The 72089-nt window shown below is 38.6% G+C and overlaps 2 protein-coding genes and 2 long non-coding RNA genes across 13 annotated transcripts in view; 1 reads left to right on the top strand and 3 right to left on the bottom strand.

Moving 5' to 3' along the window:
• LOC139785113 (uncharacterized) overlaps window positions 1-12 on the bottom strand; it is a 1003-nt gene extending 991 nt beyond the window's left edge. Inside the window, exon 1 of the long non-coding RNA XR_011721817.1 lies at window positions 1-12. This exon is cut by the window's left edge and continues 494 nt beyond it. This is a non-coding gene — a long non-coding RNA (uncharacterized lncRNA).
• Window positions 13-40072: 40060 nt separating this feature from the next.
• Window positions 40073-64052, bottom strand: Clip-190 (Cytoplasmic linker protein 190). Of its 8 annotated transcripts, none has more exons than XM_071724260.1 (17): window positions 63893-64052; window positions 63020-63153; window positions 55064-55132; window positions 53896-54048; window positions 53445-53636; window positions 51797-51998; window positions 50984-51212; window positions 50023-50067; window positions 48565-48705; window positions 47988-48152; window positions 47138-47158; window positions 45106-45289; window positions 44323-44994; window positions 43945-44063; window positions 43554-43866; window positions 43302-43453; window positions 40073-43245 (listed from the first exon to the last, which is right to left on the bottom strand). In XM_071724260.1, exons 2-17 carry the CDS (start codon window positions 63126-63128, stop codon window positions 41074-41076), a joined length of 4938 nt encoding a protein of 1645 aa, XP_071580361.1. In that variant the 5' UTR covers window positions 63129-63153; window positions 63893-64052; the 3' UTR covers window positions 40073-41073. The 8 variants fall into 8 exon arrangements, with proteins under 8 accessions (XP_071580361.1, XP_071580363.1, XP_071580364.1 ...); XM_071724262.1 differs by having other exon boundaries at window positions 47988-48140; XM_071724263.1 differs by lacking the exon at window positions 47138-47158.
• Window positions 64053-64672: 620 nt separating this feature from the next.
• On the top strand, window positions 64673-69972 carry LOC139785110 (protein mini spindles-like). Of its 3 annotated transcripts, none has more exons than XM_071724258.1 (5): window positions 64673-64986; window positions 65181-65213; window positions 66195-66264; window positions 66533-68279; window positions 68367-69972. In XM_071724258.1, exons 3-5 carry the CDS (start codon window positions 66208-66210, stop codon window positions 68486-68488), a joined length of 1926 nt encoding a protein of 641 aa, XP_071580359.1. In that variant the 5' UTR covers window positions 64673-64986; window positions 65181-65213; window positions 66195-66207; the 3' UTR covers window positions 68489-69972. The 3 variants fall into 3 exon arrangements, with proteins under 3 accessions (XP_071580359.1, XP_071580358.1, XP_071580360.1); XM_071724257.1 differs by having other exon boundaries at window positions 65072-65213; XM_071724259.1 differs by lacking the exon at window positions 65181-65213 and having other exon boundaries at window positions 64706-64727; window positions 64861-64986.
• A 215-nt stretch (window positions 69973-70187) lies between these two features.
• On the bottom strand, window positions 70188-71125 carry LOC139785112 (uncharacterized). Its single transcript, XR_011721816.1, has 2 exons — window positions 70996-71125; window positions 70188-70595 (listed from the first exon to the last, which is right to left on the bottom strand). It is a non-coding gene; the product is annotated as an uncharacterized lncRNA (long non-coding RNA).
• Window positions 71126-72089: the final 964 nt, after the last annotated feature.

Below are 72089 nucleotides of genomic sequence, written 5' to 3'. Positions count from 1 at the left end.
AATTAACAATTCCACGTCAGAACTTATAACGTAAGTTTAACAAGTAACTTTAATAAATTAATTGGAAAGTAATCAAAGATCTATAGAAATACCTATTCTTTTTATATATTGTATTGCATATAAATTAAACCTTTTTAATTTTAATCAGTATTTATATTAATTTGTATCATAAGTATATTTAATTTTAACCTGGAACACATGACCGCCATTTATAAAAGAAATCATTTTTTTCTTTTGAAGTAAAGTTCTATGCTCTTTAATGTTCTTTTTAATGTTATTAGCTTACAATTTATGTTTTTCCAACAAAACCACTGATTTTATCTACAATATAATAACGGCAAAACAATACTGATGTGCAAATATAAGTTTTCTTCATATGTAATAATTACATAAATCATATAAGGTTCAAACAAAGAAACAGGGTAATATAGGAGTAAATAGAAGTTGATATCTGATCTCTAAACATTGATTACTTTGTGGCAAAAAATATTTAAAATATCAATAAAATAGTTCCAGTATATATGTATCATAGCATATGTATACAGGGTGAGTCAGAAATAGAGGGAAATATTTTGGAAGACAATACTATAGGTCATTGTAAAAAAAAAGGGTAATTATGCAGAGATACGGGCCTCCCTTCGATGACCTTGACCTTGACACATATTGTCAAGATCACCTTTCTGAGTGACCTTCAGAAGGTTTTAGCCGTCGGTTAGTTTGTTAAAAAGTTGTTAACAAAAAAATTGAATAAATAAAATGTAATTTTCTGACACCGTATCTAGACTATAGGGGAGACCGGGCCAAACTCGACACGATTTTTTCAAAGGCAATTTTCAACAATTAATAAAAATTTTCAAGCAAATTTAATGGTACACATTTAAAGAATGTTCCATCAGGTACAAAATTGCTTAAGGAAGTTTTGCTGTACGTCGCTTAGTTTTGCCCCCAGGAAAGGAAAAGTGACGCAAAGACAAAGAGTGACCGCAAAAATAGCCTCTTTTTTCACCCTTGAATGTAGACTTCTACTTGGTACTAAATGATAGTCTATAATGAGTCATGAATCCTCAGAAAGTTTCAGATTGAGCCGGCTTTTTATTTTCAAGATATGGAGGGTCAAAGTTGTTGATTTCACCAACTTGCGTATTCGCTGTTTTAAAACGTTGAAATGGAAACTTACATAATAATAGGTTCAAAAAACGTATTCGTTCGCTGTTATGTGATTATTTACAGGTATACGCGAATATATGTTAGTATAAATGTGATTAGAGTGAGTCCCCTCGCCTCTCACTTTCGGGGTGCTATGAAGTGATATGCAGAAAAATGAAATGATCCTGCAAAAAAATTGAAAAAAAAAAATGTTCCGACAAAGTGGGTTCCGAATGAGTGCACAAATTAATATGTAACCGTACATCTTTTTCACATTTATACCAACGTATATTCGCGTATACCTGTAAATAATCACATAACAGCAAACGAATACGTTTTTTGAACCTATTATTATGTAAGTTTCCATTTCAACGTTTTAAAACAGCGAATACGCAAGTTGGTGAAATCAACAACTTTGACCCTCCATATCTTGAAAATAAAAAGCCGGCTCAATCTGAAACTTTCTGAGGATTCATGACTCATTATAGACTATCACTTAGTACCAAGTAGAAGTCTAAATTCAAGGGTAAAAAAAGAGGCTATTTTTGCCTGTTTTTGCGGTCACTCTTTTCAAATTGAAAAATGCCGGGGCAAACTCGACACTTCGAGCCTGATCGACACAATTTGATCTGGAACTTATTTTTTAGTGTCCTGAACTAAACATACATTGGTTCATCGTGTATTTAGAAAGTACAAAAATTCAGAATTAAGTAAAACAATTATGGAAATAATGAGAACAAAAATTGTTGAACATTCAATTATTCATCTAAACTCATGTCTGAAAAACAATTTATGCAAGTAATTCGCAGATTAGACGTGCGCACATACACGAGAGAGATTTTTGTTATATTTACCCTTAAGGTGATGCTGGAGCGGTCTGTATAACAACAAAATTACCATTTTCTATGTTATCGACTATATCTGTCCGTGTATAGACAAAGATATAGACAAGGATGCACGCTACATTGCACGCACACACATACGCACGATGCACACCGAGATGCCACACCGACATCATACTTTATATTACGCTTCAAATCTTGATTTGGGGGGTTTATCGATGTTTTCTTGTTGTGCAATTCAGGGAAGCTTGTTTTCGCGTTCGTATCAATGGTATATCTCTTATATAAAACACATCTTGTGATGAGCTGACAGCTCGCCGCAACTCGAGACGCCATATTAGGATAAAAGTAGATAGGAAATCTGTACTTCCGTAATTTTTTCTCGTTTTCTATGTAAATCGAAGTTTCCCTGAATCATTGATGTATGTATGCAATTCTGGAAAAGAAATTTTAATTCTGTCAAATTAATACGACGCTACGTGACGGCAAAAAATGCCGGTAAAACAGACGACTCCAGCATCACCTTAAGGGGATCCTGCAGTGACAGGCGAACTTCCTCGATGTCGATAATGTCAACCTTTCTAATTTGTTTTCCCTATATATGTCTTTGTCTAACGAAATTGACATCTGTCCTTGTTCGATTGCTCGCAATCTCTCGCAAGATCCGGCAACTACTGTTGCTGCTCTTCTTGTCATCCTGCATCCGTATTTGCTTACTAAAATAAAAGTTCGATGGATCTTTTTTGTATGCATTGAATCTTACTTCTACTTGCACGATATTATTCCTACATGTTTTCCCAAGGGGAGGATGATAAACATTATGTATGTATAAAACTGCAGAATTTTTGTTTTAAGCAAATATTGGCGTCAGGTGGCAGCTGTATGTGCCCAAATAAGTATATTTTTAATTTTTTGGTGTTTTGATATAAAATCGCGTTGTTACCTTAGATTTTGTGCGGACTTTAATTCTGTAAAAGATTTTTGCAATTCTATAAAGCCAATTAAAAGATCCTCTAAAAACGATAATGTCGGTAAATCATAAGGCTGCAGGATCCCCTTAAATTCACTACAAACTTGGGACAACTTGGCAAACCAAGGATTTTTAAAATATACAAAAGACTTTTACAAACAATGTGATGAAAATTACCAAGCAGATTGGTAAATTTTGAAAAATTATTGAAATTTCTAGATATATTTTAATAAAATTAATCAAACATATTTTATATTTAATGTAATAGATATTAATATTTTTTATTATGGTGGATATTAATCAGAATAGCTCGCATAAATTCTTTGTGAAACATGTCCCACAACTACCATGATTTCAGGGTAAAATTTTAAGAGAAAATTCTCTCCGTGTATTTGTCATGGGCCATATAGCTGCATGACAAGCATTGTTTGTTATTGGGAGCCGATAAAACGGCGTGGTGTCGACTTTGCCCCGAACGTCGTTTTTCACTTTGGTCACTCCAAAAATATAAAAATTTTGAAAATATGGCAAAAACTATTATCGGATTCGTATAGAGCATCGAATTTCCCATCAAAATCACTTACCGGTAGATTCGCAAGAGTAAAGTTCGATTAAAGGGTAGAAATTTTCGAGAGATTAGAAAAATTACTTTTTACCATCAAAAACGCTTAGGTTGCGCTAAAATCACATCACAACTCAGAATGTCACCAAATTCCGTTGATAATACTGGCACATAAAGACGCATTTTACAGTAGGAAAGCAAGTTCTACGATAATTAAATTGGCAAAAAGCCTAGTGTCAAGTTTGCCCGGTCCCCCCTATGCTTTCATATTACATTCTTCACTAAGCATAAAATTGTCCTTGATTACCTTTCCTACTGTTGTTGATATGTCTTGCGAATTTTAAAATTATATTTTTCAGAAAATAAGCCAGTATAGGTTTTCGTACAGATAACATTCTGTTGAACTATCGGAAAAATGAAATTCTATGATTTCTCGCTTTTAAAGGGGCTATTATAGTGTAACGCCCGAAAAAATGAGCTAGTTTTAATGAATTTTCATTTAAAAGTATTGCATGCATTGATACAAACTTTTTTTTTCAGTGAAAGGTATACTCTTAGAGAATAGAAACAAGTTTTTTTTTTGTTGCATAAAATATATATTTATTTTTTCTCGCGTTTTTCTCGAAACGCATTTTTTTCTCCGGGCGGGATTATTTCGGAAAAAACGCTTGGTGAATCGGCTGAATTTTGTTACAGCATATTCGGCATACGTAATGGCTATCGTCTGTACTAGAATTATAATGTTATATTGTAAATTAACAAAATGGCGGCGTTTTGTGCAAAAGTGTTCAAAAAAAACTTTTTTTGGTCGTAATTCGGCAAAATATAAGTTAAAATTAAAATTTTTTAATAATTCTAGTAGGTACTTCTAACTCGCTGAGATAGAAAGAGAAGGGAGTATCTCGTGTGCACTCGGGTGACGTTTTCGAACGCAGCCCTGTATGTTTACATCATAGAGCGCGATAGAGCAAAGAACACAAGTATAACCAAGATGTAAAAGATATACATATAAAAAAAAGAATAAAGCTAAGAATAACAATGGGCACAGAAATAAATCAGATATCTCAAATAAATACAAATATAACTAAACAGTCAATATATACGTTTGTTTCTCCCAATCATATTTTCAGTCTGTTTATAGATTAACTGATTTTTATCTCACAAAAAATAAAATAATATACAACATACAATATACAACATATGTCCTAATAATAATTTTAAAAAGCCCAATTAATTCTATGCTTGCGTCACAGAGAGCAATGGAGTAAAGAATACAAGTATAATAAAAGTGTAAAAGATATATGAAAAATATATATGAAAAAAAGTTAAGCTAACGATAACTAGATATGTACGCTTTGGTATCTGTTTTACGCAAGCGCTTTTCGCGTCTAGAAAGTACAAACTATCTACGTCAGGTTTTCCTACTCATTCTCGAGAGAAAACTAATAAAGTTTCCAGACTTTACGAAGTCCTCCATATTTCCTGTGAGTGACAGTATTGCGTCAGATAGGAGAGTTGCATCGAGCTCATACCCAAACGACAAAAAGAAAAAGAAAAAGAGAGAGAGAGAGAGAGAGAGAGAGAGAGAGAGAGAGAGAGAGAGAGAGAGAGAGAGAGAGAAGAGAGAGAGAGAGAGAGAGAGAGAGAGAGAGAGAGAGAGAGAGAGAGAGGATGAAGAGAGAGGAGAGGAGTAAGATGGACGGGTATAGATGCATATGTTCGTAGTTGCGCGCCGCGCGAAGATAGTACACCAGTGGTACGAGGCAGAGAGGCAGAGAGAGGCAGAGAGAGGTAGAGTCAGGTAGAGAGAATGTAATGGAAAGTAAGAAGTGTGAACGCGTTAACGCAGTATGTCATAACGGACTCTGCGTGAAAATGAGAGAACACAAGGACAAGCCATACCATATACATGCACATATACCGGAACGAAGCGCGAGATCCCGTGGCTATCGTTGTTGCTGCGCCCACTGCTATCACACTCTACGTGGCGCTACGCTATCCCGTCTGTTTACTCACCAGATCTTTTCGAGCTCCACGGCGTTCATTCAATCGGATCAGATGCAGTTGAAAGACATCAGAACAAAGACATGCAGATCCTTACATCTCTGTTCCGGTAACAAGAATCGCGTGCAGGCAAAGCAGCAGTATGGCACAGACTGACCCGCTTCGAGAGAAACGGCACTCTCCGTAGCACTTCGCGACACGAATGCGTATGAGCCAGAGCTTCTGTTCCCAGCCCATTTCCACTTTAACGAGGCTATTTATCAGCCGACTACTCGGCCGCTCTCATTGGATCATGACGCGACGATCCATACGTCGTCGCGTCGAAAGGACCGTCCGGAGTACGTTACAAACGTACAGCGCAGTACAGACCCGTTCAGTGCCGTATGTATGTATGTATGTAGTGTATGTATGTACAAACACCGTACGTGGATTATCGCCGACGGTGAACTACACTCGGAAATAACGGGCGACTTCTTTCTCATTCGCACTCTACTACGCGAAACGCGAATGCACGCCACTCGAAGAGATTCGATACCGAAACGGCGCGTCGAATATGCGCCTTCACAGGGTGACAGACGATAGGGATCGGCACGGAGACACGGAGAGGGATATGCAACAGCGATGAACGACTGAACTGACGAAGTTTTACATTACACCGGGCGCCTACCGACAAAACGCCATCTAGGTACCTATTCTTGAATTGTTTGTTATGAAAACGAATACGTTTATGAACGAAAAGGTGCGTTTTAAGCTGGCCACACACACTTTCCGTAAGAACGTAATAGTAGGATTTCGACCAATCGCGTTAAGCCCGTATCAGACTACGGATTGGGATTGAGATTGGATTGAAATTTAATCAATCAGAACAGAGAAAAACTGATCTCAAGTTTAGTAACTTTGCTCTGATTGGTCAAATTTCAATCCAATCTTAATCCCAATCCGTAGTCTGATACGGGCATAAGGAAATAGACCAATCCATTTCTTTATGCATATGGTTATGCACCTATGCAAGTTTGTCTGGATAGACCTTAAAGCGGGAGCACACACTTCTGCACAACGCATAATGCGTAAGCATAGAAAATTGATTGGTCTATTTCCTTATGCAACATGTGTATGGACCAATCAATTTTCTTATGCTTACGCATTAATGCGTTGTGCAGAAGTGTGTGCTCCCCGCTTTAAGGCCATCGCACACAAAATTGCATAGGCTGCATAGCATAGCATAATAGAAGAGTCCTATATTAGTAGAGAGACGCAAACTTGTTCCTCCTTCTGATTGGTCAGTTATAGACTAATAGACAGCAGGGAGTACGATCATAAGATGGCGGCGGCGGCAAAGTGGGGGTAAAGTTTGCGTTTTTCTACTAATATAGGACTCTAAGCATAAGACCGCTGGACCAATGAGCATCTTATGTAAATCAATATGGCGACTTTATGCTAGATGCTCATTGGTTTAGCGGTCTTATGCTATGCATATGCAGCCTATGCAATTTTGTGTGCGAGGCCCTTTAGGGGCAATTTCACCAACCACGGTTAGCTAACCGACGGTTAAAGTTAGCAGGATTGACCAATAGAAAGCAGGGTGGATTCATTTCTATTGGTCAATCCTGCTAACCAGTGAAAACACGCAATGGAATCATTCTGATTGGTTAGCTCCCCACCATCCCACCTTTCCAATTCCGTTTTCCGATAATTCCGATGTCCATGGGACAGCACCTACGAATATCTTTATGGCTTCTGCCCACAGGACACGGAACGTGTCGCTTTTCCGCAAGAACTAAAAGTTTATTGGCTACCGCGTCGCTTCTTGCCGCGCGGCAAGCGTTTCCGCGTCCTGTGTGCAGAAGCCATTATGCCCGTTCTAGACTGGAGGATGATCCTACTCTCGGCTCATCCTCCTTTCTATAGTGTACGTGACATAAACTATACATAAACTATAGATTTTAGGGTGCCGTCCCATGCAGGACGGAATTTCGGAAAACGGAATCTCGGAATCATTCTGATTGGTTAGCCCCATGGGGCTTGTACTGTGCCCCATGGGGCTAACCAATCAGAATGATTCCGAGATTCCGTTTTCCGAAATTCCGTCCTGCATGGGACGGCACCCTTAGGGCCTGAGCAGAATAGCTGACTTATAATTTTAAGACAGTGTTTATGCTTTAAATCTTTGTTTTTAGCAACGTACAATACTGTCTTTGTCTCAAGTCTTAAGCCTTGTGGTACACGATACTAGAAATCGGTCCGAGTTTCGGTTTAAGCCAATCAACTTGCAGCCCTTACAGAAAAGCAGCAGTTTCATTGGCTTAAACCGAAACTCGGACCGATTTCTAGTATCGTGTACACAAGGCTATTAGCTATCACAAGAGCGCGCTATTAGCGCTATTTGCTTATTCTATCCTTGTTCTACACTTGATGAGCGATAAAGATAGAATGATGCAATAGCGCTAATAGCGCGCTCCCCGAACGCAGCCAAAGTGTCAACATTGTAAGACTTGAGACATAAGACAGTATTGTGCGTTGCTAAAACAAAGATTAAAGCATAAAACACTGTCTTAAAATTATAAGTCAGCTATTCTGTTTCAGGCCCTTACCCCGTCTACACTAGAGCCGAGAGTAGGATCAGAGAGAAAGGGCCTGAGCAGAATAGCTGACTTATAATGTTAAGACAGTGTTTTATGCTTTAAATCTTTGTTTTAGCAACGCACAATACTGTCTTATGTCTCAAGTCTACAATGTTGACACTTTGTACACTCGTTTAAGACTTGAGACACAAGACAGTATTGTGCGTTGCTAAAAACAAAGATTTAAAGCATAAAACACTGTCTTGAAATTATAAGTCAGCTATTCTGCTCAGACACAAAGATGAGAGTGGTCATGCCCGCCAATGCCCGCGTTTTGGCTGTACCCGAATCTTGTCGGTATGTGTACGTTTTTGTGGTTCTCTTCCGTGCTATGTCCACGATTTGTTTTATTCTCTTTGGAAATAAAACCAAAAAATCGTGAATCTAACGGAAGAGAACCAAAAAATCGTGAACATAACATGAAAGAGAACCCCAAAATCGTTGACATTACCACAAAATGTTGACATAGCATGGAAGAGAACCACAAAAACGTGCACATACCGACAGGATTCGGGTACAGCCAAAACGCGGGCATGACCACTCTCATCTTTCTCTCTGGTAGGATCATCCTCCAGTCTAGAACGGGCATTAGGGTACGCGATACGCGGAGCCAAAGCACATAACATGGCGTAGCGATATACGACGGTCGTAGTCCTCGACTTGACAAATCAGGATACGCCAAAGCTTGTGCGTAATCTACAATTGCGTAAACGTGGTCGTAAGTAGTTGTAAGAGTGTTGTACGGCGTGGTTGTAAAGCGGTACTGCGGTTGTAAAGCGTGTTGTGGAAGATGGTTGAACTTCATCTTTCACGACTACGCCAGATGTGAACGTAAGAGCCAACCAGAGTGCATTCGAAATACACACTGCACTCTGATTGGTTGCTTTAATCAAGTTTACAACGTATCGTTACTCTATTGTAGATTGATCAGTTGTACAAGATTCACGACTACTACTACTGCTACTCCTACAACCCTACGTTTACGCAATTGTAGAATAGCCTTTACTTACGTCCACGACTAGCGACTGTCATATGTGCTTTGGTCCTTAGGCCCGGTCTACAATGGATGTTGTAAGTCGTAAGTCGTAAGAATTGACCAATCACAGTTCATTATTCTCCTTGCGGTCGAAGAATAAAGGTACAATTTCACGATGACGCTCGACGCTGGATTCGAGCGTCAAAAAGCTAAACTGTGTTTAGCTTTGACGCTCGACGCTCATTTCAGCCAATCCAGTGGTTACGTTATATTTCGCGTCCCTCTGAATCTATCACGTGACCAGATTTGACGCTCGAATCCAGCGTCGAGCGTCATCGTGAAATTGTACCTTAATGAACTGTGATTGGCCAATTCTTACGACTTACGACCTACAACATCCATTGTAGACCGGGCCTGAACATTACGATAGATGTAGTTGTAGCCTTAGGGTGAAATCACACGATACGGGAATCAGCATGCGGACAAAGGATGCGTGATTCGAACAGCGAATCAGCGCTCTTCCGCATTTTTCTGTAAGCGCTGATTGGCTGTTCGAATCACGCATCCTCTGTCCCGCATGCTGATTCCCGTATCGTGTGATTTCACCCTTACGCGGAAAATATCAGTCCATGTGACCCCCCGCACCCTTTAAGCCCGGTGTCCACGATGCAAGAACGTGTCCAAGTTTTGGTTTAAAGCCTTGTGTACACGATACTAAAATCGGTTCCGAGTTTCGGTTTAAGCCAAAAACTGCTGCTTTCTGTAAGAGCTGCATTTGATTGGTTTAAACCGAAACTCGGACCGATTTCTAGTATCGTCACAGATTAATAGATCTATTAATCTGTGGTATCGTGTACACAAGGCTTAAGCCAATCAACTTGCAGCTCTTACAGAAAAGTAGCAGTTTCATTGGCTAAGCTTTGTGTACACGATACTAGAAATCGGTCCGAGTTTCGGTTTAAGCCAATCAACTTGCAGCTCTTACAGAAAAGCAGCAGTTTCATTGGCTAAACCGAAACTCGGACCGATTTCTAGTATCGTGTACACAAGGCTTTAAACCGAAACTTGGACACAGTTCTTGCACCGAGCTTTAGGCTGAAGTCACAGGCATGTATTTTCCGCGTAAGAGCCACCGCACAAGATTCTCGTATGGTCACGTAGCGTAACGTAACGCGAGCCAACGCACAAGAAACGTATTGGTTACGGCCGTTACGGCGTTATACGTTTTTACGTGTACTTGATCTACGTTCGTTACCATGCGGAGCTTGTGCGGAGTTCTTACCGATACGTTTCTTCTTGTGCGTTTACTCACTTTACGTTACGCTACGTGACCATACGAGAGTCTGTTGCGGTGGCTCTAACGCGTAACCGCGTAACCAATTAGAGCGTTTTCGCATTTTCAGTTATGCATATTCGCGTTTCTGATTGGTTTACGCGATACGCGTTACGCGGAAAATATCAGTCCATGTGACCGCACCCTTAGATTTGCACGTTATGGTCGTATTCATAGCCGATTCATAGTCGGTTCTCGAATAGATTGTTTTACTTTGATGATTCTAGACAAGGTCGGTAAATGGTGCGCGCTACATAAGGTCTTCCGCTGCACTTCGAGCTATTTGGATCCAAAATGGCGACCACAACGCTCAGCGTACACCATCAGCGCGAATGGCGAACTACGCACACAGTAACAACTATTGTACGACGTGCACTAATACACAGTCACTGGATCCAAAATGGCGGCCGTCGGAAGACATTAGTTTGTTCTTTTCAGTTGCACTGGTACTGCACTGGTTCTGGACTAGAACTGCGCGAGTACAGCAGAAATTTTTTAGTGCAAGAATACTAAGTGTCTGAGCAGAATAGCTGACTTATAATTTCAAGACAGTGTTTTATGCTTTAAATCTTTGTTTTTAGCAACGCACAATACTGTCTTGTGTCTCAAGTCTTAAACGAGTGTACAAAGTGTCAACATTGTAAGACTTGAGACATAAGACAGTATTGTGCGTTGCTAAAACAAAGATTTAAAGCATAAAACATTGTCTTAAAATTATAAGTCAGCTATTCTGCTCAGGCACTAAGAGGAAGGAAAAGGACGCCACAGTGCAAGAATCACATGGCGCAACACGTAATTGAAGACTTGATTAATCAGCGAAGAAGATTTTTTTACCACACCACCACTATTATACATTTCTTAAGATAATATTTTTTGCTTGGGTAGCGGCATACCCCATGTTTGGAAGAATTAATTGTACCATACAGGAATAACCAGACATCTGACAACGTGCACAGAGAATATTTAATCGCAGAACTAAGTCCTCAGGGTATAATAAACGCATTTGGGTGTCCAAGCAACTTGTTGCACTATTGGACGTTTGCAGCAGTGATGTGATACCGGCCCGGTTTTTGGCGCATGCGCCCCCCTCCACTACGCACACAGAGTGACGCTCGGTCTATCGGTGTGTCGCAGCGCTCGGCAGTGCCGAGCGAGAGGGAGAATATTACTCCCTCCTTGTCGCTCTCACTTAGCTCGCGCGCTCGACTGTCTACAATGCGACCGTTGGGCGCAAAAGTCTCGGGTCTTGGCGCGAAAGTGACGGGTTCGTCGAAGGAGGTTAGAGACCAACAATACCTACACAAGGTAAGTTAATAAGTATAACACTTATTTATATATTTGGTGCAAGCTGCATGATGGATTCTGTTAGTCAAGGAGCTATTAAGAAACGTAGAAGTAGAGAATTTCAAAATGCCTGGCTAGATGAAGATATCTTTAAAGGATGTTAGCTCCTCATCCTGCAGAAAATAAAGCATTTTGTATTGCATGCAATAAAACTATCAGATGTTGCAGAACAAATTTAGTTGAACATTCACAAACGGTCAGACATATCGATAACATAAAATCTTGTAATTATAGACTGCTGATAATATTGAATACCGAAAATAGTTTGTCACATAAAGATAACGTTAAACGCACAGAAATTAATTATCAACTTTTTTGCCGAGCATAATATAGCCTTTCAACTCGCGGATCATTTATCACCTTTGATAAAGATACTTGTAAAGATCCCAAAGTTGTGCAAGATTTTTCACTAGGTCGAAATAAGTGCGCAAGTATTGTTAAAAATGTCACTGCAAAACGGGAAATTGAGACAATAGTAAAATATTTAAAAACTTGTAAATTTTCTATTCTAATAGATGAGAGTACGGATATCTCAGATACTAAATTAATGTGCCTTCTTGTTAGATATGTATCACCTTCGAATTAAAAAAAATTACAACTCAATTATTAGAATTATTATCTTTAGATGCAAGAGATTGTTCCGCGAATAAAATTTTGAATATTTAAAAAAATGCTTAGAAGAAAAACATATTCCTATAAAAAATATTGTTGGAATGGCATCCGATAATGCGTCAGTTATGATTGGACGTAAAAATTCTTTTATGAGTCGTCTTAAAGTAGAAGTTCCAAATTTAGTAACACTGAATTGTATTTGCCATTCATCCGCGATTGTAGCCAGTAAAGCTTGCAAAAAGTTACCTTCTTCTTGCGAAGATTTGATTAGAGGAGTTGCCACTTACATTTCGGGCAGTGCGAAGAGATGTGCAATATTGGGTGAATTCCAGATTTTTTTGAAATTGAACGAAAAAAAATATTAAAATTGTCAGAAACTAGATGGCTTTGTTTACAAAAGTGCGTTGTTAGACTCTTAGAAAATTGGGAAGTCTTGAAAAATTATTTTTTGTTAGCAACAGTAGAAGATAAATTAAAATCCGCGAAAATATATTACAATATTTAAATGATAATTCCATTAAAGCATATTTGTTGTTTCTCAAATACGCATTAAATTATTTTAATAATTTTAACGCACTATTTCAATCGCGTAACATTTTAATCCATAAATTATACGAAAGCAGTCAACAGTAATTCGTCAATTAGCCGACAATTTTTTAAAGTACGATAATGTCGAAAATATTTCAATTTCAGAGTTAGATAATAATGTACAACATATAGATAACATACGTATAGGACCGGAATGTGACAGTTTTTAGAAACATTATCTTGGAATGCGCGCAAGAAATTAAATTGAAATGTTTGGACTTCTATGTTACGGCAGTTTCGAGAAATGCTAAAGCGTCTACCTTATAACGATGAATTTTTTAAACAGTTAAGTTTTCTAGATCCTAAAATTGCTCTTTATAAAGAAGGTAGAAATAAAATTAAATATCTAACTCATATTGCTAAGCAGTAGAACATGTTAACATATCAGATTTAGCTTTCGAGTGGGACATATTACCATCAAGTTTTGAACGAACAACAAAAAATACAGTTAGCTTCTTTACAAATAGATGAAATGTGGAATAATATATTACAATGTAAAAATTTTGACGGGAAAAAGTTGTTTCCAAATTTAGAATTATTAATTGAAGTAGTCCTTTGTTATCCTCATTCCAATGCCGAGGCTGAAAGAATATTTTCTATCGTTACAGATGTAAAAAGTAAGAAAGAAATCGATTGTGTAATAATACTCTTTCTTCATTTGTGTAATTCGATCAAGTTTTCAAGCTAATAACTTTAATTGTATTAACTTTCAACCTGACGCGAGGCATTTTGAAACTGCATAATGCGCAAAATTTATATACAATCAATGCACATCTGATAATGCTTAATATTTTTTGTATTATTTTGCATAATACTTTTGAATTTTTACATCTAGCCCATCTAGCCTATATTTTCTTTCTGCATGCTGCACATTATTATTAATTTTTATTTTATTTTTCAGCGTTTAATTACTATATACATATTAAATGTTTATTTTGTTTTTCAGAGTTTATTTTCATATATTATCTATATATTTTAATAAAATATGTGATAAAAATGTGATATAAAATAGTAATAAGTATGTGATTAAAAGCCAAAGATGCAATATTGTGTTTTGTAAATTATTCTTTATTTCTGTTATTAAACATGTTTTAAAAAATTTATTGTAACATGTTGATTACAAATAATTTTTATTTTATTACTAAATGTGCTATTGTCTCTGTATTAATTTGCAAATTTTTCTACTTATATTAATTTATGACAATATTTATAAAATATGTTTATTTTGTACTTTAAAAATGTATTTTTTTTTAATGAAAACTGGTAAGGTTTTGGCAGTTTTCCTTACCCTTGCAACGAATGTTGGTTTTCTTTAATAATTCTGCCAAATAAAATATCCTATTTTGAGTCATTATTTGTTTTCTTTAAATTATTTCAGCTCCCTTTCCCTTCCTTCAGCGTATCTTTAAGTCTATTATTATTCAATATACATTATAATTTATAATAAAATATAAGTTGGCAAATATATTAAACTTTTGCTTTCGTGAAAAAAATTTGTTTTCAGGTATCTTTGGCAAAGTGTTTAGAATGTTCTAATCTAAAACGTCGAAAAATCACTTATGTACAAAATGTTCGTGTGTATGTATGTGTGGTGTGTGTGTGTGTGTTGTGTGTGTGTGTGTGTGTGTGTGTGTGACGCTTTTGTTGTCCGTTTAGGCTCTAACTTTCGTAATTTTTTAGATATCGGGATGCATTTTTTTTAATCGATAGAGTATCATGTAAGGAAGGTTGGGATTGAATTTGGCGATGATTGGTAAAACTTTTCTTTTCTAATAAAATTTAGAATTTTTGTTGAAATGTTTGTGGTTGCTCTAACTTCCGCAAATTTAAGATATTGGGCTGTTTCTAATTTTATTATATTCTTCAGTCTTTTCTACCTCTATTTTATATACAATTTAAGATTTATATCAATTAGAAACAAAGCCATGCGATCCAAGCCTAGGTTTTTTTGGCAGCCTTATATTAGTTTGTGTATACATATATACTATATACTATATATATATACACATAAATTTTCCAAACTACTGCGCGCCGATTAAATTTTTGGACTTAAAACACAGTAATTGTTAGAATTAAAAACCCTTCCCTCCCCGGAATTAAATCGACTCGATTTAATTAATCGGCGCGCAGTAGTTTGGAAAATTTATATGTGTATATATATAGTCTATATGTATTCACAAACTAATATAAGGCTGCCAAAAAGACCTAGGCTTGGATCGCATGGCTTTATTTCTAATTGATATTATCGTTAAGATCCTATTTTTCTTATTATAATTTAAGATTTAGTTGATTAGATTCAGTTTATACGCGATCAAAAAGGTCCATATGCAAAAGTCCATATATGGACCATGTATCCTGAACTCCCAAAGTTAATATCGATTTAACTTGCGTCAATTGTTAAATTCCACTGTGCTACTAAGCTGACCTTTTTTCAATTCATAAAAAGGTTAATTTAAAATGAAAAAGAAATTGTGCTAATTAGAAATTTGCACTTTGCTTCTTCAACAAATTGAAGTGTGCGATTTGGAAATTTGCACATAGCAAAGTCACAATTTTGAAGTGAGAGAATAGGAAATTAGCAAATTGAATTCAATGTATTGTTACGCGTTTAAAGCTTCTTTCTGAGGAACCTTGTATTTTATTAGATGCATAATTTTTAGTTTGGCTTCCTCATAGAGGAACCTTTTTGCGCGTAACAATACGTTGTGGATTCAATTTGCTAATTTCCTACTCTCTCACTTCAAAATTGTGACTTTGCTATGTGCAAATTTCCAAATCGCACACCTCAATTTGTTGAGGAAGCAAAGTGCAAATTTCTAATTTGCACAATTTCTTTTTTAAAGTTTTTCATAAAGTTTACAGGCTGCATCTTCTTCTTGCTGTCTTCCTGTAAGTCTATCTGCCCCTGTCCTTCCTTAACTTTTTTTAATTATATTTTTTCGTTTATATTAATTTATTCCGGAATAACCAAATTTGACGAATTTTTTGCAATTATTTCTAATCACCAAATCTTAAGGAATTATATATGAAATAGGGGTAAAAAAGACTGAAGAATATAATAAAATTAGAAATACCCCCCCGCGAATGCGCTGTTAGTTCGTTCCGGCCATCCATGTGAAGACACTGCGCTCTGCAAGATTTTCTGCTTATTCACTGTAATTTTGCTGGTAGTTTCGATAAGAGGTGAGTAATATAATATTTACATTACATAATTAAATTTGACGCATTTGATAGGCTAAAACACTATAAAATTAGATTGCAAAATGATTTTAGAAACACACGTTTCTTTTCTATATATTTTAAGGTTGTAAGTGAAATGATTGAGTTTGATAATTTCGCGCCCAAAGTTGAAATTTTGAAACTGATTGAATTTTGGAGACTGATAAAATTTAAAGTTGTTTTGTAATTCATAGACAATAGGTATAACGATAACTGTGTGTTAAGAGTTACCAAGACTGTTAGTTTACAATGTAAGGGGCTTGCAGAAAAAAATCGTTGCTTAAGTTTTGATTTGAATTTATAATGATCGTTATTTGTTACACATTCACTTATTTTTATATGTGGGTACTTACTAGAGTCTAGTAATTGCATTTGTCGGTAACTGTTACTTTTAAGTTAATTAATATCTTGCAAATATTTAATTTTATATGGGAAGGGTTTTTAATTCTAACAATTACTGTGTTTTAAGTCCAAAAATTTAATCGGCGCGCAGTAGTTTGGAAAATTTATGTGTATATATATATAGTATATAGTATATATGTATACACAAACTAATATAAGGCTGCCAAAAAAACCTAGGCTTGGATCGCATGGCTTTGTTTCTAATTGATATAAATCTTAAATTGTATATAAAATAGAGGTAGAAAAGACTGAAGAATATAATAAAATTAGAAACAGCCCAATATCTTAAATTTGCGGAAGTTAGAGCAACCACAAACATTTCAACAAAAATTCTAAATTTATTAGAAAAGAAAAAGTTTTACCAATCATCGCCAAATTCAATCCCAACCTTCCTTACATGATACTCTATCGATTAAAAAAATGCATCCCGATATCTAAAAAATTACGAAAGTTAGAGCCTAAACGGACAACAAAAGCGTCACACACACCACACACACACACACACACACACACACACACATACATACACACGAACATTTTGTACATAAGTGATTTTTCGACGTTTTAGATTAGAACATTCTAAACACTTTGCCAAAGATACCTGAAAACAAATTTTTTTTCACGAAAGCAAAAAGTTTAATATATTTGCAACTTATATTTTATTATAAATTATAATGTATATTGAATAATAATAGACTTAAAGATACGCTGAAGGAAGGGAAAGGGAGCTGAAATAATTAAAGAAAACAAATAATGACTCAAAATAGGATATTTTATTTGGCAGAATTATTAAAGAAAACCAACATTCGTTGCAAGGGTAAGGAAAACTGCCAAAAACCTTACCAGTTTTCATTAAAAAAAAAATACATTTTTAAAGTACAAAATAAACATATTTTATAAATATTGTCATAAATTAATATAAGTAGAAAAATTTGCAAATTAATACAGAGAAATAGCACATTTAGTAATAAAATAAAAATTATTTGTAATCAACATGTTACAATAAATTTTTAAAACATGTTTAATAACAGAAATAAAGAATAATTTACAAAACACAATATTGCATCTTTGGCTTTTAATCACATACTTATTACTATTTTATATCACATTTTATCACATATTTTATTAAAAATATATAGATAATATATGAAAAAATAAACTCTGAAAAACAAAATAAACATTTAATATGTATATAGTAATTAAACGCTGAAAAATAAAATAAAAATTAATAATAATGTGCAGCATGCAGAAAGAAAATATAGGCTAGATGGCTAGATGTAAAAATTCAAAAGTATTATGCAAAATAATACAAAAAATATTAAGCATTATCAGATGTGCATTGATTGTTATATAAATTTTGCGCATTATGCAGTTCAAAATGCCTCGCGTCAGGTTGAAAGTTAATACAATTAAAGTTATTAGCTTGAAAACTTGATCGAATTACACAAATTGAAGAAAGAGTATTATTACACAATCGATTTCTTTTCTTACTTTTTACATCTGTAACGATAGAAAATATTCTTTCAGCCTCGGCATTGGAATGAGGATAACAAAGGACTACTTCAATTAATAATTCTAAATTTGGAAACAACTTTTTCCCGTCAAATTTTTACATTGTAATATATTATTCCACATTTCATCTATTTGTAAAGAAGCTAACTGTATTTTTTGTTGTTCGTCAAAACTTGATGGTAATATGTCCCACTCGAAAGCTAAATCTGATATGTTAACATGTTCTACTTGCTTAGCAATATGAGTTAGATATTTAATTTTATTTCTACCTTCTTTATAAAGAGCAATTTAGGATCTAGAAAACTTAACTGTTTAAAAAATTCATCGTTATAAGGTAGACGCTTTAGCATTTCTCGAACTGCCGTAACATAGAAGTCCAAACATTTCAATTTAATTTCTTGCGCGCATTCCAAAGATAATGTTTCTAAAAAACTGTCACATTCCGGTCCTATACGTATGTTATCTATATGTTGTACATTATTATCTAACTCTGAAATTAAAATATTTTCGACATTATCGTACTTTAAAAAATTGTCGGCTAATTGACGAATTACTTGTTGACTGCTTTCGTATAATTTATGGATTAAAATGTTACGCGATTGAAATAGTGCGTTAAAATTATTAAAATAATTTAATGCGTATTTGAGAAACAACAAATATGCTTTAATGGAATTATCATTTAAATATTGTAATATATTTTCCGCGGATTTTAATTTATCTTCTACTGTTGCTAACAAAAAATAATTTTTCAAGACTTCCCAATTTTCTAAGAGTCTAACAACGCACTTTTGTAAACAAAGCCATCTAGTTTCTGACAATTTTAATATTTTTTTTCGTTCAATTTCAAAAAAATCTTGGAATTCACCCAATATTGCACATCTCTTCGCACTGCCCGAAATGTAAGTGGCAACTCCTCTAATCAAATCTTCGCAAGAAGAAGGTAACTTTTTGCAAGCTTTACTGGCTACAATCGCGGATGAATGGCAAATACAATTCAGTGTTACTAAATTTGGAACTTCTACTTTAAGACGACTCATAAAAGAATTTTTACGTCCAATCATAACTGACGCATTATCGGATGCCATTCCAACAATATTTTTTATAGGAATATGTTTTTCTTCTAAGCATTTTTTAAATATTTCAAAAATTTTATTCGCGGAACAATCTCTTGCATCTAAAGATAATAATTCTAATAATTGAGTTGTAATTTTTTTATTCGAAGGTGATACATATCTAACAAGAAGGCACATTAATTTAGTATCTGAGATATCCGTACTCTCATCTATTAGAATAGAAAATTTACAAGTTTTTAAATATTTTACTATTGTCTCAATTTCCCGTTTTGCAGTGACATTTTTAACAATACTTGCGCACTTATTTCGACCTAGTGAAAAATCTTGCACAACTTTGGGATCTTTACAAGTATCTTTTATCAAAGGTGATAAATGATCCGCGAGTTGAAAGGCTATATTATGCTCGGCAAAAAAAGTTGATAATTTAATTTCTGTGCGTTTAACGTTATCTTTATGTGACAAACTATTTTCGGTATCAATATTATCAGCAGTCTTATAATTACAAGATTTTATGTTATCGATATGTCTGACCGTTTGTGAATGTTCAACTAAATTTGTTCTGCAACATCTGATAGTTTTATTGCATGCAATACAAAATGCTTTATTTTCTGCAGGATGAGGAGCTAACCATCCTTTAAAGATATCTTCATCTAGCCAGGCATTTTGAAATTCTCTACTTCTACGTTTCTTAATAGCTCCTTGACTAACAGAATCCATCATGCAGCTTGCACAAATATATAAATAAGTGTTATACTTATTAACTTACCTTGTGTAGGTATTGTTGGTCTCTAACCTCCTTCGACGAACCCGTCACTTTCGCGCCAAGACCCGAGACTTTTGCGCCCAACGGTCGCATTGTAGACAGTCGAGCGCGCGAGCTAAGTGAGAGCGACAAGGAGGGAGTAATATTCTCCCTCTCGCTCGGCACTGCCGAGCGCTGCCGACACACCGATAGACCGAGCGTCACTCTGTGTGCGTAGTGGAGGGGGGCGCATGCGCCAAAAACCGGGCCGGTATCACATCACTGCTACCACGTAAGGCAGCTGGCTCACGATGCAGAGGTCCCGAGGTCCCGAGTTCGAATCCCACCAAGGTAAGTGTGTTTTTCAAATACGAGAAAATATTTATAATCATAGACTGCATCTTAAGAAACAAATTTAGTTAAAAAATAGTAATAAAATTTCGAAATAAATAATTTTTTTTATGTCGGGTGAATAATTATTCAGTGAAACATGTCACTCTTTTCAGAGTTGAAGAATCACTCCAAGTAAAGAATGAATAACTCACTTTTTCGAAAAGTGAAATTTCACTCTAATTAGAGAGACTGGCAGTATTTTCATTATTCCTAGGAGTGAAATCTCACTCTTTTGGAGTGAGATTCCACTCCAAAAAATTTAGAGAGAAAGCTCGTGGATTTCACGTCAAATCGATGATCTCATCTACGTCGACTACAGTATCGTTCTTGAGCGGATTGTATACTCGAATGTCCACGTGGATTCCACACGATGCTGATCCACGTAGCAATAACGTGGATTTCACGTACTGTTTTTATCGGGTCACCCTATTTATTTATTCTTCGTAGCTATTGACTTTGGTGTATCCCGCGATGTATCTTGTCACAACAAGTTCTTAATGCTAATAGAAATACGATTCTATACTTCCTTGGGAGATCATCGAGAACTGAAGGTATAACGGATATTTGTATTATAATAAGTACATATAGCATAGCGTGTAACAACAACTGGTAAGGTCATTACAACGTCTATTGTTTATTAAGTGGTCGCGAAACGAAATAATATACGCAAAATTTTCTTAATTATAAAAGTTGATCAAAAATATGAATAAAATAATGAACTAATAAAGTAGTTAAAAATGAGTATTCGACGACTATATGTATCTACCAGTATCAAAACTATTATCAATAAGAGGCAGCTCTCGATGACACAGTCAAACAATTATTATAAGAGATCAACTGAAACAGTTGAAAAAAATGCGTTTTAAGTTTTAACGATAACTTATGATACAATTAATTAGACACAAGATACAATATTTTCAATTTATTCCAATTATATATGTTCTAGAGAAACAGTTAAAAAATTGGTAATTATTTACAATAGGGCCTTTTCCAAATTTTGATATTTTTTTGCGGCTTTCTCGGTAAAAATCTTTAATTTGTTGTAACTCCGACAGTGATTATCAATCGAGGGAGCCCAAAAAATATGTACCCTACCTATTTTTTTTATCATTTTTGTACTTATCTTTTTACCTATTTTTTTCCGACGTGGCTTTCTGGGTCTTCCGACGTTATATATATTGTATAATAATTTTTAAAAGGATCGATTTTGATCCTGAAAAGGACCGGTAGTGATTAGTGAATCATGTCTATTTCGTTGCGTCATTTCGGTGTCAAACGGTTTGTGTCAATATAAGGGAAGTAATTTGCTAATATGTGCAATGTGTATAGACAGTACACATGTAAGCGTAGCCCCTCCCCCGCAGGCAGGGGTGGGCGGGGGTGGATTTCGGTTTGCGTGGAAAGTTAAAAACCTGAACTGTACAATGATAGATCTTGTTTCGCCTTATAAGCAGGGGTAGGATGGGGTAAGGTGGATCTCGCTTTGCGTGGAATGTACAATGCTCTCTCTCTCTCTCTCTCTCTCTCTCCCTCTCCCTCTCCCTCTCCCTCTCCCTCTCCCTCTCCCTCTCCCTCTCCCTCTCCCTCTCCCTCTCCCTCTCCCTCTCCCTCTCCCTCTCCCTCTCCCTCTCCCTCTCCCTCTCCCTCTCCCTCTCCCTCTCCCTCTCCCTCTCCCTCTCCCTCTCCCTCTCCCTCTCCCTCTCCCTCTCCCTCTCCCTCTCCCTCTCCCTCTCCCTCTCCCTCTCCCTCTCCCTCTCCCTCTCCCTCTCCCTCTCCCTCTCCCTCTCCCTCTCCCTCTCCCTCTCCCTCTCCCTCTCCCTCTCCCTCTCCTCTCCCTCTCCCTCTCCCTCTCCCTCTCCCTCTCCCTCTCCCTCTCCCTCTCCCTCTCCCTCTCCCTCTCCCTCTCCCTCTCCCTCTCCCTCTCCCTCTCCCTCTCCCTCTCCCTCTCCCTCTCCCTCTCCCTCTCCCTCTCCCTCTCCCTCTCCCTCTCCCTCTCCCTCTCCCTCTCCCTCTCCCTCTCCCTCTCCCTCTCCCTCTCCCTCTCCCTCTCCCTCTCCCTCTCCCTCTCTCTCTCTCTCTCTCTCTCTAAGTATAAGTATGTCTGGGTAAGGAATGGTCAAATATGTGTTAAGTCTTCTGATGGTCAACCTGTTATTCATATTGATTCCGACACTGATCTAGCTAAGCTTATCTGACTGGTCCGACCGGCTCGTCCCTTGTTCTTTGATCGTTCGGCTTAATCAACATGTAATTCTTCTGGGATACGTTTTGCTGAACTCAACGCTTATTCCTTTCGTGGACATATCGACTTGCTTGCACGTGAAATTGGATAACATTGTTTCTGGTATAGAACTTCTAGTGCTTTCATTCCTTATTATTAGTTCGTAAATTGCGCTGCGCCTTAGTTCTTAGTTTTATATACACTATTTAGTTCTCTTTAGTAATATTGCTCCTTATCTTATTCTTTTTCACTGTACTTATTATTAGTTAAGTTGCGTTAGTTCTTAGTTTTTTACAGGGTATATTATTGAGATTGCTGCTGCTTGCCTTATGAGAGAGAGCATGCACATCATACTAACTTCTGACCGCTATATTTCGCTTTTGTTTATATCTTATTGTATCTCTGCATCTTGTAACTGCTATATTACTTTTTTGCCCTTTAGCCTTTGCTTGGGCATAATAAATTATATCTATATCTATCTATATCTCTCTCTCTCTATTAGTTTCGAAGATATAAACGTTCAAAGTGTGACATGTTTTCGTTGCATAGTCGCGTTCAATTGTTTCATCCGTGGGTACCCTCCCTACCGCGGAGAAAGACGTAGTTCTACGTCAATAAAGAACGTGAAAGAGGATCGGAAATTGGTAATCGTTGAACACGCGTTAGAGGGAAGGGCGAGCTTGTGGATGGATTCGCGGAGTGCGGATATTCAAAATTATTTGGAATTCAAAGAACAATTTATTGAGAAATTCTATTCCGTGCCGACTCGCGTACGATTCAAAAACGCGTGGATGGAGAGGCGGTATGAGTCGGGTGAAGATTCACTGCAGACATATTATTACCGTCAGCTTAAAGAAGCGAAATATTTCATCCCCAAACTGTCTGAATATGAAATCAATTACAAAATCATTCAACAGTATCCCCTCTGGATCCAAGAAACGATGGTAACCATTAATTGTAATGACGCGAATTTGATCGTTCAAACGTTGGCTAATTTGGATGGAATTCGTAGGGAAAAGGAACGTAGTCAACAGAGATACGCGAGCCCAAAAGTAAGACAAATTCAGGGATCAATGCCGCGTGAAGGACAATGGGAACACAACCGAAATAGGTATCAACACAATAGATTTCACAACAGTTCTCGGAATGAGGATTATTATTCGGGTAATAGAAGGGGTGGTCGAAGCGGTTTGCGAGACTTTAGGCTACCTGATACGCGTTATCCTCCGCCAGCGAATACACCGCGAGTGAATGGAGATAATAGCCCGAGAGCTGGCGTTAAAAAACTGCAAGAGTTTTGTAATGGCTGATTTTTTCACATAACGTTATATTGCGGGTGTACATGAGTCAGCACCCACTCGCAAGGTCAGGTATTGGGACACCTGGCGCCGGCGCGCTTTGAAATAGGTCAAATTATTAAGTGCGATAAAAGTGTTTTGTAATGGTTCAAATTTTGTGAGAAACTAATAAATAATATAAAAAACCGTTAGAAAGTGGTCAGACCGCACAGTTATGGGACGCAGCGAGTCAGCACCTCGCATAAGTGGTCGCAATAATTAGGTCAGTAAAACTGTTTCGAAATAGCTGAAAATTTAGAAACTATTAAATTATTGCGTATAATGAAGGAAGAAAACGGTCAGACTTCAGTTTAATGGGACTGACGCAGTCAGCAGTCGTTTGAAGTGCGAAGATCAAGCGCGCGCGGCTGCTCCAAGCGCGTAGTGATTTGCTTATAATTAAATTCCATTTGTATTTAATAAAATGATTGAAAGATTTTCAACTAAATCATGATTGAAATTGTTGCAGTTTTTTAACGCCAGCTCTCCGCCTATAACTTCGACACTAGGATCAATAACAACGAATCGAATAATAATTTAAACTAGGAATCGATGCGATGAAATCCGGTCCGTCACCGCATCGGGAGGATTTTGATTTTGTGAGTGAATTGGCTAGCGGAATTGAAGGAGAAAAGGACCGAGATAATGGTGATAGTGTTAATTTATTGGCTAAATGTCCACACGTGCGAGTTAGAATACATAATAATCAGCAAATGATGGCACTGCTGGATTCGGGTAGTCAGGTGTCAGCGGTGTCGGAGTCATTCTATAAAGAATTAATGTCACAAAACAGAATAAAAGAATTGCCCGTGACAAATCTGATGGTCTCGACTGCGATCGGTAAAAAGTCTACACCTATTAAACGGCAAATCTTTATTCAAGTAGAAATCGAGGATATCGCGATCGAGGACTCTTTCCTGGTGGTACCTTACTTAACATCAAACGTGATTTTGGGTCACAATTGGCTATCGAGGAATAATGTAATCATGGATTATAAGCGAAATTGTATAGAAATACAAGGGAGACGGTTAGCGAATTCGTCAGTAATGTTCGGGCGGGATGTGATGGAAACCCTCGTTTGTACTCAAAGGAACGATACGGTATATGTATATGTGATAGAAATGTGTGAATTGGACGCGAGGGGGGATAAAAACCAAATAACAAATAGCGTGACTGGTTCAAGTGAGGTAACGCGAGAGGAAAATAGGGGGGGAGAACTGAATTGTAGTAAGATAAAGGATCAGATGATAACGGAAATGATTAGGAGCGATCGGGTTGAAGAAAATGATAAAGAAACAATTATATACGAATTGGTACAAAAGAATGATAATAATATGGATAATGAGATATGTGATGGTAATAATGGGTGTAATGATAATATATGTGATGAGATATGTGATAATAATAATATATGTAATGAAAATGATATATATGATGAGATATGTGATATATGTAATGATAATGATATGTGCGATGAGATGGAGGATGGTAGTGGTATACGTGAGAATAATGAAGATAAGAATGCTGAGTGTAAACAAGGTGTGCTGGAAGACCCGATAGAGATCGCGTGTGGAATGACCTTACTTGACGGCGTCTAAAAACAGACTTTCCGCGAAATATTAGAAGATTTTCGTTCACTTTTCTCGGACAAGCCGGGTTGCGCGAGGGGATACAAGCACCGCATAAAACTAAAGACCGGCATCCGTCAACCAAGAATCCGCCATAGTTACCCCGTTCCGTATGCGTTACGCGAGCCGACGAGAAAAGCAATCGAAAAAATGATCGAAGATGGGATTATTGAGAGGGGGATTAGTCCGTATTGTAATCCGTTAAGAATTGTAAAAAAGGAAGATGGTGGTGTTAGGGTTTGTTTAGACGCGAGAGGTATAAATGAGGTAATCGAAGATGATCAAGAATCACCACCGTTAATAAATGAATTGACGCAAAAGTATCACGATGCTCAGTGGTTCTCAAAAATAGATTTGACTCAGGGATATTGGCAAGTGCCATTAGAAGAATCGTCGCGACCGTTTACTGCGTTTTTGTTCGATTTCAAAACATATCTATTTTGTAGAGTTCTATTTGGATTAAAGACCGCCGGTAGTGGTTTCATAAGAGCATTAAGTAGTGCGTTGGGGGATGAGTTCGACGAGTTTATATCTCGTTATATTGATGATGTAATAATTGGCACTAAAACTTTCGAAGATCACATTGCGGTTCTAAGGAGAATTTTTAAACGTCTCCTTGAGTATAACTTCACCTTAAAATTACCAAAATGTGTATTTTTTCAAAAACGTGTTTCTTTTCTCGGACTTGAGGTGTCAACGGAAGGTATTTCGCCGGAACGAAGAAAGCTTGAAGTCATTATAAATTTTGAAGAACCAACAAACAAGAAACAACTCCAACAGTTTTTAGGGGTGTGTAATTATTATCGACAATTTAATGTGAGACACAGTATGTCAGTAGATTCACTCCGCGAATTGCTGAGAAAGGATGTAGGCTGGAATTGGACACAAGCACATTCCCTAGCATTTAAAGAGTTAAAGGAAAATCTTAATCAGAGTTTAATTTTGAAGCATATTATTCCAAAAGCGCCCTTCAAGTTGCAAACCGACGCGAGCGATCGAGGAATTGCAGGAATTTTGTATCAAGTTGATGGGGGAGGAAATCATAACATAGTCGGTTTGGTGAGTCGGTGCTTGTCTCGTCCGGAAAGTAAATATACCACTACGGAGAGGGAGCTTCTGGCGATCGTGTATTCAGTAGAGAAGTTTCGGGTTTATTTGATAGGTGTACACTTCGAGATAGTAACAGATCATAAAAGTCTAACGTTTTTGCAGTCCGCGGCTTTTCAAAGTGGCAGGATTATGCGGTGGATATTATTGTTGCAACAGTACTCTTTTTCGGTGACGTATTGTCGGGGCGTGGATAACATGGTGGCTGATTTTTTCAGTAGAAATCCGGAAGGAAGGTTTGCGGAGGAATATCGGGAGCAAATTGTTATTTCATCGTTGCATTAATGTTTCTCTCCCGCATATAGTAAAGAGGAAACATCGCTGAATGTAATAGCCACGATCCATTATGATGCCAATTTCACTCGAGGCATCAAGGCGTTGAGCGAATGGCAGCGTGATGATTTAAAAATGAGATGTTACATTGATGCTGCTGATGAAAAGGGGGGGAATGCTGACTTTGTTGTGTATAACGATATACTGTTCCATCGAGAAAGGAGTAATAAAAATTGGAGAATTGTAATACCAAAGAAAATGCAACGATCGCTAATAGAGGAGATACATTCTAAATTAGGTCATCCGGGTGTTTATAAAACCATCGCATATTTGAAACAATTTTATTATTGGAGAGGTATGCCGGCACAGGTAAAGAAGTTTGTCTTGCATTGTGATCTATGTCAACGAGTAAAATATTTAACGGTATCAATGGAGGGAGAATATAATTTTATTGAATCAAAAGGACCGAACAATTTAGTCACCGTTGATTTTTATGGCCCTCTTCCGATGGCCCGCGGAGGGATGCAATATATATTCGTTATGTTAGATGCTTTTACAAAATACGTGAATTTATATCCAATGAAAAAAGCAACCGTTCGTATGTGTGTAAAAAAAATAATGGATATCTTTATTCCAAAATTCGGAAAGCCAAAGCGTATTCTGTCAGATCACGGTAGCCAATTCACGTCCGCATTGTGGAAAACGCGACTCGAGGCTGAGGGTATTAAAGTTTTATACAGTTCAATCAGACACCCGCAGTCAAATCCAACAGAACGCGTGATGCGCGAGTTAGGCCTATTATTTAGAACGTTATGCGCGGAAAAACATACAAAGTGGGCTAATTTCGTACCGAAAATCGAGGAAATATTAAATATTACAGCCCACCAGAGTACGGGACTGTCACCTTATGAGTTGCAATTTGGTCATTCCGTTCAAGACGAAATCCTCAAGCTCGTTCAATTTCCCAAGAGTGAGAAACCTTTGCACGAGTACCTAATTACGATGGCTAGAGAAAATATGAGAAAGAATTTCAAATATCGCAAAAGACAAGGAGGTAAATCGAAGGTTCAATTATCGGTTGGGGACTTAGTCCTATTAAGAGTAAAACATCTCTCAAATGCTTTGGATAGGGTGGTCGGAAAGTTTTTCCATTTATTTGAGGGTCCCTATAGAATAATTCGAAGGATAGGAGAGAATGCATTTGCACTCGTTGATCCAAAGAACGAGCAGGCAGAAATAGGTATATATAACCGTCTCAATCTCCGAAAGTATTATGTTGGAAAAGATGAAGACCGCGAAAAGTAGATAAGGAAGTATCTGTTCAAGTTCTCTTCCAAATATTACACGTGATAAATTAGAGAGTCTCTCAAGGACGCTTTGACGATGCGTATGCGAACACTATTGATATTGGAATGTTTAGACGTAGGATAAGATACATTGACGATACGTATTGTGACAGGAGAATATAATCCTTCCCCTCGACATCGACACTCGACGTAATAATCGATCCGATAGGGCTGCCGATTGTCGTATTGCCCGCGCTGTGCGAGCGCCGAGACCCGAAAACCGCCGAGACAAAGGTCCAATAGCGTAGCCGCACGCGACGAAATATATCGACCGATAACGACTAGGATCGAAGGTATGGTCGCGTGGTAGCAGGACGACCGAGAGATCGACGAAAAGGGACTCTCTCGTCGGTCTTCGGCGTGAACAGTCCGAATCATACATTGTCATATTAGAGCGTTAGAGAACTTGCTCGTCGGTCTTCGGCGTGCAGAGTCCGAGTAATTTTGTCTGCCAGTCGAGAATACTGTAGAGCGTTGTGTTGTACGAGTGTTCCGAGCAATTGTCAACGTGATATAGAGATTGTGAGCGGGCCGTACGCTGTATACGGTAGCAGTAACGTAACCTGTACGTAAGTTTAATTAAATTAATACGCTTGTATAGCTTGTCTATCTCCCTTCTTTTGACTTTCGCAACATTCCTTGGGTCCCCGACGGAACTCCCCTTGAGTGTCTCATAATTAGTCGCGGATTAATAAACGTGAGTTTGTTAGTTCTCACAAAACTAACTGGCGCCCAATTATTGGAAAGTACAGAAAATTTTAGAGCCCTGGCAGCCCTTGACCCAGGCCGCGCCAGGTGTCGGCATTATTCGTCGAGTATTAAGTGGTAAAAGAATAACGCCGGTCTCATTTGGCGCCCAACGTGGGGCCACGTCGGCAAATTTAATTGTAAATTATTTGATAATTGCAAATTATAATTATACTGGCCATTATAAAAATACTGGCAATGGTAAAATACTTGTAAGAACCTTGATAATCGTAAATTTTGTTAATTGTGGAATTTCAATAATTATAAAATTTTGTGAGCAACTCAGGAGACTGAGATCCGAAGGAATTTATTTGTAAAGTCGAGCATGACGAGAAACTGTTCGGATTGTAATAGTTCAGAGAACAATAGCACGTGGAATTCGCGTGAGCGATCGAATCAGAAAAATAAACACTGAGAGACCTTCGATGGCAATTTTGACAACACAGCTATCTCGCCATGTTCGGCTCTCTTTCGCTTAACGCACGAATAATATTCTACAGCGCTTTCAAAATTTCTGTGGCAATAACATGTTTCGCCTATTGCTTATCGCTTCTGCGTTATTTGATTAATTGTTTTCGCAACGCTTTCAAAGTTTCTTTTATAACAGTAATTTATTTTGCTTGTTGCTTATTGCTTGTGTGTTATTTATTATCTATTAATTGATTGATTATTTACCTGTCACCTGAATTATTTAATTGTTATTTGAATATGTGCTTATTTATTTATTGTAATTTTGCGTTATTACCTACCCGCTTATTTAATTTAATTTAATTGTGAATCTTGGCCCGATTATAAACATAAACTCGAAATATTGATAACGTCTTGGCAAGACAAATCGTCGAGGAGTAAGTCCGGAAAACTGTAAACACGATAATTACATGTGCCAATAACGATGTCGGGATTCGGTAATTTATTCTGTACGCGTTCTGTCAACGGATTTATACCGCTATGAATTGTTGAGGGGGCACATACTTATGCGTTGTTATTGAAAGTCGACGACGTTCCGGCGGCTTGAGTCTGTCTCAGTCACTGACTGATAATAAGTATTACATGTTGTTGTCGAAAGTCGACGACATAGCTCGAGTTTTGGTCGACTCACCGAACAATTGTAAATAGATTAAGCTATTGATTTCTAGTGGAATCTTGTTAAAGGAGTAGTTGGTTACGCCAAAATTAAGACACTAAATTGTCAAACTAAGCATTGGCATAATTACCGAGTAAGTAAACCGAAACACACAATTATTGTCGGATAAGGCCCCAGCAAGACTAACGTAGTTTAACGTCATGACGTCTATGTTTATTTCGCCACCTAAACGAACGACCAGAGCCGGAACGAAATTAATAGAAACGAGTAATAAAAAACCGTCAAATGACCAGAGTTCACAAATGCCGCTCAACGAAACGTTTCCAAGGGGGGACGCGTCGAACGGAGACTTACAGATCGGGCCCATCCCGTCACAAACCATCGAGGACGTGGGGGTGAAGAGCTCGCTCGCCGCTCGAGACTCGAACATGGCCGCTTTAACACAGCGAGCCACTGGTGCCATTCCCAAAATCATTCGGGGGGGCACGCCAGTGGGTAGAGGGAGAGGTTCGCGAGGACCGACCCCGACATTTAACGAGAATCCGCGTTGGCAATCATTAAAAATGACGCTCGGGACCGTGACGACGAGACTAGACCATCTTGATACAAAATATGCACGCGTCGAGACTCTCGAAAATAAAATAGACCTGCTTTTGCGAAAATTAAATATGTTGGGTGATGAAGCGCCGCCCAACTTAGCGTCTAGAGGGGAAAGCGCGACGCGCGGTATAACAGCGAATAACGAGACAATCGATCCCGCGTACACTAGCGACGAAGAAGACAACGAAGTAGAGGTTAGCCAGATCAATACCGGGTTGTCAAAAACGGCCGGAAATAGGCAACAAAGTAACCTAATTGACATAAATAAAAAGATACAGCTGTTATATCAAAACGTACGTGGGCCACCGCGAGAAAGACCGGCGAGCCCCCCGGGAGCTTTCGTACCGTATCGCCGGGAGAGCGGACAGAGAAAATCAGTACGCGTAGAATCGTCGAACGGCCCACGGAATATTGACAAAGAGACACAACGGGCAAATCAAAATATGCGAGAAATGGTGTACGGAACCGAGCTATTTGGTAATAACAATTGCATGTTCATTAATAACCCGCAAACTGCGTCATACCTTCGCCGTGTAAATTTTCGGACAGGAAACCTAATAAATGGCAGTCACCGAAATCCGCAATTTATGAATACGGAACGGGGCAATCAACGAGCTAATAGATTCATAGTCGCGGAGATAACCTCCGAAGGCGAACTAGTAAATCAAGAAAATGTAACTGACGAGGAATATCGTCAAATGCGAAATAGATCTGAAACAGAACATGGCGAGACCCGTGCGCCTGACTTCAGATCCTGGCGCGAACAACGATCGCCATCGATCAGGAGGGGAGTTCTATCGTGGCGTAGCAGCGAATCGGACGATAGCGACGTTGATACTCGAGGAACCGACGGTTATCAACATGCGCGAGTTCAAAGGAACGCCTCGTCAACAAATCGGTACGGTGGTAGGGAAAATAATTCGTCCGCGCACGACCGCGAACTTGAATCGGCCATGAAAATCGGCCGTATTGTCAGAGACTGGAATCTCACGTTTCCCAAAACAGAAAAAGATCCGGAACAATTTTTATTAATTTTGAAAGATCAGCTGAGCGTGAGCGGAATAAAGAAGGATTTGTTTGTCCCTTGCCTGTCGAGCGTCTTTGAGGGACCGTATAGAGCTTGGTATTTATTAAATAAACAACGTTGGCAAACGTGGAAAGATTTTACACGCGCTTTTCGTTTTCAATGGGCGGTGAAGAAGGACGATGGAGCACTCTTTCTGGAAGTCTGTAACTTAAAATTCGAAAAAGGGGAAACTCTAGCGGAGTTTACTTGTCGAGCACGTCTCATTTTCGAAAGAATGCAGAGTCCACCGTCATTTCGCGAACAGTTGAAGCAAATTCTCGTCAAATTTAATCCAAGATTAACCTTTGAAGTCTTAAATTTACCTATCCGTGACTACGACGAATTCTTACACTACTTAAATGAGCGAAATTATCTATATAATCGTTCAGTCGAAGCTCAAAAGGGAGCGCGCGGAAGATCCCCTAAGTCGGATTTGAAGTGTTTGCAAGATGACACCGACGAGTCCGACATTCAGTCCGTCGAGGGCGGGAGTAGCGACGAGGAAAGTGCAACCGAGCTAAGGGCGATACAAACAAAACCGCGTAATGTTAAAAAGGAAAATAATTCGGCAAACAATACAAAGACATTAGTAAAGCAGAGGCTTGAAAAAAATATAGCGACCTTCAAGAAAGCCGCGAAATCGTCAACCGACACCCCAAACGAACAACCACCGGCTCCTCAAGCAAAGCCTGCCCGAGACTTTACTAAAATACTCTGCTATAACTGTGGCGAGATGGGACACACGGCGCGTTTTTGTACCGCGGAACGGCAAGTCTTGTGTCATATTTGTCTAAATAAAGGCCACGTGAATAGGGATTGTCCAACGCGATCGGGAAACGAGCAGGGCCGGCAGTAATTCCCCCTCAGGCTACCGCCACAGAAGGCCCAATCGAGGGAGAGAAAACAAAATTTAATATAGAACAGATAAAACCACTGGATCGATTAGAAACGCTCGCCGATGTACCTACGTCAAATCAGTCTCCAGTTACCGTGACTAACGTTAATCGCGAGACAGTATCATTAGATTTATTAGAAACGCTCTCAAGCGATTCGGAATGGTCTGAGGACGAAATCGACCTGGAATCAGTCAATTCGAACGAACAACCCGCGGAAATTATTCAATTGTCCACGTTGACGACTGACGAGACATCAGACGTTAAGAGCGCGAAACAAAGTAGCTCGCCAGATTTAGACAATTTAAAAGAATGGCGACCGATCGGACTACCACCGCACCTTGTCCATCGCTTAACGCAGCGTCGAATTTTTTGTACGGGCAACGGTCTTGCGGAACCGACTAAAGTCGTAAGAATACCGGTGGAGATCTCGATTTTCGGTGAGAAAATTCGCGGGATAATAGATAGTGGTAGCGAAAGATCGTACTTAAATCAGACAACTTACAACCGAGTAAAAAATTTTCAAGTTAAGGAACTTTCTTCGGACTCGACATCTGAAAAGGGAGTACGACTCGGTGATAGGACAGTTGTTAAAACTAAAGGGGGCACGTCTTTTATAATCGACGTAGGCGACGTTTACGGCCCTCAATGGTTTAGTGTCCTCCCAAATTTGTCGAGTGATTTGATTCTCGGTATGGACTTTTGGATGTCCTTTAAGGTCAAAACTGATCCAACGACGAAAAAATGGACTTTGGAGGGGAGTAAATACTCCTACCCCATATTACACCGATTCGTCACACCGACAAACTTAACGGCTTTGACAGACGAACATGCCAATAGACTGAAAACTTTTCTTGACGCCGAATTCGCGAAGTTTGATCGGGAATCCACCGGTGTTACAGATCTAACAAAGCACGTAATCGAACTAACGGACCCGACCCCACACAGGCAGAAACCGTATCGACGTAGCGAAGCAATCCGCGAATTCATTAACAAAGAAGTCGACAGGTTGTTAGAAAAGGGATTCATAACTTGGAGCAATAGTGACTGGGCGTGCTCACCGGTCGTGGCCCCCAAAGCAAACGGAGGTCTGAGGTTTTGTATAGACTACCGTCCCGTGAATCGTCAAACGGCAAAACCTGCTTACCCACTCCAACACATGAAGTCAATTTTGTCTCAGCTACATCAAGCAAAAATAATCTCGACCCTAGATATGAGTGAAGCTTTTCACCAGATTCCGATGGACGAGGAAAGTAGGAAATATACCGCGTTCGTCGTCGAGGGCAAAGGATTGTTGGAATGGTTGAGAATGCCATACGGGTTAACAGGCGCGCCGTCTACTTTCCAGAGTCTGATGGACCAATTAAAACGTAAAATTAAAGAAAAAATCGCCGAAAGACATCTCCCGAATAAGTGGGCGGATCAGGTATTCGCGTATTTAGATGACTGGATTGTAGTTAGTCAAAATCTTGAGGAACATCTTGCAATATTATCAATTTTGTTCGAGGTACTACGCGAAGCAAAACTCGTGATCAATCGCGAGAAAAGTAGTTTTGCCTGTAAAGAAGTAAAATTCCTGGGTTATATAGTCGACGAGTTTGGTATGAGGCCAAACCCAGAAAAAATCCAACCAATTCTTGACTTCCCGGTTCCGAAAGATCGAACACAACTGCGACAATTTAACGGTTTGGTAAATTGGTACCATCGCCATCTGAAAAGTATCGCCCGAGTTCAGGGACCATTGAATAAACTAACCAGTCCGAAAGTTCCGTGGAAATGGACGGAAGTTGAACAAAGGTCGTTTGACGAGATCAAATCAGCACTAGCCAACGCGCCGCGATTGTACACGCCGATACCGGGACAACCTTTCATTCTGTATACAGATGCCAGTGATTTCGGGCTAGGCGCGATACTAGTACAGAAAGATCACGACGGCGATAAGAAGAATCTAATCGAGGTATTGAGTCGACCGTTGAGAGGCGCGGAACTGCACTATACTACTACCGAGAAAGAGTGTCTGGCGGTAGTTTGGGCGGTCGATAAATTGCGCTGTTACTTAGAGGCCATGCCGTTTAAGGTCGTCACGGATCATCAGGCTTTACAGTGGCTCTACGGATTAAAAAATCCTGTAGGCCGCCTCGCGAGGTGGGCCATCTATCTCCTACAGCATAAAATGACAGTCGAGTATAGGCGCGGAACAACAAACGAGGCGCCGGATGCCCTTTCGCGCATGCACGACGTTGACGTTGATCCCCTCGGGTGGGAGAAAACGGTCGAGGAAACAATTAAAAGTCAAACTAGGTTAACAACAATTTGTGACAAAGATTGGTACGATGTAAAACGCGAACTCGTAAGCAAACAACCCGATAGATTCGCGGAATGGAAGATCGAAAATGACGAGTTATATTATCATAGACCAGACTACGCGAAAATGCTGATCGATGACGAACACCCGTGGAAAAGAGTAGTTAGACCAGCGGAAGTTCTCGAGATTTTACGCGAAAATCACGAAACCCCACAGGCAGGACACCTAGGTAGAGATAGCACATACGATCGAATTCGACAGAACCACTACTGGCCAGGCATGTCACAGGACGTAAAATCCTTCGTCGAGGACTGTGACGTGTGTATGAAGGTCAAGTTTAATCAAAGGCCACTGAAAGGACCTTTGATGACAAGACCCCTACTCACACCGTGGGCGCAATTGTCAATCGATACGGTAGGGCCGTTTACTCGTTCGAAGAAAGGCAATGTATACATAATTGTCGTGCAGGATCTCTATACGAAATTTGTCGAACTGTTCCCAGTACGTAGGCAAACCGGTAAAAATGTCGTTAGAATTTTGGAGACGGTATTCGATAAATGGGGAATTATCCCCGAGTCAATTATTACAGATAACGGTACCGAATACGTAAACAAAGACGTCAAAGCATTCCTTACAGCTAAGAAAATAAATCACATCACTACCCCATTAGCACACCCTCAAGCAAATCCGGTAGAACGCGTCAATAGGACAATAAAACCAATGATAGCCGCGTTCATAAAAGATAGTCAAAACGAATGGGATAAAGATTTGTCAAAACTTCAACTTGCTTACAATACGGTACCACATTCCGGTAGTAGAGTCACGCCGTTTTACTTAAATTACGCGCGAGAGGCAAACATAAGCCAGCGGAGATGTTTCGTCGATGGTAATGAGGAGATAACGGATGACCTGGTCAAACACTGGGTTAAAAAACTGAGTAAATTCGACGAATTACGACATCAGGTCGAAAATCAGTTGAAATCATACTCTGACAAACGTCTTGCCAAGGCTAATCGTGACCGAATGAGACGGTTTGACTTAAATATCGGCGCGGAAGTTTTTTATCCGAACAAAAAACTGAGTAACAAAGCTGGAGGGTACTCAGCTAAACTGGGTCACCGCTACCTTGGCCCAGCAATTGTAAAGCGAATAATCGGGCCAATGATCGTCGAACTGGCAGACAAGACTGATAAAGTCATAGGCAAATATTATGTAACGGATTTGAAAGTTCCTCGACGGAGTTTACGCAACTCTTAAACTTTGCATGCCATCCGACAGGACTCATCTGTAATCGACAGAACATCACGGACGGCGGAGACGACGAAATCACGCCGAGCTTGGAGGAGCTACTCCAACGAAAATTTACTTAAGGAAATCCGGGCCCTTCCCCCTCCTCGCCTCAAGTTGACGAAACCAACGAGGGTTTCCGCTGCCGAAGTCCGTGCGGAAAACATAAAACGAAACCGCATCCCCAGCAAGGATCATCCCTTGCAAACATCGTCGAAATGGAAAAGGAAGTTGAAGACAACCGACGATCCTAGGGCATTGGTCGCCCCTTCGGTAGCCGTAATGCCACTTCCACTGGCAAAATGCCGTCCTTCGACGAAGTGCTGAAGGAACTCGGCGTCCCGGAACTTCCCGATGTCACGGGCGGGAAAACGCCGTTGTATTTCGCCGATTGTAGAATAATCAGCGAAGGCATGCTCAAAGACCTCATTATTAAACGAACTAAACTCCTAGTCGAACGCATGCAATCAACTAAGGTGGATCGTGGCACTCAAACCTTCGTCACCTCCGTAGGCAAAAAGCACGTCGCTGGATGCGTCAACTGCCGCTCAAAGGAGCATCATTTCAAAGATTGCAGACTGCCCTATTGTCCCGGATTCTGCCAAGTTTGCGGGGCCGATGGATTCGACACCGACGACTGCGTCTACCCACATGGGATAGAACACGAACTCGCCCTCAACCGGTGCCCCGGATGCGCTACGGACTTGTCTCTCTATTGCCCGGAATGCCCGGACTGCAATATCCGGTGCGGAGACATCGTCGACTGGTTGAGACTCAATTACGCAACCTGGCCTACAGCATTGATACCCAAAGACCACCAATACCTGGTCAACGAGGGCACAGAGACCCTGAAAAGGAGAGTCAAGGCTAAATTCGACGACCCCACGGACTATCCAAACCGTGTACGCGCCTTCCTAATTCGGGAGAACGCCCTTTTCTCCGCACCGGTCGTCGCCAACTCCGCTGCACCATCAGCAAGAGAGTTGTCGGTAGAAAAGAACCTTCTTGCGATTCAAGCAGTATGCGCACCGCGCAACAGGAAAGCGCTGGATGAGATCATGCGGGAGAGGCCGGAAATGCGAGACGGGGAGGAAATCCACGTCTTAGTACCCACCAAGTACAAGAAGAGGACGTAAGCTACCCTCCTCATGAAGACCTCGACGACCAATGTTAAACATTTTGTTCTAAATATTCTGTTTTCATATGTTTGTTTTGCCGAGTTTATTATTCACCGTGACTATTGACAAGTTTAATTTATGTTGTTTCGGTGAATTTGTCAAATTTAATTTAAGGAAGGGTCGTCGAAATAAGTATAGATAAGTCTTCCGTTGCGTTCTTTCGTCTCACTTAGCAAATAAGCATTACAAGATTATAAAGCATAATTTTGTCACCAAAATAATAAGTGTACCATTTCCAGCCCCACTTACTAACATCTCTTCCTCAAATTGCCAAAGTCAATGAGAAATGTCATACCCATAAATTATGGGTGAAAGGGAGATTTTCAGGTGACTATAAGTGGAGCAGCAAGGCGAAGGTACGGCCCGTACGAGACCTTCCGAACATCTCATTCACGATGTCAAGGTTCGAGGGAGGGGAGTGTGACAGGAGAATATAATCCTTCCCCTCGACATCGACACTCGACGTAATAATCGATCCGATAGGGCTGCCGATTGTCGTATTGCCCGCGCTGTGCGAGCGCCGAGACCCGAAAACCGCCGAGACAAAGGTCCAATAGCGTAGCCGCACGCGACGAAATATATCTACCGATAACGACTAGGATCGAAGGTATGGTCGCGTGGTAGCAGGACGACCGAGAAATCGACGAAAAGGGACTCTCTCGTCGGTCTTCGGCGTGAACAGTCCGAATCATACATTGTCATATTAGAGCGTTAGAGAACTTGCTCGTCGGTCTTCGGCGTGCAGAGTCCGAGTAATTTTGTCTGCCAGTCGAGAATACTGTAGAGTGTTGTGTTGTACGAGTGTTCCGAGCAATTGTCAACGTGATATAGAGATTGTGAGCGGGCCGTACGCTGTATACGGTAGCAGTAACGTAACCTGTACGTAAGTTTAATTAAATTAATACGCTTGTATAGCTTGTCTATCTCCCTTCTTTTGACTTTCGCAACATTCCTTGGGTCCCCGACGGAACTCCCCTTGAGTGTCTCATAATTAGTCGCGGATTAATAAACGTGAGTTTGTTAGTTCTCACAAAACTAACTGGCGCCCAATTATTGGAAAGTACAGAAAATTTTAGAGCCCTGGCAGCCCTTGACCCAGGCCGCGCCAGGTGTCGGCATTATTCGTCGAGTATTAAGTGGTAAAAGAATAACGCCGGTCTCAGTATGCGAACACTGAAATTGGAAAGTTTATATAGAGGTAAGTTGCGAGAATATTGGAAAGTTTAGATGTAAGTTATTAGACCTTGACAATGTGTATGCGAGCACTGTTAATATGGGTACAGAGACTCTCAAGGACATTCTGACGATGTATATGCGAACACTGATGATATTGGAACGTTTAGATATAAGTGGTGATACCTTGACAATGTGTATGCGAACACTGTAGCAATAACGTTGTAAGATGCATATATCGGTATGAATTTGAGATTGAGTGTAGTGTGATTGAAGCTTGCGTCGGTGTTTTAATCATGAAATACGTTATAAATTTGTAAAAAGGAAAATAAGTTTATGCTCCTCACGCTGAAGTTGTGTCCCATAAAAGGGGGGGCGTTGTGAGGTAATAATCGGAATGTGCGCGCTTTTCCACCACTCCATGCTTCTCCCGAAATAAGAGGCGAATGATCTGCGCATGACAATCGATCAGTGATCCGCGGTGATCGACGAGACCGAGCGAAGCTCGGCCTCTTTCGTTCTGGGGACTCCGAGCCGACCACACATAACTCTGAATACGGGCCTTACACGACCGGACTGACCGCGGATGAAACATGAGTCCGGATAAGGCGATCAAACTACTGCGGAGCAATACGGCCCGCCCAGCATTCTCTCAGCTACTTGAGGCAAGGGTCCCCGGAACAGGCGAGAGAGCCAACGTGGGAAGCGGAAGAAGCGATCTCCCGAGCACGCAGATGAGTACTTGTCTCTAGTATGAACTTGAATCGTAGCCGGCACCCGGCCTCTGAGATTACAAGAATTTGAGCGCTATACAACTGTATCCATCTGTCCCATACACTGTCCTATTGACAATTACATTATCTTTCTTAATTCCAATCGAGACGCGTACATTTTAATATGACAACCATCTTCGGCGTGAGGCGTAATGAGCGATAATTGTGCGTGCGAGTATTTATTGAGCGAATGTGTGTATGTATGACAGGCGTGCGTATAGAGGCGATTGCCGGAGAGATATTTGTAGCCGTCTTTAAGTAAAATAAAACTGCGGATATATTTGACTAAATATCTCGTTCAATGAATACACGTCCCTTCCAGGGAATCGAGTCATCTATTTCGTATGTATAAGTAAGGTTTGACAAAAGAGATCTTACATATTTAAAAATTTATATTATTTATCTTTAATTTTAACACTGCATATCTCGGAAACTAGAGCAGTAACGTTACGTGTGCAATGTGTATTTGTTTCTCTTCTACGAACTCAGGATTTGATAAAAGTGAGTTGGAAAATGTTTAATAAAATGTTTTATTATTGTACAATATTATCTAAATAATTTTATTTATTTCTTAAAAGTTATTTTATTTAAAGTCGTGAGTATGTATAAAATAAAAATTAGTTTAATTAATAATATATGATGTATCCTAAAATTTACACTTATATCAATAAAGAGGAAGGGATACAATCTAACAGATAAAGGATCTACACAGTCATTACTTCGCATAAACATTTTGTTTTATTCTTATCTACAAAGCATTATCTGTAATGCATCACATGTTACAACAATATAATCGACTTAGAAAATATATTTCAACCCTAAGATTCGTAACGGAAGGCAAGATAACAGCAGGCCACGATATTTTCGTAAATCAGCTTCAAATGTGTTCGAGACTTATTATATATTTCAATCTTCTTCTTTCTTTTTCTTTTCTTCTTAGATGAAGACTATAAAGAATCTCTCAGCGAAGAGTATTGTGAGAATATATCATATTCAAGAGAGGTGTGAATTAATTATCGAAGAACAACCTCACGTCCAATATTCCGCTTTTTACCAGCGTGCACTACAGGAACTATGTTCTTAAGGCGCCCAAACGTGGAAAATAAATATTAAATAAAGGGATAACTAATTAATTCGAGTACCTATTATATACAAAATTACGTAATTCGCAACATGTTATAAAATAGATATTAAAGCTGGAAAACGAATGTATGTTCCCTTCAAATACATCTGTAAACGAAATTAACAATAAATTACCTTTAACTGAGAGTATCGATATCCTTTTACTTTTTACATTCAAATTAAATTAATTAAAAAATAAGGCCTAATGTAATTCAATTAATAAAAAAAAGTCTAACGTAATTTATAAATTAAACTTATATAGTGTCAATATTTTGTGGCGATAAATTACGTCAAAAAAATAAGTTAATAAATATATTATAATCAAACTAGAAAAAATAAGATTAATTACATATCGTTGAAATTTTTGTAGAGGGTGGCCTCATTAAATCGCGATTTGAAGGGAACATAAAATTTTACGATTTTTACGAAAATTTCTCCGTTGTGCCCGTTCTACGCGGGAAGACTCATGCTCGGATTTATGATCCAAATCGAAAAATCTGGCATACAAAAATATACTCTGTAAAATTTAACAGATCTCTTCACAGCTACGGGACATACTTGGCAAGCAAACGGAACAAGGCTACGGACGCAACGTTAAAATGTCTCGGCATCGTCGCAGTCGCGCGTGTCGTGTCCGAACATCTCGCAGTTCTCGCAGTACGGCCTCTCCACGGATTGCTTCTTCGGGGTTTTCGGTACCGCTTTTTCGGTAGTCTCCGTGAAATCCTGGGCCTGCCGGGGACAGTCTTCCGTTTCGTGCAGATCGAATTGATCGCAAATATCACAGAACATACGGGGCGCTGCTGTTCGCTTGTCCAGCGTGCTTCGAGTGTAGTCCTCGGCCTCGTTCGCGGGGACTCCCATCTCGAGAACCTCGATTTTACACAGCAAGCTCTCGTTCTTGCGTTGCATATCAACTATCACGGAGTTCAAAAAGTCTATCTGGCTCTTGGCGGTGTCGTTCTCCTCTTGTAACTTCGCGACGTCGATATCCTTCGCGACAATGTGCTGTTTCGTGTCGCCCGTGCCGTCGTAAGTGTTTTTCAAGTTTTCATGCGATAACTTCAACTGATTCGTCGTCTCCGTCCATTTCGCGGTGATCTGCTTGTTCTCTTTCTCCAGCCGACTCAGCTCGTCCAGAAGTCGCGTCTCTTCCACCTTGGCGACGTTCAGCCTCTCCTGCAAGTTCTGCATGTTCTTATTCACCTCTTTCTCATTGTTCTCCATAGTTCTCGCCAGATCGGCCGATTTCGTTTCCTGTTCTCTCAATTGCTTCTCAAGCGTGTTCACCGTGTGCTGTAGCTCGTGGATTCGCTTGTTCGCGCCGCTCAGTTCATTCTGCTTCAGCTTGATTTCCTCGTTCCGCAACTGCTGCTCTGCCTTGACTCTCTCCACTTGCGCGTCTTCCAGAACCTTCACTTGCGCCTTCAATTTACCGATAATAGCTTCCTTATCATCTAAATCGATTTTGTGCTTATCTACGGCGTCTCGCGACAATCGCAACTTGTCCTCCAATTCTCCATTTTGTTTATTTATGTCGTCAATCTTCCTCTGCTTAGCCGCAATTTCGCACTCTAAGGAATTTCGCAGCTTCAGCATCTTTTCCTCCTTGGAAGTTTCCGATTCTTTTATCTTAACTTCCGTTTCTGTCCGCAACTTCTCTCTTTTGTCCAATTCTTCGTGCAAATTCGATAACTGAGTCTCCAGTGACTTCACTGAGTTCTCCAGAACAGTCTTGGTCTCGGACAATTCATTTATTTTGCTTTGTTTCTGTGCAATCGCCTCTTGTGCGTTCGTCAGTTCATTACTATTACGAGTATGCTCTTCTTTCATGGAAGAAATTGTAGCATTTAATTCGGCTATTTGAGTCTGTGAATTTTCCACCTCCGCTTTCGTCTTTGATACTTCGTCCGTCTTATCTTTAATCGTCCCTTCGGCGTCTTTCAACTTATTCCTCAACTCTTCCACTGTGCTAGTCATAGTATTTAAAGACGTTGTTAAATTCTTATCGGCAGTCGCTTTGTCGCTAACTAAGGCGTCGTGCATTTTCTGTAATTCCGATAACTTATTTTCTACATCCTGAAGTTTTGAATCCTTCTCCTGAATCAAGTTCTCCAATTTCAACGTTTTGTCCGACTCGGATTTCAATTTCTCCGTCAATTCCTCGATCGACCAACGATTCGCGCTTTGATCGGCCTCGAGTTTGCTTTTGCACTTTTGCAGATTTTTTATTTCATCGTGCGAGGTCGATAATTCGGTCGACAGATCCGTAATTTTTTTCTGTAACGAGGATGTCTCTTCTTGGCAAGAATTCTGCAAGGTTTCACACTCTCCGCGAAGATTAACGATTTTTTCGTCTTTCTGCCTCAGTCGCTCCGTAAGATCGGTGAATTCACCAGATATCTGATTCAAATTTTTCTTTGCGCGTTCACCTTCTTCCACCTTTGCCGATAATTCGCTCTTTTCTTGTTCGTATTCGCGTATCTTATTAATATAATCTGCATTCGACTTTTTAGCCTCGTCTATCTGCGACTCCAAGTTTTTTTTCTCTGAACACAGTTGCTCGACTAACGTCGTGTTCTTGTTTAATTCCGTCTCGGTACTGGACAGCTTTCCCTCCGTTTGTTTCAACGTAGTTTCCGTTTGAAAAATTTTCTCGCGAGCTTCGTCTAATTCCTTCTCCTTTCTCCGCAAATCCTCGTTGTACCTCGACAATTGTTCCGACGAATCAGCGGAAGTGCTGATCGCGCTCGCTATATCAGACTCCTGTAATTAAGTTTAGATCATCCTAATGAATTAATATCTAATTATTCTATACTGACCAGTTTTTCCTTCTGCAATGAGAGTTGCGATACTTTTTCCTCCGCCCTCGCAATTTGTTGATTCAATTTCTGCACATTTGACTCAAATACGCGAAGTTCGCTCTCTAAATTTGTTTTCGTTTGCTCGGATAATGTGAAGGCGTCTTGCAATTCTAAAAAGATTTAAAATAAATCATATTAGATTTACATTAACGAATATGTAATTAATTTTGTAAAATTAAATCTTTACATCAATCTTCGATACAATTTTACCTGAAGTCTTCTCGAGAAGATGTTTAATCTCTTCGTCTTTGCTCGCTATAATCGCCTTCAAATCAGCGACATCTTTCTCCAATTTAATGAGAATCAAGGCTTTTTGCGCCACATCTGCGTTTATCTCGTCAATATATTTGGTTTTGTCATTAATTTGAGCCTCGAAACGTTTGGTTATTTCTTCTATTTGAGCCAAAGTAGCATTTCGCAATTCCGCGAGCTCTTTGTCCTTCACTCTCAGTTCCTCGCTTAATTTGTTTAACCGTGCGGTGGATTCTTCCTCCGAAGCGATTAAACTGGCTAAATCTTGTTCCTGGATTAATCGCGTAACGTAAAAATAAAATTTCGAATGTTACATTCGTACGAGATAATAAAAGAAAGATATACTTACAAACTTTTGCTTTTCATGAATAATCCTAATGTTGTCGTCACTCGTGGACCTGTAGTCTTGAATTTGTTTTGACAACACGCTGTTGTTGTCTTCGGCTAATTTGAGCCTCGTATTTAGTTCTGCAAAATACACACAATAAAATCAATCTGTTCGCTAATATATCTAAAAATTTTTTTTATATTTTATATACATATTTTATTATTGCATATTTGGATAAAAACAAAAATTATTTGCATAATAAATTAAATGCTATATAAATTATTAAAAATATTCCACCGAAAGCGAATGTCAACTGATACGTGCACTCTACACAATCAGCAGTAGATTAAATTTCTCAATTATTCGAATTTTTTCGATTTTTATTTTTATGAAACAAACCTTCCAATTTTCGTAAAACGCTAATGAGTTCCTCGTCCTTCTTCTTGCAGAGCTCTCGTTCAGCGGCCAATTCGGCCAACAGTCTCTCGGTCTCCGACACTTTTTGCCCAAGTTGCTGCGAGACCTCCTCGATTTTCGTGTCCTTCACTCGCAATTGCTGCTCGAAAGATTCCGAAAGTTGACGGATACGATTAACGTTCTCGGCCTTCAAGCCCTCCAGAGTCGCATTCTGCTGCTCTAACAGTTTCTTGGACTTAATTTCCAGCTCTTCGGTCTTTTCTTTGATCAACCGATCTTTCTCCTCGATTGTCCGCCGATACTCCGACAGTAGTGAATCTTTTTCGCTTAAGCTCTCTCTCTTCATCGTTTCGATCGTTTCTTTCGATTTTCGCAGCTCCTCGTTCAACGCACTGGTATTCCTCTCGAACTCCTGTTTCATATTCTCCACCAATGTCTCTTTATCTTGCAAGTTTTGTTTGACAGCTCCCAGTTCCTTCTCCAGACGACTCTCGGAATCTCTGTGCGTCGTGCTCTCTTGCTGCGTTTTGCTCAGTACAAGCTCCAATTCCCGGATACGTTCCACGCATTCGCCCACCAGACTTGACTTATCCTGCACTTCTTTCTCCAGACTGCTCTTAATCTCCTCCAAGCTCTGATTACGGCTCTCTAGATCTAAAAGCCCGCCTCAGGGTAAAGATGGAGAGCGAAAATCGCGTGGATCTCAAATCTAAAAGATTTAAGATCTGATTGTACATAGTTCAAGTATTGCCACATTGCGGATACCTTGAAGCTGGGAATTTTGCGAGTTCGTCGCGCAACTGATCTCGTTACGCAGCCGCGCCAATTCCTCCTCGGCCTCGAAGAGTTTGATGCTGTCGCGTTCCGTCTGAGCGGCACGCTCCCGCCGCTCCTCCACGAGCTTATCCTCGAGCTCTTTGATCTTGCTTTCATTTACAGTATTTATGACCTAGTGTGATAAGGAAAGCTGTTTAGTCCTTAGAAAGGTACGAAATCATATAACATGTCAGCATTTCGGATATTAACGTACAATTATTTTCTCAATTATAAAAAGTATAAAGCGACAGTCAACATTATTTTTATAGAATGTGTTTTAAAGATGATTTAATTTAAATTCTTAGAATCGTATTTTTTTATAATCTAAATAATAAGATTTTGTAATAAATTAATCGAAATTGTCTATTATTATGGAGAAAATTAATTCGTTGAAATTTTCTATAATATCGAATAAAGCACAAACACGTGTCATATAAAAACAACCGTGATTTGACTACTAAAGCTTACATTCGGAGTATATATGAATTTATTTAAACAAAACGATTTCCAACAGAAAGAAAAAGATATTTTTTTACTTGAAGTCTTATTACTTTCAGTAATTATGGAAGTAACCAAGCCTATATTAATATCCGAAAGCGTATATGTCGAAAAATAGAAAGCACAACGGATATGCGAAGCAGAATGTGATTGTCAAAATGTACGAAATGAATGTTTCATGGTGGAGAAAAGAAGAAAGAAAGTAAATCAACAACTTTACGCGTGTGTGCCCAATTAAGAAACATATTATTCAATTTTGACATTCGTGCATACAAACATACACCACAAACAATTGTATAGAGATTAAGTAATATAAATAACTTCGAAATGTAAAAAAGCGACAGAATTAATACAATGCATGGAATGATTAAATAAATATATATATAAATAAATAAATAACCAAACGTAAGAACAAAACGAGTACGTATCACGCTTACGACAATATTATTTTGAATATCTTTGTGCATATGAAGCGTGTGTAGGTAATTTGTGAAGCTTACGTTATTCCACTAATACAACAGCAAAGCGTGACTACAAGGAAACACCCCGAACCCGAACTCTTCGATTTGGATGAACTTTTGTGGGTATATAGAGTGACTCAATACACGAATAACGATATGCCTCGTTCTTGCTTTATCGCCTTTTAAAGGTACAATTTTCAACTTTAAAGTCAAAAGAGCGCTTCCACTTTTTCGCATATACTTAACTCTTAAACTACAAGAAATAGAGAAAAATGTAAAATGTTTAGAATAAAAGTTCAATAGTAAGTTAAGATCTACCAAGTAACATAAACAAAAATTATAAAAAACAATTTATATTGCAAAAAAAATTTTACTAATTTTTTAAATTTTTGTTTATACCACTTTGTAGACCTTAATTTACCATTGCACTTTTATTCCAAACATTTTTCTTTATCTTTTGTTTAAGAGTTATACGCGAAAAAGTGGATGCGCCCTTTTGACTTTGAGGTTGAAAATCATAATGATAGGACACAAATGAAGCATACTATTATTCATATTGAGTCACTCTACATACTTACAAAAGTTTATTTAAATCGAAGAGTTTGAGTTCGAGGTGTTCCCTTATAAGTTAACCACTGTTAATCCAAATTTATGTACAAAACTAAAATCGCGAGGAACAAAACTACTCATAAATGCATTAACAGTTTGTACAATTTCAAATACAAGAGTGCTCGAGGCGCAATTATCGCGCGCTATTCCATCCTTCAAATCACGCGATTAACAAGCGGACGTCTTAGGACGTCGTTTACAGAGTGCATAGTTTAGTTTTGTTAGTATGACCGGCGCAAAGTTAGTCAGCGATAGCGTTTCTTAGCGTTTCTCTTTTTATTTGAGCGCGTTCCACGTCAGCCGAATCTTTGATAGAACTGCGACGAAATGCAAATGGCTAGAGTGATGATTAGACAAGCGGTGCCGAAATACTGCGTCAATCCTTCCACGGGCCCGAAGCATCGGATACTCACACTTTGCTCAGATCTCTCTTTCTGAAAATAAATGATAAGTTTTCCGGATTAACAGAAAAACTGAATGTGTTCTCCTCTCCTCCTTAAAAGATAGCAGATTTCTCTTTTTTTATTCCCTTTTCTTGAAATTTATTTAAAATTCAATTTGTAACCAGAATAATTTTCCGAATTAAAAGTTCTATCTTCGCCGTTCTGTTATGTCGATGTCGGTATAAATCGCATAATTAATATATCAATTTTGAAATAATTTATTGCAATAGGATACTTCTGCACAAGATATTTCGCTGCTAAAAGTTGTTAGGCTAATTCTCGAGCTTTTTTGTTGATGTAGCTAAAGCACGTGTCGTATATATTACCCGCCACCGTTATCCCGCGTGCGTACCGAATTGAGCATTTTACGACGAAAGCGTGTACAATATTCATTTCGAGTAATAACAGATACCACTCACGATATCTCCTAGTATTACGAATGAGATATTTAGAATAATTATTATATAGAACGAAAGCACATATTTGAACAAATCAGGATAACACAACAAAAATTTAAACGTCATTTATCCTTACTAAGTGTGTCTAAAATATCGTATGAAATTTTCTCTCACGTCGGTTCTACACTAATAAAAAAAAGAATGCCATTGCAATGATATTGGACATCTTGTATATATATTATTATTAATATCAAGATGAAATATGAACAAAATAACAGCGTGAATGAATATACTTACTGAGAGTTCCGAAAATTTCTTTTCTTTTTTTTTTTTTTTAATGAGGTACTCAGAGTTTATTATGCTTGAGATAAATGATTATATGCTTGTATAAAACTGACACGCTAATTAACAGACGCACGTACCTGTATGTCGTCTTTATTCACGGACTCCTCTTCGAAACGAAACAGAAGATCCTCGCACTTCCGTTTCTCCTCTTCCAACTGCACCACCAGCGCGACCTTCTCGCTGAGGAGCTTGGCGACGGTGAGCTCCGCTTCGCTGACCGTTTGCTGCATCTGCTCGCGATACTGAACATCGTCAATAATAATAATGCCGAGAGAAAAAAAAAGAGACGGAAGATGGGGACAGAGGGCTTTCGAAACCGGGACGAAATCTCAGAACGTCAAAGACATCGGTTCGGTTTGTCAAATTGATGAACAAGATATTTCAAGTCATTGACAGTATGTTGCACGATCTTTGCACGGAGCGGAGATAAAAGCACGAGAAATGGAGCACGATATTTCACGCGTTCAGACATTTGTCCCTAGGCCTGTTCTTTTTAGCCGAACTTCTTGCGCAGTTCAACTTTCCTCTTTTTCTTTCCATGTTAGAGAGAAAAAGAGAAAAGCTGAACTGTGCCACAAAAGCTAAAAAAAAAAGCCAGACCTCCTGTTTGAAAGGCCGCCCGTCGCCGCGATTTGACTTTGACGGTGTGCCTACCTTCTCATATTCTTGCTTGATCGAAAGCGCCGATTGCTCCGCTTGGTCAGCTTGATTCGCCGCTTTGGTGACCCTCTCGCGTTCCAGGTCCCGCTCCTTTCGCAGGAACTCGATCTCCTGCTGCTTCTCTTTCAAAACCTCCTAAAAGCACGAGCCGGGTTCTAATTCAATGTCGCGATGACGCGAGAAATTTTAAAAGAAAAGGATTTCAGAGGAGAAGAAACCAATACAAAACTAACTCGAAATGCAGTGTATAATAGCGATCATAATTTCCTATTTAATAATATTATCGTAATTTGCAGAGCTATCGCAAAAGAAAAAGAAACGCACAACTAAAACAATTTATTTCTCGATTTCTCTTTTCGGTACATATTTTTTAAAAGCTGTCGAGCGGACTGGAATAAAGCGATGCTTTTTCGTTTGCGTCAAACAAATTATTACAAACTTGCAATAACAAGCACTAATTAATTCTTACACACTGATACATCCTTGTAAAATTTGTATATAAAAGTCGTAGGACGGGATAAATAATTAAAACAATTCTCTTGCTGCATCGTATAAGTTTTTGCAAAACACGAGCAAACTAAATTAGCAGCTACTACTCATTGGCTCTCTACTCGAGTTGAATACCAAGTTCCAATAAGAACGAGATAAAAGTGTCGCCGATTGAAAATCCTTCGACCGTTATTGCATTCCGCATTATGCAAACAGTTTTGTCAAGATCGCGCAGTCATCGAGTTTATGCGACGAGACTTTTAATCGACTGCCACTACAACGTTCTGGATTGCGAATGTAATTAGCAATACAAATCGCCGATCAATACTTTGGATCGCGTCAGTGAGATTTGATTGATCGGCTCGGTGATGCTGGTCGTCGTTTCTCTGTCAAGACAGATATGTATGTATATTGTACATAGATGATCTATGTACAATTATGTCTCGGGAAATTCTTAGAGATGAATTAATCTCGCAACTGAGATAATCTCGCGCAAGGAAGAATTGACCAATTGAACGCAATACTTGTTAATTATCACGTGAATAAAGCGACGTAGGAGAGATACTCACCTAGAACCCAGAGAACATTACGAGGAGGAGGAAACGTGGGATTTTATTAACAATATGTACAGAGATCTATGTATTATAAGCTTCGACGATGCAACGAGCAATAACAATAAATTAACGACAAATAAGAAATAAATAAAATCGCAGTCGGCAACCGTTAACGATCGCTCGAGTCGAGTCTCGCTAGTCAACCAAACGTCTCGCTAATTACCCTAATTAATGTACATTCGCGTCGCAACATGCACTTGTTAATCTATACGTCTATTTCTACAGGATATATGAAGTAATTGGGGGATCGATGGGAGAATCGCGGGATAGCTTATCGGCGATCGTTTCTAATTGGCGAGGATAATTAATTAATTAATCAGAAATAATATATCAGAGTTACGGGTCTCACCTGCAATGAACTTCGTGCAGGTGTCGACGTGCGCATGCCAGGCCTCTGGAATATCGAGGGCATAACGGAAACACAAGAGAAAACAAAAAAATAAAGAAAACGTGCAAACCTTTCACAACAGCAATCTTAAATAACAATCAATGCACCAGTCACAAAATCACGCGCGCCAAGGTACAAATTTCGATTAAGAGGTCAGTGTTAATGAGAAAAAAAATAGGCTGCCTAGAAAGCGGCAGGCAACGACTAAAATTTACGGCGGGAATTAACCCTTAAGTAACTCCGCGGGTGAAGAATTGGATCGCGAAGGATTCGACGCGAGAAGAGACTTAGATCCATAATTGGCAAAAAGAAAAGTAGATTAAAGCCTTCTTTAAAAACCAGGCGGAAATTTAGAATTCAGTTTAAAGAGTTTCATGCAAAAACGAGCCGGAAAATTGCGAGATAGGACAGTTTCTTGTAAGGCCCACTCTAACTCCCTGTCCAGACAGCACCATGTCCAAAGTCGGGGCATTAGACGTCTTAAAAACGTCATTAAGACGTCTTTAAGACATCTTTGCGTGCAGTATAGGTGTAATCATATAACACATAAATCATTCTCGCATTGAACGCTTCTCACAATTCTCGCGCATTGCGATTTTTCGCAAATGCAAGTCGTTCGCGGTTACTTCAATTCGATAAAAAATTAACTTCGTCACGCCGAATCCTCCACAAACCCGTTTGAAGTAAAGTCTCTCGTGGGCTTCCCATGAAGAATCATGGTCGAGCTTCTGGCGATTCCTCAAAGAAGAAGACTTAAGGGTCAATTGCCCAGCACCAACAAGAACAACAACAACAACGACAACAACAATACGTTCTACGGCTAGACTAATAAGTAAAGGGCCAACAACTTTTGGCGGCGGGCCGCAGGATAGCCGCGCGCAATCCTTTCTCATCCCCTTCATTCCGGCATGGTGAACCTTACCCTCGCCGTGGTGCCGCTCGCCGGGCTCGTTCTCGCGCTGACGACGCTCGAGGCGAGGCTGGAGGCGAGCGACTCGCGCGAGCCGCTCCTCTTCTGGAGGCTGGTGACATTGAGGGCGGCGCCGCTCGGCTTGTGCACCACGCATATGGACGGCCTCTTGCTGAACGGCGACTTGCTGACCTTGTGGACGGGCGCGAACAAGCCGTGCTTGGGCAAGCACTCGAAGTATCTGGATCAACGGGTGGGTTAGTTTCGCGGGAATCTCGGGAACGCGAGTCGCGAGTCGTAAAGGGGAGGATCATGCGAACTATGTCTCTCGCGACGCATCCCGAGCAAGCGTTAGTCGCGGGACCAGCGAATTAAAAGAGAAAACTTTGAATATTCCCCGAGATCGTTGGGGACGTCAGAAATGGAAATTCCCCTCTTTCTTACGGAAAGTGAAAAACTAAAATCCTCTTTCTGCAGTATTTTGAAAACCTAATGTCAGATAATATTATATATATAATCAATACTGACATTTAATCATAAATAAGAATTCCTGGGATTTTATATCATTCCGATAAAAGGGTTAAATTCATTAATGATGTCACAGACTCTGAGAAACGAGAAAAGGAAACTTTTAGCGAGTAATACATGTAGTAATTAAACGGAGTAATATACTCTTAATAAACGAAGCAACGGTTTTTTTCTGAGAGCAGTTAGAAGCCTCAGGATTGTTTTAAATGATGGAAAATACGAGGCAAATTTGATATTCTTTCTTTCTTTTCTTGCGTCAAGGTGCTACGTCGAGGTTCAACCGAGGAAGATGCACACCTTTTGTCATTGACAGAGCCATCATTCTTGCCGATCGGGTCATCCAGCTCCACGCCGCACCATTCGCCGGCGGCAAACTCCGCGGTACCCTGATATCTGAGCACGCCGGTTTTGCTGCCCTGGCTCGACGACACTATCACCCGGTCACCTATCCTCAGTTCGCCCCTCTGGGTCGTCGACGACAGGCTTGTCGTCGATGCATCTGCATTCACAGTTTTCAGCGATGCGCGATCATTATTACATACCACTCACTTAACCGCGCGCGCGCCGGTTAAGGAACCACGAGCAAGTTGGATATTCTCTCTCTCTGTCCCGTTAAAATTAAACTGTTTCTTTGTTTTCTACACAACGACGAACTAGATTCTAGGTTCCTGTCTATACAATAGTTAAATAATATTTTTCTTTCTTCTTTGCTAAGTACTACTTAAAGTTAAATCTATGTATAATTTACGTTTCTATGAATACATATTTCCCTTTCCCCCTTCATATATTTTTATATTATACTTCTTTCTTTATTATAAATCTATTGTTCAGTTAGACTAATCTTATGACTTTCTACAGGTATAAATGAATTAAAATATTCCGTTTTATTGTACACAAAGGAAAATCAGCTGCTTCTCTATTCTACAAGATGACGAGAATGAATAATTTCCTATGGGTATGTCAATTTACTTATTCAATATATTTTCAATCGATAAACTTATTACTCTCGAAATTAGACAGCTCCTTTAAATTAGATTTCTCCTTCCAAAAAATATTAAATTGCTCTGTGTTTACGAACATCTGCAAATAACTTTGATCAATGTATGTTCTGCTGATAAGCGCGTTATTCGCGAAATTAAATTATTATTACAAAAATTTAATTAAAGATCTTAAATTACGTCACACTTAAATTACGTCACGCTGCATGCTGGTGAAACTAAATTATTTCCGTGCTACGTGCTGACTAAAAAACTAAATTTTTTTTTTTTTACATTAAGTCGTGTTTACTTTCCATAATAGAGTGTTCTTCAAGCACTATCGTATTGTAATTAAAATAATGCAAAGTAACTAAAAATAATTTGTGCTTCTCAAGCCTCTAGGCCCACACAGCATGATCAACTACGATTAACTCTTTCACCTCACCTTTTCTGTTACTTCAATTTTAATTATAATTTCATCAAATAATTTTAGTGTCTATATAATAAATACATAATTAATCTTTATAACTAATCTTTTTAATAAAATATTTGTTTTAGAATAATAAACAAAATATCTTTACCAATGGAATAATATATAATACATATATATTGAGAAATCGCTTATTGTTACTTTATATCATCATCGTGATTATTATCCGGATAAGAATTCTCAGCAAAAGCTTTTAAATGTTAAACAATATTGCTGAATATTAAATAATTCTGCAGTAATATAATCTGCTTAAAAAAGAGTATATATCTTGCTTCAAAAAAGATTCCATACTAGAATAAAATTATTTGACAGGCTATTTTAGATCGAGAGATAATTTTCTCTCACAGCGAGAGAGGCGAAAGAGTTAAGGCCAAGATAAACTAAATGAAATCTGTAGACGGCGTTTGGCGTGCGTTCGAGTGTGCAGCGTTAGAAGGCGTCTACGGACGTGGCGAATATCTCTTGTAGCGATCCTTACTCAATGATGACGACATGGATTTGCTGAGGTAGCCGCTCCTGGTGCTGTCGGGCGGCGTCGACGGCGACGTGATCACGCTCGTCTGATGATCGCCCAACGGGTATCTGGTGAGTCTGGTGAGCCTCGAGAAGATTCCTCTCTTCGGCTCGCACTGAAAATACCGGCTACCAGCCACCGAACCGTCGTTCTTCCCTAAAGTTCAAGGTTTTGGGAATCTGAGGTTTCACCTTCACTCTTTCTCCGAGCTCCGCCGACTTATCTCTCTCTTGTCTTTTTTTCATTCGCGATTAATGGGACTTCTTAATGAGATTTCAGTTACAGTATGATCTGCATGATCTTGACAATTAATCAGGAAAATTCTTTACAAATACGGATGTCTTAAATCTTTGAAATTAAGGTTCTTGATCTTTACAACTCTTACGATCGGCTGGATCGTTACGGTGGTCCTTACCGATGGGCTCGTCCAGGACGACTCCTGCCCAGTCTCCAGGGGCGAATTTGGTCTCACCGATATAAGCGATCGTGCCTGGTTTCGTGCCGCCAACCCATACTCGGTCTCCAATTTTAAAGCTGTCTGTATCCTCGGTTAGGACGACGCTGGTATCTACGCGGGACGAAGAGGATTCTGTTTGAAATATCGACTGGCGACAACGCTAAGTTACAAAAATCTGACTTCGATGTCCCGGAGCAATTTTAGAGATAAACAAATCACTAGGCGGGACGCATGTCTAATAAAATTGACGGTTTAGTTGTAAACTTGTGATTTTCACTACTCTTTAAGAAAATTCTGAAGTGGATCCTTCCCTTAGCAAAATTATTAAAGTATCTATAGTTTTCAAATTATTAGCGACTAAAAGATATGAGATTTCACTTTACATAAGAGAATTTTAGTTTCAGCGTTTGTAAAAAGAAGGTGTCATAAGTAACTGTCATATACTGTTCCTTTAAAATATTTGCCAAATTACAAGAACCGTCTACTCTAACTTGAAGAAATTGGTTCAAAGAATATTCAGTAACTCTGAGACATTCTATATAAATCCTTGATGTTACATTAAATACGTATTCCATTTACTATTACTATATACGTATTTACTATTTTACTATTACTACGTAGTTCATATTACTGTGCAAATTATATTACGCATGCATATATAAAATACATGTAAGATACTATATATAAATTAATAAATATTCTAAACGCAAAGCAAAAGCGCCGTTAACATGGATACATGAATACAAATGCGTAACACTACTACAGGCCAATAATATTTACAAACCTACAGCTACGCTCATGAAAGTTCACATATCCCTCAATATATCGCGAAAATAATCTAATATAAAACGATTTCATATTTCACTATAAAGTTTGATTTTAGAATACATATACATTTACGTATGTTTAAGTACATTTTACTTAAAAAATCTACATTTTATTTTAAAAAATCTAAAATACTCCGAATCCCAAACAAACACAAACCTCAACAGATCATAATTCAATATCAAGTTTTATTGGTCCTATGAAACTAGACTAGCTATCGACTACGAAAAATCGTCCACTGTTTCCTGTGAATAGCTTTAAGAATTGCGATCTTTGAAAAACTTTATTGTATGCGGCTTACCTGACCCTCTTCGCAAGCTAGCCTCATTTACGTGACGGCCGTGCGATTCCCAGAGAGGCTCCATCTGATCTGCCGTTGTCATGCAAAATAATGCAAATCATAGCAAAAAACGGAAAAAAAGGAAAAATGGAGTGTACCTCGGCACGAAAAACGTTTCTCTTTGCCGAGAGTGCAACAGTAAAATTTTGTCCAATCAATTTTAATTGGTAATTATCGTGCTAATGATAATTCGTCTATCGCTACAATTCTCAATATAATTATAATAGCGAGATAATATTAATCTATGTGTAAGCTAATAATATTTCAATGATAATTAGATATTAGAAATAATTATTAACTATAATTACAAATTACTATGAATGGCAATTAATATATGTAATAATTAATATAATACACCCTTTCAAAGCCGAAAGGCACGAAGTAAACATCTGTCTCTCTCTATCCATATTAAACATAACACCTTTAATATCTCCGATATATTTATACTTTTAATTCAATATACTTTTCTATCGTTTTAAATATTCTTTTTATTTTACATATTTTTTGTATTTTTCTTTAATTCAAGGCCAATTTGCGCGCCGATAATAATTTTGGAGACACGTAATGACATCGGTGCGAAGTTGTAAAGTTGATTATAGCACGCTAAGTTAATTACTAATTATTATGAAGCGACGTTAAAGAGGGGACGACGAGAGGTGATTCGGCGCGAATCGGATCAGGGCTTGGTCCTGGTAATTGCCGTTGTGATAATCGGCATCGGAAGTTGATCACAATCGGCCCAAGACAGAGAGTTATGTAAACGAATCGTTAATGGCGAGTCAGGGTGTGTCCAGATGACGCCGATAAGATCTGGCGATTTCTAGCGCATTATGCAGTCATGCGAGATATTTTTTGAATGGCACGATCGTTTATAATCGTATCACATGTTGTTTTAATAAACTAGTGAAAAAAAATTCGGTCTCAATATTCATAATAAATTTATTTTGCTTCTATATAGGTATTTCATATGTTATAGATATGTATAACACGAAAAATTCATATTTTAAATTAATTTACGCCATTTACGGTCAGGACTGGATCTTGGTAGACTAATATTATTCGCGTGAATTTTATGTACAATTCTTCGTGATTTTCCAAGGCGAAGAATTGTACACAAAATTCACGCGAATAATATTTATTGGAGGTTTTTCTCCAATTGATTGTATATCGATCCTATTTCACTAATTATTATCATATTAAATACCTATTTCTACACTGCAGAAAAAAAGAACATTCTTATTTAGAGAATTTTTGACATGTAAGTCTTAAAATGAGATTATACAGCGTTAAACAAAGATAAATTACTTGCATCAAAGCATTATATATAATTCAATAAAGGAAAATATATTCTCTTATTATTCAAAAATAATTTTTATTAATGGAAAGCAAAAAATATTAGATAGAGAATAACAGTACTTTCAAACCAAAAATATTCATTCTATAACGATAAAGACAGTTTAAATCTTATTTTAAAATTTAATATTCTCTACGTGAACACAAATAATGTTGATTTAATTTTATTATGTTACAAAATAAAGAAGACATCGTTATCATCAAGAAACTCATAGGTACTCTTTTTATGTGACAATTATAATATTCAAATTAAATTATATTCTTGAAACACAAGAACATAAAATTCTTTTTAAAAAATTATATATTCTTGCTCATATATGAAACAATTATTGTGATGATTTGAATATATTCGTCTTGATTAAACTACTTTTTTTCGGTGTAATTTTCATAATATTTTGCCATGAATTCTTTCTCTTATTATACTTCCGCGATGTCTAATAGCTTCTGGTTTCCTTGTATAGGAAATCTTGCAACGACATCACAAAGCTCATCATTCACGTCGCCGATGTTCCTCCCGCGGCGGTGCGCGCGCGCGAAAAAACTCCGCAAAAGGAGTCACCGGTCACCGGTATGTCCGGGTATTCGTGGCGATTCGCGATTTAATTAATTACTTATGAAAAAGCGCGTGGGCGCGTGCCTTGTCGTAGTAGGTTGGTCGCGTGGGTCGGAGCCTCTGTTCGACGAGATGAAATCGCGATTACGCGGCCGCAACCGCCGAGGTCTCCGCCGCCGCCGCCACCGCCGTCGCGTCGCGGCCGAGAGAGGCGTTATGTATCCCGGCGATTTTATCTTTAGTGCAATCTGCATTTAATGCGCCTTTTTACGCGCACTTTGCGTCGCTCGCAATGACGCGCGGTTACGCGCGAACGGTCGTCCGCGATCGGCTGGTCGACGCGACGGTACGCCGATCTCGAAATGTCAGAATTAAAAGATGTAGCGAAACGGTGACGTTTTTATCTTCATTTGAGAATCTTAATATCATTAAAATGTCAAAATTTTGTAATAAAACTGACACGGTTAAAATAACCTAAAAAATAATTAATTTAATAATCTAAAAAATAATCTAAAAAATAATCTAAAAAATAATTTAAAAAATAATCTAAAATTTAAATAAAATTGACATTGCTAAAATAATCTAAAAAATTATTAACGCCGAAAGAAGGTAAAAAAGAGAGAAGAGGTAAACCTTAAGCTTCAATTAAACTTCAAGGAGAAACTCTCTCTGAATTTGTCCAAAAACGCGTTTCTGTGTATTAAAATTCGTCCCGAGACATCCATATTTTCGTTGCTGCGTAATAATCTGTGCGAAACCTTGCGCGATGACGGTACATGATTATTAGAGCCATACGCAACGCACGATGATTCCTGATGACAGAATACACTATACTTTTTAATTCAAGCGTGTTGGCCGTGATTAATACACCGACGTGATACGACGCCGTAATCGTGGCGCCATGTTTCGTTGGCGAATGTCTGTGAATTATGCATCTTACATGATTTTAATTCCTCTTACATCAATTCTTACATATATACACATTATTCTTTTATATAAAAGATTATTAATTAATTACACCTTGTAATAACGTAAATTCTATTTTATGAATCATTTTAAAAATAATATATTTAAAATCATCCAATCGCAATTGGATTCCTACATTGAGTTGATATTTATTTTATTATTTTCCATAAAAACTTTTGCAATACTTAACGTCGAAAAGAAGCGTAAACATCCTTAGCGTTACACATATAGCCTTAAATTTATAAAAAAAAAATGATCTTTAAGAATTCCTATCGAATCTTCGAATGAAAATAGAATCTGTTCAACATTCTAGCCGAATTTTTAACGGAGTATTACCGAATTACTTTAGCCCATCGATTATCCCACGTTCAGTAAGGTTAATAGTGTCAAGTACCCCGATCACTCGATACGACACGGCTGTAAGAATGCCTATAGAGGCTGCCGTTGGATATACGGGCACTTTGATCCCTCATGCGTGGATATCCACGTAACGTAAACAAGTTTAATAGCCGTAGAGAGATATCGTTACAGCTGTTACGTGTAATTCATCCCGCGTTATAACGAGATTACGACGTGGCGAACGTGATTAAGCAATTGTAAACGCTATGTCGATAATTATGGAAATTAACGATATCTTTATCCGTCCAATTGCGAAATCATTGTGGAAGCGAACTCAAAATTAAAAAATTAAAAAAGAAATATATATATTTATTTATTACTTTTCTCAATTTTTCAATTTTGAGTTCCTTTCTATATAATATATATAATTGTATATATCTGTACCTTAGAGATAAAAAATCGTATCTCCATTATTATGAATTCAGAGAAAACAAGGTTTATAGTTTTAAGTAGGGAAATAATATATTTTTTAGATATAAAGCAAAAGTAGCAACTTAATTTATTAAGTTTTTAATAAAGTAATTTAACTGACATGTTTAATAGTACAACTGCCAATAACACGCTGTACCTGGTTTAAAAATTATGCATTATACAAATTTTCAATATGACTCTTTCTAGACATTGTATCTTAGGAACTAATAATAATAAACATAAGACGCTTTACCATTATACCATTTAAACTTCTGTTATATTAAAAAATGTATTGACTCCACTTTAACAAAAACTGGAAATATGATTCTTTACCTCTAAAGTACAGACATATATATAATTGTATATTTTATATGTTCACGGCAGAGCGGGTGAAGTGGTCGCACCCGATCGCGATTACGCCGCGCGCTACCACTTTCGTAGACACGTGTGCCCACGGTTTTCATATTTACCAAAGACTAATAGCGGACTTTCGTCAGACCGCGGAATTCGAATGGATGGCCTTAAACGCGGCTTCAACAGCGTTCCCGTACAAACATCAGGCAAATGGCAAAGTAGCAGCCCGAAACGAACCGTGGCCCCGCGCGCGCGCTCATAAACCATTTCTCTCTCCATATTTAGCCGATGGTGTCACAGTTACCGCAGAACACCATGCCGACGACGATTGCGTCAGAGCGAGGCGCCGCGCCGCAGATAATCCTTTGCCTTTCCGTTGCCGTCGCGGTTAATTTGAGTCCTTGTCGGAAAGAAAAATCAGCTAATCGGAATTGAACTCGAGCGATTGGAAAATCGATTATGTTCCCGCAAACCGCGTAATCGATAGAGTATTCTATAATAATTACTGATGTCTTTAAACTGTAATCGATTGCAAGAGAATACCATTGTCATTTTGTTTCGACATTGTTTTAATATCGCACAGATAAATCTCGTTACAATTATATGTAAATTTATGTTCTTTTTACGAATTATTCTAGAAATACTACCACAGCTGACATACAATCCGTTTAAATTACACAAACAAGTTTTCTCTGTTAACTCATATCCCTCATTAACATTAACTATCGAAAGGGTCAAAATAACCCGTTTGACATTTTTAAATAATTTATTACTCGTTTTTAAAACATCTTAATTTCTGAAATTTTGCCTGACTTTTATTGAAGTTACATAGATGATAAATTTTATTAATTTGTTCCCTCTTATTCTCTTTTCTTTTCTAAGATTTCTTCGGTAAGAAATAAATATAGATTAATCCCCGGTAGTTTTAGTGTTAATTTGGTGAATTTTAGAAAATTGGATACAAATATAATTTTAATCTTCCGACGGAAACATTCGAGACGTTAATTTCTCCTAATTTCATTTAAAGTTTTAGTTTTAATTATTATATAGCGATTCTGCTATATTCCTTCCGCTGGACCTCGCAATAACGTGAAACGAAAAACGAAGGCCTTGAATCTCCCGATCAAATTGCGAAACTCGAGAAACCGATCGACCGATCTCCCGCGAGAATCAAAACGGGAGGGCAAAGGGAGCGAGAGAAAAAAAAGAGAGAGAAAAGAGAAGGACCCGGGGAGGAAAGACGCGAAACGCGGGATGAAATCGCGGGCGCGAGATAAACACCAGTGCAGCGGCTTGCATAATCGTAATGCGTCAGCCGACGTTGTGCGATTGTGCGGCGAAGGCAATTCAATGGCGTTGTACCAATAAGGCAAGATACGTGCCCTGGATGCGACCAGAGGCGATCGCGAAAACGCACCTCATCGCCCGTTATGCATCGCCGAGAGGCGCGCCGAGAGAGATCTGCGCGGCAGAAAAATAAAGCAATATAAAATCTGATATTCTGCGTATTCAGAATGCGACTGTTGTACGAAGGCAAAATCTGAGAAAAGAAAGGGAAAGGATGGAAAAATAGTAACGAAGAAAATAAGACAAATTTGTACTTTAGAAGAGAATGAGGAAATAATAAAAAAAAACGGGCACAGTAACAACTGTACCGCAACCAACAACGTAGAACTACGTCTACTGTCACCAGTTCATGTTAAAGTATTCAGCGAAGGACGGTTGACGTAGGGCTACGTCGATTGTCACTATTTCATGTTCAAGTATTCAGCGAAGGACAGTTGACGTAGCCCTACGTCTCAACTGTCCTTCGCTGAATACTTTAACATGAACTAGTGACAGTAGACGTAGTTCTACGTTATTGGTTGCGGCACAGTTGTTACTGTGCCCGTTTGATTTTTATTATATTGGCAATTTTAATCTAATTCTATTATGTTCTTCAACCTTTTCTATCCCTATTTCATACATAATTCTTTAAAATTTGGTTGATTAGTTCTTGAGTTACATAGGAATAGGTACATACATAGAAGCCTAATAAAGCTGGGTCTAATCAACCAAATCTTAAAGTATTATATATGAAATACGGGTAGAAAAGACTGAAGAATATAATGGAATTAGAAAAGTTGCCAATAATTAATAATAAACTGCCAAAAAAGAAGAATTATTAAAAGTTTGTTGAGACTTGAGCATAATTATTTGCTTATAATTGTTTGGCTCCCTCATTGAGAAAGCTTTTTGAGACTTTCGAGAGGAAATGGGACTATATAAACTATCTAATGACGTATTAATCATTACTCTACGATTATTAGTTTCGAAGATATAAACGTTCAAAGTGTGACACGTTTTCGTTACATCTGTGCTCCCAATGTTACCCCCTACTTATTGTCGACAAAGACGTAGTTCTACGTCAAAATTCAAATCTTGGGTGAAGAATTAGATTTTAGATAAAGAAAGGCTATATATAAACTGACGTAGAAAATATAGTACAAGAGGACGAACTTACAATGCAAGGAAAAATCAGTCGATCGAGTGATCAAAGAAATTATTTATTTATTTATACGATTGCTATTAGATTTGCCTTAACTTCCGAATTATCTGCCAATTATCAGCGAACAACGTTCTTAATCACTCCAGTTCCTTTCATTTTTCAAACAGCGGTTTATTATTTAAAAATACGTTCCGCGAGCGTTAAAAATACGAATCACTCTCGATCAATCGTGACAAGTCAAGTTGATCGGCGTTCACAAATGAAGAACAGCGACAAACGTGCGTATAAATCATAATAATCGAATTGAGTGATAATTAATGTGAAGTTATGAAACGTAATAAAATTTAATTATGATAATTATACTGATTACTGAACAATCCTTCGAATCCTGTTTTCAATGTTAGACGACCAGTTTGACTCACCACAATTTACTCTTTCGGCGAACGCTGCACAAAATAGAGAGAAAAAGATTTCGTTTTTCTACTCCTCTTTTAACGAAATGACAGAAAAAAAAGTAAGCACTATTCGCAAAGTACACGCGACTCACCATTAATTCCCGCGAGTTTCTGATGATAAATATTTACCAGTTTCTCTCTCTGTCTCTCACCTTCTCTCGCGCGAGGGATGTGTCGTCGCGAATGGCCGAGGAACGACTCGCGCGAGCAACAACTCGCGGACTCACGCTCGTTCACGACCGAGCCGTGGGCGTGCACGGTGTTCCCGGTGTGCGTGCATGCCGGGGCGAATTAACGAGACACTCACGATACGCGTTCGAATCGTAATAACGTTCATAATAACTTAATTACCGTTTATGATACCCTTCGTCAAAACGTACTCCGCATAAACACTTTTACAACATAAGAAAATTAGCATTACGAAAACAGATTAACGTTAATGACGTAAATACGACTTCACTTGTCGGTTATATTTATCACCTGAATCATCTATTAATTAATTAATTTTCCATTACACTTCGTATGAATGAGGCAAATGGCAATGGATCTCTCTTTCGCGTAATAATCGTGGAAAAAGATATTTTTGATAAAATTCTTCCTATCTATTGGTGTTTTAAAAATTTGAACCGGAATTAAGAGAGACATAAAACCTGAAAGACAATATGTTATTTTCTTATGCAGGTAAAATATGGAGTATGAAGAGCGGGTATGTGCGTATATTTATTAATACATGATCTATTTTTCAACCTAACATGGGATATTGATATTGTCAGACATTCTTTTATGCCTCTTATTAATATCAGATATCTATATATATCATATCTGTTTAGTACAAAAATGGATAACAGATATCAAACAATAACACACGCTCAAATAATATAACACTATAATACGCATGCAATAAAAAGGAACGGCGCATAATTTTGTTCAAGACTCACTGGACGTTGGTCTCATTGGGGAAGGCGGAATCGCCGGTCTGGGAGGCATGGTGGAGCAAGGCCGGCCTATCTTCGACGGCGGTCTCAGTCCTGATGGTTTTGACTCCATTATGCTCTATGTACTCACTGTTACACTGCAACAAAAATATTATGTTAATTAAAGGTAATGTATATAAAAAAAAGCAAAAAATATGGAAAAAGATATTAATTTGATTTAAAAGAAACTTTTAAGAGATATAAGCAAAAGAAGAAATAATCTAATAAACGAGAAATCTGAGATATAAAATGTAAATACATTAAATTCTTTTTATTAGAGGGTTTTCCTGGCATGTTCTACTACATTTTGAAATAAGATAAGTAAAGAATGTTGAAAAATTAAGTTAGAGTCAAATCAAATTTGGATAAACCGACGAGAAGGAAAATTTAAAGAGGTGATCAAGTTAACTTAAGCTTTGCGAATTTAACCAATCCAAAAATTTATGATTTTGCTGAACTGAAACCTTGTCACTGACAATTTCTCGCGTTCTCTCGAGCAAGAGAAATTCGCACAAGCAATTGCGAGTACTATACGCGAGTACTAGGAAGTATTAGCGAGTACTTGTGAGTTCTAATGAATACTTGCGAGTTCTAGCGAATACTTGCGAGTACTTGCGAATATTTTTTAATACTCACGAATACCTGTGAGTATCCGTGAGTACACCATTAGATCGGCGAGTGCTTCGCACCGTTATCACACTCGACGATACGCGCAGACAACAACGTGTACCTTCTCCAGCAGGAGCGAAAGAGACTCGAGTCTGACGAGCGACAGTTAACCTCAAAAATGTTTCGCGCCCGTGCACGAAGCGCGGAGCTCGAGGATCGCGGTCTCACCTGAATAAAACGCTATCCGGGACGATCCGTGGAAGACAGCTAACGCATTTTACGCGCGACAATCGCGAGAACCGCGGATAAACGGGCGCAACGCAAAAATCACCCGATATCACAACTCGCGGAAAGAATGACAACTGTCCGTCACGGCCGGACTCGCTAACCTGTCAGCGCGAAATGTCCCCAGATGAGATCCGGAGTCACAGATGATCCCGCCGAAAGTTCCTGTCATCATACATTTATCATCACATATTCACTTGTATATATTACGATTATAACCGTTATGTTTATCACTTTATCATATTATTATTAATTATAATCTACTGTTATTTAAATTGCGATAAAATATTTAAGGGTCGACAGGAGTGACGGCTGAACTCCGGTGCACTTTATGCACTAAGTGCACTTTAAACTGCACTTTAACTGCAATATTCGTAATATTTATTTTCGGAAAATTTATTTTGATCCTTTAGGCCATCGCACACAAAATTGCATAGGCTGCATAAGCATAGCATAAGACCGCTGGACCAATGAGCATCTTATGTAAATCAATATGGCGACTTTATGCTAGATGCTCATTGGTTTAGCGGTTTTATGCTATGCATATGCAGCCTATGCAATTTTGTGTGCGAGGCCCTTTTTTCCAAAATCCGGCTATGTAGCGGGTTGCAATGCGGCTGATCTTACTGATTAAAACGAGCATAAGTTTAATGAGATTCATTAATTAATTTGGCTAAAATTTAGGAAAAACGATTCGTAGTCAGTCTAGAACGGGCACAAGTCCCCACGTGGTCTCCAGTCCACACCAGAGGAGTGCGATTCTGTAACTCGTTATGAGGTATCGACTATCGTTGCGCAGATATTTTATATGGTAAAAAAGCTGCGCAATTGTCGTTATAGCTCATAACGACGGCATAACGAGTTACAGAATTGCACTACAGTGCTTCACTCCCTTTCGACCCCTCCTTAAGTTCACAGATTCACTTTTTCAACCCCATGGTACCCCGTGTTCGCTCTGCTCGCCAGTGCCACAGTATATACTGTGCCAGTGCTCGGCGACTGCTCGCAGGTTCGCAGTTTGCAGCACCCGCAGTCTGGTACGTTATATAGGCTGCATTCCGATATTCACTGTCAGCAACTTTCAGTACTGAAAATCTATAGTATACGTGACGTAAAATATAGATTTGCAGTACTGACAGTGAATATCGGAATGCAGCCATAGAAGTCTGTAGAAGTGTGTGCTCACCACGTGTTCCCGCATGTTCTCTCTTGATTTTTTTATTTTATACAGAAAAAAATTAAACCCGCTTCACATAAACAATTGGTGAGTATAAAAATCGATTAGTTTTTCCGATTAATTTTTAATTCAGGTTCCGTCATGGCAAAGTTTCGATAATTTTCTTTATTTGCTATATTCATATATATGTTTGACTTAATCGCTATTACATATATATTGATATATTTTGAAATATATTAATAATAAAAAAATATACATTATTCTTAAAAAATATTAGTTACTTAGAAAAGTTAAACGTAAGTGCAGCGATGAGTAATTTTTGCAATTTTTCTCGTTTCTTCTTTGGTGCTCACGTGGTGATAAATAAACACAGAGAGCACGTGCTCACGATATCTCAGATTTAGAAAGAAATATTTCTATATTTTATTTAAAGAATTTAAAGAAACTTTTTCTTTAAAATATTTAATTATTTAATAATGATATACATTAAAATCTAATTTTACTTTGAAAAAAAAAAGAACATGTGCTTGTAATATTTTAAATGCAAAGAAAACTTTCTCTATCTTGTAAGAAAATTGTAAGAAACTGTTCTATTTCTTAAAGAATTTTAATTATTTAAAAATGATACGCTGCCGCCTTTTTATGCTTCATAACTCTATGAAGCTAGCCGACAGAAATTACTAAAGATCAGTTTTAATTTTTCTAAGTGTATTTCGTTCGTATAAATCAAGTGTATTTCGTTTGTAAATCCTGTCGCTAAACTGGCTGCGCTAGGTCAGAGTTTATCTTTTTTACTGTATATTGGAAGGAAAAAGAAACTCTGATCTAGCACGGCCAATTCAGTAATAGAAAACGGACCCTTAATTGAAATCTGATTGTTTAATTCAGTGCTATTTGTCTGTGCGCTCTGGCTAGGCGTGTGTCAATTGCAGAATTGTACATTTGCGTGTTTATTTTGAATTGTCATACTTCGTCGATATGAGAAAACATATGGATCGATCCTTTACATTAGCTTGATGTTACTTCCAACGAGACGAAAGGGATATTTCAAATAAGTCATTCTTTTAGAATAATATCAATCATGGAACAGGATACCGAATATATGATATTGCCCTTGGAGGAGCGCTGTGCGCACAAGGTACTGACCACATTCAAAATATTTGTAGTATTTTTCACATCCTACATTTGTCAAGTTATAATTTTTTCACTAATTACTTCAATGAACATATTGTAAACTTAATCGTAATTGAACAATCTACAATATTTTAATCTGGATATATAAACCATATGAATAAATTTTTATTTTAGTGTCAAATGTAGATACTGTACATACAAGAAATTAATACCTTTAGAATAAGTTCAATCTATCGGTTTAAGTAACTAATTTTCTGTACGATATTGCGTAGTCCTGGCGAGTACGTTTACATCGATATGAGGAGTGTGTGAAGACGTTCCAGTCCATCGATGACGAGAAGTCCCCGGAGTGGAACAAGTACATTGGCTTCATCAAGAAGTTTGTGGTAGATAGTAATGCGGCCGCGCAGAAGAAGGGTCTGGAAGCGACCCTGGCTTTCGTGGAAAATGCCGCGATCGCCGGCAAGATAGTCAACGAGGTGATGAACGGCATCGTGTCCAAATGCATCGCCGCGCCTAAAGCCAAAACGAAGGAACTGGCTGTGCAAATCACGCTGATGTATATCGAGATCGAGAAGCACGAGGCAGTGCAGCAGGAGCTGCTGAAGGGCACCGAGGCAAAGAATCCGAAAATCGTTTCGGCGTGCATCGCCACCTTGATGCTGGCGCTCAAGGAGTTTGGATCTGAAGTGATCAATTTGAAGCCACTGATAAAGAAGATAGCAAGCTTTCTAGAAGACAGGGACAAGACAGTGCGAGAGGAGGGCAAAGCTATGGTGGTGGAGATGTATCGATGGGTGGGCGATCGCCTGAAGCAGCAGTTGAACACATTGAAACCGGTGCATATCAGGGAGCTTGAGGCAGAGTTTAGCAATCTCGCCGATGAGAAGATGGTGCCTACGCGCTATTTACGCTCGCAGAATCCGAAGAATATGGTCAACAATGGCGATTCAGAATTCCCGGATATAGATCCGTATTTACGGATACCATTGACGCCTGTAGACATTCTGTCAAAGTTGCCGAAAGACTTTTATGAAAAAGTTGAGGCGAAGAAGTGGAAGGAGCGGAAGAAGGCGCTGGAAGCGCTGGAAAGACTCGTCAAGCATCCGACACTGGAGAACGGCGACTACGGTGACGTGGTAAGGGCCTTGAAAAAAATTATCTTGAAGGACACCAATGTGCCGGTAGTCACGGTCGCGGGGAAGTGTCTGGCTGGTCTGGCCGCGGGTCTCAAGAAACGATTTCAGCCTTATGCCACCGCCTGTTTACCTATCATTCTGGAGAAGTTCCGCGAGAAGAAGCAATCAGTGGTGCGGGCATTGCGGAAGGCTGCCGATGCCATTTACCAGAGCATAAACATTGATCTCATTCTCGAAGACACTCTAGCCGCCTTGGAGAAGAAAAACCCAGCCGTGAAGGCCGAGACGGCCGCGTACTTAGCTCGATGTTTTGCGCATACACCACCTGCGAATCTCAACAAGAAGCTGCTCAAATCTTACACCGGCGCGTTGCTGAAGACGTTGCTTAACGAGCCGGATCCGACAGTACGTGATAATTCAGCGGAAGCGCTCGGCACGGCGATGAAGCTGATCGGTGAGAAGGCGATGAAGCCATTCTTGACAGATATTGACAATCTGAAGATGACGAAGATCAAAGAATACGCGGATAAGGCAGTGATAGTCATCAAGGTGACGAGTGGTACGAAGAAGCAGGAACGACCCAACACCGCTCCGGCTAAAGTGGAATCGCAGCGAGCGAACAAGGCGAGTAAGGAGATTTCGAAGAGTGGCAAGTCGAGTGCCGCGAGAAGACCCAACACCGCAGCCGGAAAGAAGGCAGCGACTAAGAAAACTGGCGGATTGTCGTCGCTCACGAATCTGGCGACATCAAAGAAAGCAGTTCAGATGGAGAAGAATTATAGTCCAGAGGAGATTGAGGTGATGGCGGCGCAGTTTTTGCCAGCCGAGATAATCACCGGTCTCGTGGGCAGTAACAGCAAGATTGCACTAGCAGCTCTAGGTCAGTAATTAATGTTAACTTTGCACGATTATTCTTAATCAATAATTAAAATATCCTTTATTAATTAATAATGTAAATGTATTTTAGGTATATGCGAGATATTGGCGACGACTATTGGACCACCACCAGTTAAGCAACACGTTCGCGCTCTGTATTATATATTTATATGTACATTTACGCTCGTGTGTATCTACTATATAAATTCTTAGAGGCTTTCTTATGATTGGGACCGATTGACACACTCGCATCCTCGATACACATTCGGCCTGAAACGGAAAAACTTATCGTTACTTTTTCCCAAATACGTTTAAAAAAATCTCTCTTTGTCCCTCTCCCGCCACCCCTTCCCTTTTCCTCCCCTCCCCCAGAGCACATTGTCTCGCATTGTCGACGTAAAACGGAACAAACGAAAAAAAAAACGAAAAAAAAAGACAATAAAAGATACGGATTTCTAACGATTGATGACGACGATCAGAACGTGTGGCGAAAAATAGGAACCTGTTTTCTTAGAGGGAGTTAGAGACGCGGATGACAAACGACTGTAAAATATCAAATTGTAATATTTTAATACTGATTTGCAGATGTGTATAATTTTAACATATAGCTGGTTATAAAAGGGGAAAAAAAAGAAAAGAGGTGAGCGCGGATTGTAACTGATATTGTGTGAGACACGGTGTATCCGTGTCGATGGGGAAGAACAATTGAACGAATAAAGAGGCAGGAAAAAATGATGGGAAAAGGGAAGCAAGGGAAAAAGATGGAAGAAGCGGAATATCTCGAGAAGGATCATATGACATGAATTTCCTGTGTTGTACTGCTAGGAGAATTATAATAGTTACACGAGAAGAAATGTTTGTTTTGTATATCTCTTAGGGATAAATAAACTTTTCAAAAAATACATCTCATCTAACTTCTCAGAAACATCATCGAATCCAGGGTGTATAGCGGTCATGGAAACCTGGAAGATTTCCATGACCGCTATACACTTCTTTAGATAAAAAAAGGACAGAAAATGATACATCAGCTTCACTTACTTTATATCCATTCTATTTTTGTATCATACAAGTTCTCTTACAATTCTTTTTCTTTTTTTGTCCCTCTAAATCAGGGTGTATAGCGGTCATGGAAACCTGGAAGATTTCCATGACCGCTATACACTTCTGTAGATAAAAAAAGGACAGAAAATGTCATTATTTAAGGATTTAACAAAATTCCAGAAAAGTTACAAAATTCCAAGACTTCTATGACTTTTCCAGGAGCCCGCAAATTTCCTGACATTTCCAGGTTTTCCAGGTTTTCATGACCGCTATACACCCTGGAATTTCTCTCTCTCTCTCGACGACGGCTTTTCCTTCCTCGCGACTTCGTTCTCCGAACGAATTTAATCGGGGAAATGTACAGGCTATCGTTTGCTGCTCGATTTGTATTAATTCGAATGTATTCGAAATTACGTGCGACACATAATCTTCAACGTTGTGCCGGGAAACGAAAGGAGAGAAATTCTCGTAAACTTTGCATCTGGGGATAATTCAAGTGAATTAATTTCATGCGACGTATACTTAATCGACTTGAATTTAAATCGAACAATATAAATTTAATAATTTTTAAGTGTCTCATTGAGCGTAGGTGGATTGTGCAAAAATCGTGAGCGATGTAAATTCTATAATTGTAACATAAATGGAATGGAATCAGATTGCGACGTTCGATTATTTAATTCCAGAGACGCGAAAAAAATGGCGATCGATAAAATTTTATTTGTTCCGAATTGGTGGGGAGGAATCTATGGACGATGTTCACACGGGCAGAACTTTGTAGATACAAAGTGGTGACATTTGAGTAGCTGTATAAATTACAAAAGATTAAGCGATAATAGCGATACGAATAAACAGTGCGCGATATTAACGCAACTATGATTTGACCATTTTTATTTATAGTTTTAACATCTTATTTTTTAAGCAAAGCTACATGTATAAGAAAATTAGTCACGCGTTTTATTATAATCTTCTGTAAAATAGAAAGACAACAGGGGCGATTTCTTGACGCCATGCAAGATGTAAAGGAGCAACAAGAGGTATCCTCCTACGATCAGGCGAGAAATTTTGCAATACATTTTTCATTATATTTTTCATTGTACAAAGTGTCTGGTAAGTACGTCTAGCAACCATAAACACTGGGCTATTTCCTCTCGCCAAATCGTAGATTTTAATTAATTAATTTGTCATTATTTATTGCAAAAATCATCTGTTGGTGGATGTGCTGCTGCTGTGGGAATTGCAGCTCCACTTGTGTTGCTGTTCCGCTCTCGTCGGGTTTCGTCTGTCATTCGAAAAAATCATATAATGGAAAAGTCACTCTTAGAACTCAAGTACAGATTAACTTAAAAAGAAAAAAAATATGACTTTATTACTTTTCAAAAAATTAATTGAACCATGAAAATGCCCCATATATAAATATATATATACACATATATATATAGGGCATTTTCCAGCAAGAAATACAGATATAGTGTGTACATTGACACAGTGTAATACAGTAAATTATTTCATCCTTGTTTACCGAATGTTAAATAAGGATAAAATAATTCATTATATTTTCTCATTTAAAAAAAGCAATGATATTAGTAACGAAATATTTGGAAATTGACTACAAAACTGATTTTAATGAATTGACTACAACATTGGCTTTAATGCGAATCTTTTGATGTTATTGAAATTACCAATGTACTTTTTAATCTCGTAATAGATGTCCTCGGTCATACTAAAGATCGGAATTTGAAGGAAGAGATACGTCCGAAGCGACTACTTGTTGCCCAGCAAATTGTTCCCCGATTACGGATTGTTCTGATCCAACTGAAATAAATATAAAGTACATTCGTAAATTGCCAACAATATAATAAACATTTAAGCTTTTATTTCATCAGGCTATAATTGGCAAGTAATCATCGTGACGATTCGACCATTGGTTTTGGTCCTGTATTCGTCAAGACGTTAATCTTTGATACTATATATATATATATATATATGTATATATATCTATATATATAAAGGAAGATGTCCTGACTGACTCACTCACTCATCAACGCCCAGCCCAAACCCCTGAACCGAATTTTCACCAAAAGTATATGAAATAGGGGTAGAATTTTCCGGGGAGTGCCACTAAGAAGGGATTTTTAGAAATTCGAGCCCTAACGGGGTGAAAAGGAGTAAAACGTGTTTTCACGGATTTTTTAATATCGCTCAGCCTAAACCCCTGAACCGAATTTTTATCAAAAGTATATGAAATAGGGGTAGAATTTTCCGGGGAGTGCCACTATGTGTATAGTTTTTTGTTACTGATTTTCTGGAAATCGGTTTTTTTAATTTTTCTAATTTTTCTAATTTTTGTTTTCTAATTTTTTTAATTTTTCGGGAAATAATTGATTGAATCTCAAAGAATTATAGACCAAACAGGGGTAGAATTTTCCGGGGAGTGCTATAAAGTGTATAATTTTTCGTTACCGATCTTTTTTGGAAGCCGGTATCGAAATTTTTTTAATTTTTCGGGAATTAATTGACCGAATCCTTAAGAATTGTATTATATTACGCCCAGCCCAACCCCGAATCGAATTTTTCAACAAAAATATGGAATAGGGGAGAATTTTCCGGGGAGTGCCACTATGTGTATAGTTTTTTCGTTACCGATTTCCTGGAAACCGGTTTTTTAATTCTTCTAATTTTTCGAGAAATATTGACCGAATCTCAACCCCTGAACCGATTTTTACCATAAGTATATGAAATAGGGTAGAATTTTCCGGGGAGTGCCACGATGTGT

Source organism: Temnothorax nylanderi, unplaced genomic scaffold (genome assembly GCF_030848795.1).
Source record: "Temnothorax nylanderi isolate EJ_2023f unplaced genomic scaffold, tnyl_v1.0 TNYL_tig0740_pilon, whole genome shotgun sequence".
Classification (NCBI taxonomy): domain Eukaryota; kingdom Metazoa; phylum Arthropoda; class Insecta; order Hymenoptera; family Formicidae; genus Temnothorax; species Temnothorax nylanderi.
This window is presented reverse-complemented; position numbering and strand designations above follow the sequence as displayed.

What these genes read in the sequence shown, in the direction of transcription:
- LOC139785110 (XM_071724258.1), top strand. Translation starts at nt 66,208, where the DNA reads ATGGAACAGGATACCGAATATATGATATTGCCCTTGGAGGAGCGCTGT. An exon ending in AGGAGCGCTGTGCGCACAAG is followed by an intron (nt 66,265 to 66,532) that starts GTACTGACCACA and finishes GATATTGCGTAG; the next exon opens with TCCTGGCGAGTACGTTTACA. An exon ending in GATTGCACTAGCAGCTCTAG is followed by an intron (nt 68,280 to 68,366) that starts GTCAGTAATTAA and finishes AATGTATTTTAG; the next exon opens with GTATATGCGAGATATTGGCG.
- Clip-190 (XM_071724260.1), bottom strand. Translation starts at nt 63,128, where the DNA reads ATGGAGTCAAAACCATCAGGACTGAGACCGCCGTCGAAGATAGGCCGG. An exon ending in CGTCCTGGACGAGCCCATCG is followed by an intron (nt 53,637 to 53,895) that starts GTAAGGACCACC and finishes CTTGAACTTTAG; the next exon opens with GGAAGAACGACGGTTCGGTG. An exon ending in TCTTCTCGAGAAGACTTCAG is followed by an intron (nt 43,454 to 43,553) that starts GTAAAATTGTAT and finishes AAATCTTTTTAG; the next exon opens with AATTGCAAGACGCCTTCACA.